Here is a 72,089-nt window from a genome sequence, read left to right on the forward strand (position 1 = left end):
GAGTATTTTTGGTCCAAATAAATATAAAGGTGATTTTTATGACTTGTTAGGGTCAAATTAGGTTAATTATGGTTCATAGTCATTAATTTATTTCATTCTAGGCCCAATATGGCCCAAAATGTTGAAATAATTTAGTGTGGGTCCAATTAGAGCCCAATTAGGGTTCTAAGCCCATGATAGTCTATTTGGAAGCTTATTGGCCCATTTGGATCCAATAAGGAAGTTCTAGTCCAAGGTGTACCTAAACAAGAACTTCTAGGGTTTCCAATTGTTTGATGACTATTTGTAGTACTTGTATGAAGTATTTACTTGAAGTTTTTGAAGTTATAATCATAGGTGTTACACATGTTCTTAAGCTTTTGATTCACATTAGCTTGAGTGTATAGATTACATGACACAAAATTTCCAGTTGTGACAATGCGTACTACACACATCACTAGTAAGTTACCATCGGGGTAACACATGATCATACTACTACAACTTCTAGATCAATGAGTCAGTTCATTCATGAGTCTATACATTACATTACTATGAGAACTTATACAACTATACTAGGAGGAGAACATATACAACTATACTAGAACAGTTCATTTCATTACATATACAAGAATACGTTAACAATTGTGATTCACTGTATGGGAGCATGCCTTAATTGTCATGACCCGAGTTGTAGCCAGAGTCTCTTGAAGGGAGAGCGTGAGTTTGCGTATAGATCTATATTGGATTGACTATCCTACACCTTGTTGCTAGCTACAGCAGGACCGACAGGTCTGCGGGTGCCAAACGTCATACCTTATTTTTCGACTATACGTTGTCGATGTTACCAGTCTATAGTATGGTGCAATTTATCACATAATACCTTAATATAAATCCGGTTTAAGGTAGTTAGTACAACAGTAGTTCCTATAATACCACACTATAGTACTACAATGAGTTACCCATTACATATTTTTAGTGATTATTTCACTTAAACATTAATGTACAAACTATATTTTGTTAAATGATAGTTACACTTGGGAAATTACACACTTTTACAACAAACGAGCATACAAACCAGTTAAGCCTTGGTAGAAGGCTACTTTAATAGAAAATATAGGTTTTTCTAAGAGATTCAAACTTTTATAAAGACTTACATACAATTTACAAGCTTACACTTGAGGCACGTTCAAACGTTTTGATAACAAACATCGACACTAAATTACTTATGAACTCACCAGCTTAATGCTGATAAACTCTTTCAAAGTAACTTGTATTCTCAGGTCATCAGTAGACAGGTACCAATGCCAGCTTTTGAGAAGATGGGGCACATTCAAGACTCATCATATTATTTTGATTTAAATTATATTTTAGGTGTATAAAACTGTACGGAACACGCTGGTATTAAAGTTATATATTTAGTGCAATGGATGATGTTGTTTGCTTATTTACATTTACTCTGTTGTGATACTTTGCATGATGTCCTCCGCCCCAGAACGTTTCCGCCGTTCTTGGTTTTGGGGTGTGACAGATTGGTATCAGAGCATGCCATAAAAGATATACTAAACTATAAACCCATTAGGGGTTAAAGCACTCTGACCCAGAGTCTATACTTTAAATATTAAAATATTTAATTAAGTATACTAGTCTGCATTCATACTAAAATCAGTGTCACAATGACAAGAACAAAAGTATTACGATTGTTAAATATCACAAGTGGGCTAGGGGATGTATGGTCAGTCCTGGGAATGACATAGCCTGATCAACTATGCTGGTCCTAGGAGTGATTAGCATATGCCTTAGAATGGTTGTGATGTGTTAACAAGTCTAACAACTTACCAACAATACCACAAGAAGATCAGTAGAACTTAAACTTAAAATACTATAGGTGTATTTTGTACTACTAGTTACATGTATACTATATTCTTATACCTCTCTTCTCGCGTAGATTTAAATGGCTGGATTCCATCACGGCGTCCTGTACTTTCCAAATGAAGGCAATGCCGGGTGGATCGAAGAAGAGCCCGAAGATGAGCATCCAATCCCTTTGGATGATCACCTCGCAGAAGGCTTTTCTGATGGATCTGACTCCGAGCCTGAAGTCAACAACCTACCGCTAGTAGGTCAAGCCCCGAACAACAACCCCCGACCAGCTTTTCCAGGTCCTACTCCCTTGTGGGCAACCAACTTGAATCGCTGGAGTGATGAACAGGGTCAACCCTTACCATACTTTGGGGACCGAAGCTTTTACAACGTCAGTGAAGGTGGTTCTGCTGACCGAGCTATGCCCGTCATTATCCGCAGAATAGCTCGTAATGTTGAGCAAGGTCGAGCAGCCATCGACCGGGTCATGGAGATTGATGCCAACTCTGGTGTCAACACAATCCGTTGAGGAAGACATGGAACGGACCCGGAGAACCAATGAAACCCTACAGCAACAGCTGGCTGCCTCCCGAGCTGAAGTCTTGGAACTTCGAGCCCGTCAGAGGGCTCAGGAACGACACCTTCAAGAGGTGTTTCGTCAAGTGTCCGACCTCAGGGCTCGCCCGGGGAATTCCCATTGCCGTTAGATGATGTCTAGTACATCTCTGTCTTTTGGTTAAGGAATAGCCTTTAACATCTGTCTTCTAAGTAGCACTTGTCTGTAAAATATTCCTAACTTTCAGTACTCTAATTAGGAATCTAAGAACTGTCAAACTTTTCTGTATGGTATGATGTAAGACCTACTGATAGGTCAATTTTCTCTGAACTTATTACATCAGTAATACCCGTATTATTGACATCTATCGAATCTGTGGGACAAATCTGTACATTTGTGTTTCCTACTAATATTCTTTGTTGTGTTCTCAAACACTCATTCAACTGTTGGGCTATGGTTAGTTAGTCCACGTGTCACTCTCACATTGCTTACAAATTGATTCTTACCATTGTTCTTATCTTGTAAACTTATAGCTGAAGGATGCCTCGTCACAAATCTCCTAGGAATAACCCTACACCTCCACCACCTCCTCCGCCTCCGGTCATCGATACTGCAGCCCTAAATGATGTCGTAGCTGCAGTAGTGGCAACTGCCATGGCTCGGTATCACTCATCTGATGCCAGCAGAGGTGGAACCCCTGTTGAATCAATTCCGGTTGAAACCCCTGTGCGCTCGAGAGAGTTCTCCTACAAGGATTTCACCAATTGCAAGTCGAAGCCTTTCCATGGCACCGGTGGAGTCATTGCTCTCTCGCAATGGTTCGAGAAGACTGAATCAGTCTTTGAAATCTGTTCATGCCCTGCTGTGAGCAAAGTCAAGTATGCCGCATGCACCTTTGAAGGAAAGGCCCTAACATGGTGGAACGGCCATGTTAAGGCACTAACCCTCATCATAGCCAACGACATGGGCTGGGAAACGATGAAAGACCTCATGATTGAGGAATACTGCCCGAGGGGCGAAATCTAGAAATTGGAGCAGGAACTTTGGAACCTGACTATGAAGGGCTCCGATGTAGTATCCTATACCGCCAGGTTCAGCGAACTAGTGGCCCTCTGCCCCCGTATGGTTCCCACTGAAGGGAAAAAGATCGAAAGGTACATATGGGGGCTAGTGTCTCCGTATCAAGGGAATGTTCTATCATCAAACCCTGCTACATTCGACAGTGCCAAATGATTGGCACAACGACTCATTGACCATGGAGTCAAAACTCTTGCAACCACAACAAACCTAGCCTTCTCCGAACCCTCCAAACCCGCTGACACAAAGCGGAAAACTCTGGGAGGATAAGAAGAAGACGAAACGGGCTGCCAAAAAGCAGCAAATTGCGGCAGTGCATGCCGCAATAACCCCTGCTGCTGCTACTACTGCTCCGGTGGGTCAGTATGCTGGAAGTTTGCCCAAGTGCAACATATGCAACTACCACCACAATGGCCCCTGCCATGAAATGTAGTGCTCTAACTTCCACAGGAAAGGACACACCGTCCGGTTCTGTAAGATCCCGACGAAACTAATCACCCAGGTCCCTAGCTCTGGCGCGAGCCCGACCTGCTATTGATGTGGCGAAGCAGGCCACTATAATAGGGACTGCCCCAAAGCAAAGAATGCTGGTGGAGCAGGGAGGGTACTGGCTATAGGCAACGGGGAAGCAGTTGCTAACCCGACAGTGGTGACTGGTACGTTCCTCCTCGATCAATCCTATGCATGCATTCTGTTCGATAGTGGAGCGGAGCGAAGCTTCGTAAACCATAAATTTGCTCGCATGCTTAAACAACAACCACACACACTCAAAGAACTATTCACAGTAGAAATGGCTAATGGAAAAACTGAAAGTACGAATAGCATATACTTAGGTTGTACCCTAACTCTAGATAACCATTCATTCCCAATCGACCTCATGCCGGTCTTAGTTAAAAGCTTCGACGTTATCATCGGCATGGATTGGTTAAGTGTCACACCCCCAAACTAGAATGGCGGAAACATTCGGGGGTGGATGACTTCACGTAGTATCACAACAATTGAATATTGTAAAGAAAGTAAAACAACCATCATATATATAATAAAAACGTATATTGTTGCGTTATACATATTTGCAAAAGAATATTACAATATGATGATATAAATGTTTAATGATAAACGTCTTTAGCGTTCTTTCTTCAAAAGCTGGTGGTTACCTGTATTACTGATTCCCTGAGAAATACAAGTGGTTTCGAAAAAAAGTGTCATCAATTAAGTTGGTGAGTTCATAAGTATTTTTCATTGAAAAGTATGTCCTTTTAGTAGTAAGTATTTTGCATTGAAAAGACTGCCTGTAACAACGTTCTTCAGGTGTTGTAGTGTTATGACATTTGTCACCCCAGACCTGCCGGTCTAACTATAGCTAATAGTTTAGGTGCGGGGTTGTCAATCCCGTATAGATCTATACACAAGTATCACGCTCTCCCTCCAAGAGATTATGGTATATAATACAGGACTTGAAATGCATACATACGAGTACGTTGAAGTTTGAATACCTCACATTACTTGGTATAAACAAATTTACGATAAGAAATACTTTACTTCATTTGAAAGTATTTCATTTGTCAAGATGTATATGTAAAATGTATGAATAAATTGTTAACTATACTCATTATATGTCACACCCCCGAACCAGACGACGGAAACGTCCGGGGGCTGTTGTGACTCAATTGAATACCATCACAATGAATATACATGAAACATAACATCATTCATCACCAACATTTTAATATTACAACTGATAGTGTTTACATTCATTACATTGTTTCAAAACATTACATTCTCAAAAGTAGATTGTTCAATACTAGTTAAACAAACAACAAGACATCACTAAGTACATTTTTCCCTTCGGTTTACCTGTTACCTGAGAATACAAGTATTTTGAAAAACGTCAACATATGAAATGTTGGTGAGTTCATAAGTAGTGTTTGAAATCCAATGTTTTGTATTGTTTGAAAACCACCAGAAAATCCGATATTTTCTGAAAACAGTATAGTCAAAAAGGTGTGTAGATCCATAAGTATGCTTGTTTGTTTCTATAAATGTAGGAATACGATTTGTAAGACTCGGTATGTAGTTCGAAGGTGTATTAATTGAAAACCCTAGGAAAACCCGACGTTTTCCTATAACTTTACTTTAATTAGTTTATTTGTTGTTATTTCGTTACGACAGGTGTATTCGTTGAGCTCCGAAGACGTTGGATTAACAGTGGGTTGTGAATTGTTGTAACGTACGTTAATGAAAACGACCAGTTGACAATCGTACAAACGATCCCTTAGGCGTCGCTCACACTTATTCACATAACACAACCCCCCGGACTCATGTAGCCCCACGACCGAGGGGAAAAGGAGGGTGCGAAACCCCGGTATTTCCCTACGTCGTTCAAGGCTATAGTGAATGCGAAGGGCCCTTAGCCCAACTCGCATTGGTGAATTCTCGACTTTGCTAGCAGTACCGAAGGACCCTTGGGGACCAGCAGCACGTTGCCATTGAAAGTCCTTTTACGTTGTGTTGGATCATGTAAGACCCAACAACTCGTAAGGTTGATGTCTTCGGGCCTAAAGATCAGGTCATTGGGCTAGCTAGGCCCAACAAACAAGATTTTACACTTTTGGGCCCAAAGATGGTGTATCGACGTCTGTGCACTCTCACGTGTGTATTGAATTCCCAAATTTTCCGTGTATGAATCGAGTTGTCGTTGTGTTAGTAGTTTCGGATTTGTTATTGATTCGAGACCGAATCAATTCGTTTGATAACGATTTTTGGTGTTGTTGTGTATTGTAATTCTTCGGTAGTCGCAGTGTCAATATTTGATCACAACGGATGTATTGAATTAACATTGAAATTTTTTTGTTTACAGCCCCTCTTTATTTTGTAAATTTACTCTTTCAACCCTTTGAATAAATTAATTTCCGGTTTAGTCCTTAAACCATTTTTCTTGGCATTCTAACACCAAAACTTATTGAAATTGATATTTTTCAGCACATTTTTAGTTGAAAACAGTTTTAGTCCCTCAAAATACAGTTTTCTCGGCTATAACCTCTCTTTTTCGAAATTTTTACACTTTTGGCCCAAATTGGAAAAATTTTGCAACTTTGGTCCTTTTTAATTATGAAAAGCATTTTTAACCTTTGAAAAGGACTTGGAACACTAGTAGTCCACTGTTTTATGGGATAACACAGTTTCAACCCCTCAAATTGGAAAATTGTGCATATTGGGCCCTATTGGGCCGAAAATGTCATTTTTTAGCCCATTAAGCTTGAAATTTATTTTTTTAATCCTCCAAAAGAGTATATTTCCAGAAAATACTTTATTGAAACTGTTTTGACTCATCTCACCCATCAGAATTCGTAATATGTCGTTTTGGGCCCTTTAACTTTATATTTTTAACATTTTGTGTCCAAAAATGAGTTTTTAGCCCAAAGAAGATGTTATTAAGCCACTTAGCTATTTTTCTTGGAATACTTTGTATGTAGAAATATAATTGATGCTAGTATCATTTAACATAAAGTATATCTCGATTTTTAGGGGCTTATGACTAGATCCAACATCATAATCACACAAAAACACACATATAAGCATAGAAATCATACAAGGCATACAAATACATATAGATCTACACTTTCACTTGTATTCCCCCCCCCCCCCCCACAAAAATTATAAAATAGAAAAATAGGGAGTATGAAGCTCACCTTGGGTGTGGTTTCGGTTTTGGAGAAAGATGGAAGAAAAATGAAGTGATTTTCGGCCCTAGCACCTTTCCTTGGAAGATCTGGAGTTTGGTGACTTCTAAGGTGCATGATCACAAGTTGGAATAGATTTAGAAGAGATTTTTGATGAAATGAAGTAGCTATATTATGGATTAGTCATCAACTTACCTTAGATGATGATTTTGTGGGAAAAGCCTCCTTGAGAAGCTCTTGATTCTCGAAATTTTTGAAGAAGGAGGGAGGAGATGTTCTTCAAGATTTAGAGAGAGTGGAATAGATTTTTGTGAGTGTGTGTGTGTGTTGTGTTTGGCCGAGAGCAAGAAGAAAGAGGAGAGAAAGGGTTGAGTTGACATTCCTTGATGCATGTTGGTCCATGCATGGAGATATGTGGGATATAAGTGAGGTGGCATGTATTAAGTCAACTCCTTTCTCATGGGCTTGCCTTGGGCCGAGATTTGGGAAGGAAGAAAAGGTTTTTGGGCTTTATTGCCCCTAAACGCATATAGGAGTTAAGTTAGATGATTTTTGGCCCCAAAAAAATATAATATGATTTTTTTTACACTTTATTGGGCTAGTTTAGGTTAATAATGGTTCATAATATTTAATTTATTTCATTCTAGGCCCAATATGGCCCAAAATGTTGAAATAAATGATTGTGGGTCCAATTAGAGCCCATTTAAAGGTTCTAATCCCATTACAGTCAAATTGGAGGCTTATTGGCCCAATGAGTCCAATAAGGAAGTTCTAGTCCAAAATGGACCTAGCAAGAACTTCTAGGGTTTCCAATTGCTTGTTGACTATTTGTAGTACTTGTATGGTGTATTTGTTTGAGAATTCGATGTCATAGAGTAAGCATCATTCATGCTCTTAAGTTTTTGATTCTACATTTTACTTGAGTGTAGAGATTACATGACACAAAATTTCTAGTTGTGACATCATCCCCCCGTTAGAGGGAATTTCGTCCTGAAATTCTGTTTGAAAGCTAGATTTGAGAATGCTAGAATAGGTGTGGGTACTTTTGCTTCATCTGGTCTTCGCGTTCCCATGTGAATTCTGGCCCACGCTTCGCGTTCCACCGTACTTTCACGATCGGGATGTGACTTTGCTTAGTACGCTTCACCTCCCTGTCCATGATTTCAACCGGTTCTTCAACGAGCAGGAGATTCTCGTTGATTTCAATTTCGTCAAGGGGAATGACGAATGTTTCATCCGATAGACCGTTCTTTAGATTAGAGACATGGAACACGGGGTGTACACTGTTTAGCTCTGCGGCAGTTGCAACCTATAAGTCTTCGGACCAACCCGAGCAAGAATCTCGAGCAGCCCGACGTATCGTGGGTTTGGTTTTCTCGTTTTCTAAGGAGAATTCATTCCTTTCCAAGGAGATTCCTTTAATAACATGCGATCCTCGACTTGACACCCTATTGGCTTATGCCGCTTGCCGGAATAGCTCTTCTGTCGGTCTCGCGATGCTTGAGGTCCAGCTTTGATTTGGATTATCTTCTCTATTGTTTCGTTAGTGGTTTCTGGTCTCATGAGAGTACCACCGAGTGATATGCATTTATGACTATAAAGAGTTTTCAAAAGGAGCATTCTTGATGCTCGTGCGATAGTTGTTATTGTATGAGAATTTAGTCAAGGGAAACCGGGTATCCCCTGACTTGTTGAACTCACACACCTAGACTTGTAGCATGAATTTGAGTGGTCGAATGGTTCTTTCACTTTGGCTATTGGTTTGAAGGTGGTAAGCAACGCTTATGTCTAGTTATGTTCCCATAGCCCTCTGAAGTGACTGCCATAGTCTTGAAGAAAATCTGTTATCTCGATCCGAGATAGTAGATAACGATATTTCATGGAGTCTCACGATCTCCTGGATATAGATCCAAGCTAATCCTTCCATCTTGTTTGATTTTTGTATTGGCAGGAAATGGGTAGATTGGGTTAACCTATCGACGATCACCCAGATAACGCCCAACTCAACTCTTATAATAATAAGCTTTGTCTTTTGACTTCGTGGGTTTTATCCATCCATGCAGTGCTTTCTTTGCGATATTCTCCGGCTTTGATGCTTTCAAGGCTGGTAGTAGGTGTTGACAGTGTTTTGTTCTTGCTTCGTGAGTAGATGAGTATGTTATTGATGGGAATAAGGAAAAGGCTGACTAGGAGTGGTTGAGAAAACTAGGTTTGTAGGGTCCATGAATAGTGTGGGAGCGTTCGTTAGACCGAAGGGTATCACAATGAATTTGAAATGGTCGTGACAAGTTCGGAAGGTAGTTTTTGAAATGTCGCCTTCTCAGACTTGAAGTTGATGATAACCGATTCTTAGATCTATTTTTAAGGACTAACGAGCTCCTTCGAGCTGGCCAAATAGATCGTCAGTCCGAGGAAGTGGGTATTGATTTTTGATAAAGAGTTTATTCAACTTCCTAGAATTGATGTACCTTCGGAAGGATTCGTCTTCTTGAAGAACAAGACCGGAGCTCTTCAGGAAAAGAAGTCTGGTCTGATGAATCCTTTGTGCAATAATTCTACTCAGTTGACCGGATAACTCGTGAATTTTCGGCGGGAGTCAATCTATAGGGTGAATTGGCAATTGATGTGGTTCCCGATATGAGCTTGATTCGAAATTCGACCTGTCTCTCTGGGATATTCCTGAAAGTTCTTTGGGGAACACATTTGGAAAAATCACATGTTACTGGAATACCTTGTATGCCTACCTCTTCTTTGGTCTTGTCCACAACATGAGTGAGGAAAACGTAGTTCTTCTGGTGTCGGCACTTCTGGGCCTTGATGCATGAGATAGGAAAAGGAATGGCGCCAGGTTTACCACCATGGATTATTAGAGTTTTCGTGATTAGGAAGGTGAAGGCAAACGGCCTTCTTGCGGCACATAGTATCAGCACGGTGGGGGCTTAACCCAACCATGGCGATTATCGCATTAAAACTCCTAATATTTACTGGCATGAAATCTATTTGTAATGAATGGTTGTTTAGTGTTAAGGTGTACTCCACATAAGTACCCTAGGTTAAATCAGTTTTCCCCATTGGGCATGTCTATTGAAAAGGCTTAGCTTAGCTTTGGGGATGTGGTTTTAGTAAGTGTTTGAATATGTTACTAATCGAAATTTCGCTCGGATTTACCATTGAATAAGAGGTAAGCGAAAGAGTTGTCAAGTGGGAACGTACCAGTAACAACCGTTGGGTCTTGGATTGATTCGAATTGACCCAAGGTCAGGACCATTTCTGATCCTTCTGCTCCTTGATTGTTATCCCTGGGGCAATTGCGCCTGATGTGACCAGTTCCTCCACACCTATAGCAGGTGTGACTGGTCTCATCATTGGTGTTGTTGTTAGGGTTGTTGCGATTGTTGTCGTTTTCATTTGGCTGGCGATTCTGGCATGGATAAGTTCTACAGAATTTGGCGATGTGATTCTTTCGGTTGCATTTGTTACAATGCATCTCCCTGCAGGCTCCATTATGATGGAATTTGCACTGGTTGCATTTTTGAAGGTTTCCAGCATATGGTCTCCTGGTTGCTGGTGTAATAGGGGTCATGGTCACATGAACAGCAACAACATGTTGCTCCCTTAAGAACCCTTGAGTGTGTCGCCCCTTTCTCTTACTTCCAGACCTCAGCTTCCTGCTCTTGAGCTTGGGGTTTGGAGTTCCTTGATAGGTTGTCACTTGATGGTTTCCATGTTCGTTCCTTTGGCTGGAGTTTTCAATGCTATTCCCGTCTCTAATGGGGTTGTTCGCATTGATTTGTGCCATAGCAGCGGTTACTACCGCCATTACAGCAGCTTGAGATGTAGCAGAGTCCATCTGCAGGAGCGGTGTCTCGCGGGTGCGCTTGTTATTCTTGCGGGATGGCATTTTCCTGATGCACGTTGATAATCCAGATCGTAAGTAATGATCGGCATTCCTGGTTGTACTCTATAAATTTTGCATCTTGTTGTATACTTCTTACTGCCTCCATCTACATCCCTATGATGTATTTGCGGTAGTAGGTACTCATAGATTTGGCACGATTGTTACGTCTATCCTTAGAATATATGGCTTGTTTTGGTTTCGAGATCCTTAAGTATCTAGTGGTCTCGAGGGTTCACTTGTGCATATAATTGAGTCTTTGTAGCAATATGAAATAAATATAACACATAATTGTTTCAGGGGTAAGTACCATCTTAGTACACGAAAGAGAGTCATGTCGAATAGTAGGGGGGGGGGGGAACTAGAAAAGGCTGATCCTAATTGTAGCGGGAAGTGTCTGGTGGCGATGCTGATGAAATGGGTGCACCTCGGAGACGAGCTGCTTGTTGCCCGATACCTCGTAGGTGTACTCCTTACACTAACTGTCTCACTCGGGAATCTCCGCTCACTTCCCATGTTTGCCTCTCATCTCTCAATAGCAAATCGCATTTGTTCCGTTCGATTTGGGGTGCCCTGAGCTTGGTTATCAATACCTCGGGTGCATCGGACCAAGACTGGGAGGGCCCGGTCGGCTGGTCCTCTATGACTAAAATTAAAGAGACCTCAGCTCTTACTGTAGTGTGGCCGTATTCCCTACTGGTGACTCTATCCCCAAATATCGGGTGCCCGAGGGGGCATGGGGTCACCGGGGCCCACACTATAATTCGGTGCCCTGGCTTTACATGGAGGATTGATGTCATTGGATTCTACATCCGTGTCGTCATCGTCGTTGCCCTCTGGCTCTTCCTCTTCGAGGTCCACTTACTGACTCGGCGGGTTCGCCTGCGAGTTCTAATTCGTGTTCCTCCTGGGGTTCTTCCTCTGGGTCGAGCCACCCGACTATTCCTTGACTAGGGAGGTAGGGTTTCCTGGCTAATGATACTCATTTGTAGCATATTGCACGAAGGGCTATGAATACTAGAAACAAATTGCATACCAATTACTCCTATAACTCTACGACTATTGCATAGATTCAGTTGAGGTTCCCTTCTTGGAGATTAAGGGGTATGATTTTAGGTTCCTAGCTATCACGATTTCTTCACGACATGTGATGGTTATACCTTGGAGGGAATGTAGTTGATCAAGCTACATCCACTCCTTGATACAACTAAGAACAGTCCTGGGTTAACCGAGATACTAGCATTATCTTGTTTGGTTAGGTGTTAGGTTCTCGTTCCTAATACAAGCAAGGGTGTTTTATTGTTATGTTTTACTTGTTTTGTTCAGAGTTGTGTTAGTCCCTCTTTTGGTTTATAGTTGCATATCAATGTATGGTTCGATATGCTAGTTCACTATAAACAATGCTCTGATAACAACCTGTCACACCCCCGAACCAGACGGCGGAAACGTCCGGGGGCTGTTGTGACTCAATTGAATACCATCACAATGAATATACGTGAAACATAACATCATTCATCACCAACATTTGAATATTACAACTGATAGTGTTTACATTCATTACATTGTTTCAAAACATTACATTCTCAAAAGTAGATTGTTCAATACTAGTTAAACAAACAACAAGACATCACTGAGTACATTTTTCCCTTCGGTTTACCTGTTACCTGAGAATACAAGTATTTTGAAAAACGTCAACATATGAAATGTTGGTGAGTTCATAATTAGTGTTTGAAATCCAATGTTTTGTATTGTTTGAAAACCACCAAAAAATCTGATATTTTCTGAAAACAGTATAGTCAAAAAGGTGTGAAGATCCATAAGTATGCTTGTTTGTTTCTATAAATGTAAGAATACGATTTGTAAGACTCGGTATGTAGTTCGAAGGTGTATTAATTGAAAACCCTAGGAAAACCCGACGTTTTCCTATCACTTTACTTTAATTAGTTTATGTGTTGTTATTTCGTTACGATAGGTGTATTCGTTGAGCTCCGGAGACGTTGGATTAATAGTGGGTTGTGAATTGTTGTAAAGTACGTTAATGAAAACGACCAATTGACAAACGTACAAACGATCCCTTAGGCATCGCTCGCACTTATTCACATAACCCAACCCCCCGGACTCATGTAGCCCCACGACCGAGGGGAAAAAGAGGGTGCGAAGCCCCGATATTTCCCTACGTCGTTGAAGGCTATAGTGAATGCAAAGGGCCCATAGCCCAACTCGCATTGGTGAATTCTCGACTTTACTAGCAGTACCGAAGGACCCTTGGGGACCAGCAGCACGTTGCCATTGAAAGTCCTTTTACGCTGTGTTGGATCATGTAAGACCCAACAACTCGTAAGGTTGATGTCTTCGGGCGTAAAGATCAGGTCATTGGGCTAGCTAGGCCCAACAAATAAGATTTTACACTTTTGGGCCCAAAGATGGTGTATCGATGTCTGTGCACTCTCACGTGTGTATTGAATTCCCAAATTTTCCGTGTATGAATCGAGTTGTCGTTGTGTTAGTAGTTTCGGATTTGTTATTGATTCGAGACCGAATCAATTCATTTGATAACGATTTTTGGTGTTGTTGTGTATTGTAATTCGTCGGTAGTCGTAGTGTCAATATTTGATCACAACGGATGTATTAAATTAACATTGAAATTTTTCTGTTTACAGCCCCTCTTTATTTTGTAAATTTACTTTTTCAACCCTTTGAATAAATTAATTTTCGGTTTAGTCCTTAAACCATTTTTCTTAGCATTCTAACACCAAAACTTATTGAAATTGATATTTTTTAGTACATTTTTAGTTGAAAATAGTTTTAGTCCCTCAAAATGCAGTTTTCTCAGCTGTAACCTCTCTTTTTCGAAATTTTCACACTTTTAGCCCAAATTGGAAATTTTTTGCAACTTTGGTCCTTTTTAATTATGAAAAGCATTTTTAACCTTTGAAAAGGACTTGGAACACTAGTAGTCCGCTGTTTTATGGAAAAACACAGTTTCAGCCCCTCAAATTGGAAAATTTAGCATATTGGGCCTTATTGGGCCGAAAATGTCATGTTTTAGCCTATTAAGCTTGAAATTTATATTTTTAATCCTCCAAAAGAGTATTTCCAGAAAATACTCTATTGAAACTGTTTTGACTCATCTCACCCATCAGAATTCGTAATATGTCATTTTGGGCCCTTTAACTTTATATTTTTAACATTTTGTGTCCAAAAATGAGTTTATAGCCCAAAGAAGATGTTATTAAGCCACTTAGCTACTTTTCTTCGAATACTTTGTATGTAGAAATGTAATTGATGCTAGTATCATTTAACATAAAGTATATCTCGATTTTTAGGGGCTTATGACTAGATCCAACATCATAATCACACAAAAACACACATATAAGCATAGAAATCATACAAGGCATACAAACACATATAGATCTACACTTTCACTTGTATTCCACCCCACAAAACTTATAAAACAGAAAAATAGGGAGTATGAAGCTCACCTAGGGTGTGGTTTCGGTTTTGGAGAAAGATGGAAGAAAAATGAAGTGATTTTCGGCCCTAGCACCTTTCCTTGGAAGATCTCGAGTTTGGTGACTTCTAAGGTGCATGATCACAAGTTGGAATAGATTTAGAAGAGATTTTTGATGAAATGAAGTAGCTAGATTATGGATTAGTCATCAACATACCTTAGATGATGATTTTGTGGGAAAAGCCTCCTTGAGAAGCTCTTGATTCTCAAAAATTTTGAAGAAGGAGGGAGGAGATGTTCTTCAAGATTTAGAGAGAGTGGAATAGATTTTTGTGAGTGTGTGTGTGTTTTGTTTGGCCGAGAGCAAGAAGAAAGAGGAGAGAAAGGGTTGAGTTGACATTCCTTGATGCATGTTGGTCCATGCATGGAGATATGTGGGATATAAGTGAGGTGGCATGTATTAAGTCAACTCCTTTCTCATGGGCTTGCCTTGGGCCGAGATTTGGGAAGGAAGAAAAGGTTTTTGGGCTTTATTGCCCCTAAACCCATATAGGAGTTAAGTTGGATGATTTTTGGCCCCAAAAAAATATAATATGATTTGTTTTACACTTTGTTGGACTAGTTTAGGTTAATAATGGTTCATAATATTTAATTTATTTCATTCTAGGCCCAATATGGCCCAAAAGGTTGAAATAAATGATTGTGGGTCCATTTAGAGCCCATTTAAAGGTTCTAATCCCATGATAGTCAAATTGGAGGCTTGTTGGCCTAATGAGTCCAATAAGGAAGTTCTAGTCCAAAATGGACCTAACAAGAACTTCTAGGGTTTCCAATTGCTTGTTGACTATTTGTAGTACTTGTATGGTGTATTTGTTTCAAAATTCGATGTCATAGAGTAAGCATCATTCATGCTCTTAAGTTTTTGATTCTACATTTTACTTGAGTGTAGAGATTACATGACACAAAATTTCTAGTTGTGACATTATAGTTTCTCAAAAAGTATGTTTCCATTTACTAAAAATAACTTGGTAATATAATAGCCCTTTAAACATAAAGATGTTTGTATCAATACCCTATAAGATAGATATTATAATTATGTTTATAAAACGATACTTTGACTTGTAATGTACTTGTATTTCCCCCCTAAAACATGAAAAGAATTGAAAAGTAGGGGTATGAACTCACTCGTTTGGTTTGAAGAGAGAGAGAGGCTAGAGTTGAGCAGAACTTCGACCGCAAAAAGTTGCGTCTTCGGGCTCTTCGGGGATCTCGGTAGCGTAGATCTTTCTTCGGGGGTTCGAGTGTGGAAACCGAGGGCGTCGGAATGATCTATGGAGCATAGAAGTATGGGAGAGTGACTGAGAGTTTGAGAAGGTGTGCAAAAACCCGAAGCTCAACCTCTCTATTTATATGCTGGAAACTCCTCGTACGCGGGGCGTACTACCGGAGTACGCTGGGCGTACTCGGTATGCGGCGCGTACTTCGGTTACGCGGGTCGTAACAATGCGTCACGGCTTACGACTCCGGTCTAGCTAGCGTAGAGCACTCGAGCCGATGGGACTTGACACTGGGCCTATTACGCGGGGCGTACTCTTGGATTACGCAGTGCGTAATCCAGTCTTCCATCTTCTAAATTCCATAACTTTCGCGTACGGGCTCCGTTTTTCGCGTTCTTTATATCCACGCATAGGTGAGATTATGCTCTACAACTTTCATTTAGACTCCGTCGGCTACTTTTGACTTTATTTTCAATGATATATTTTTAATAGGCCGGGACTCCAAAAGTCCGTTAAAAAATCGTAGTTTCTTTATTCGATGTCGGTTTTCGTTTGTCTTTTTATCAATTTGCTCCTATTGTGGAGATCTTCAACTCTCATTTAGGTTGCATTAGCTAATTAACACTCGATCTTTAATTCGAGTTTTTAGCCCTTTACTACTGTTACGAAACTTTGAAAATTCGTAACTTCTTCATATGAGGTCCAATTTGGGCGATCTTTTTATGTATGTTTACAGTTTAACGGACTCTACATCTTTTGTTTAGATACTTAAGGCTAAAATGCATTTTATTGAAATTTCACTTTTTACGTTAAATAGCGTTTTAACGGCGTGTCGTAAATATACGAGTGGTTATAATTTCTTCAATATAACCCGGTTTTGAACGTTCTTTATGTTTTTGGAAACCTTGGCACGTTATCTAATATTTGATGCATCCCATCTTAGATATCTAAACACTTTATTTTCGAGGTTAATTTAGTTGGTTCCAAATAGTTTTTGTTATATTTTACATTTGAGCGTTACACTGCTTTGGAAAAATATAGGGTTGTCACATTAAGACTTCATCGCCCCGACATCTTGTGCTACGAGAAAGCAGTCCATCTAAACCTTCCGTCTAACAAAACTCTTATAGTCTACGGCGACAAACCTGGTGCAAGTCTTCGTATTATATCAAGTATTCAAGCACAAAAGTATCTGCGTAAAGAATACCACGCATTTCTTGCTCACGTCGTCGACACGAGCCTCGAAACGAAAGAACTAAAGAACATTCCAGTAGTTAGCGACTTCCCCGACATTTTCCCAGAAGAGCTACCTGGATTACCTCTGCAACGACAGGTCGAGTTCAGAGTCGACTTAGTCCTAGGAGCTACCCCAGTAGCCAAGTCGCCCTACCGCTTAACACCAGCTGAGATGCAGGAACTCTCTGGTCAACTTAAGGAACTGCTCAGCAAGGGCTTTATAAGACCAAGTTTCTCACCTTGGGGAGCACCGTTCTTGTTCGTTAAGAAGAAGGACGGATCATTCCGTACGTGTATTGACTACAGAGAACTCAACAAACGGACGGTCAAGAATCGTTACCCTCTGCCTCGCATAGACGATCTATTTGACCAACTACAAGGGGCGAATTATTTTTCCAAAATTGATCTGAGATCCGGATATCACCAGTTACGAGTACTAGAAGAGGATGTGCCGAAGACAGCCTTCCGGACTCGTTATGGACATTACGAGTTCGTGGTGATGCCATTCGGATTGACCAATGCGCCCGCAGTCTTCATTGATCTGATGAATAGAGTATGCCGACCTTACTTAGATCAGTTTGTCATCGTTTTCATTGACGACATCCTGATCTACTCCCGAAGTAAGGAAGAGCATGGCGATCACCTGCGACAAGTCCTAGGGACATTACGAAAGGAGAATCTTTATGCGAAGTTCTCGAAATGTGAATTTTGGATCCGAAGAGTCGAATTCTTAGGAAACGTGGTAAGCGAAGAGGGAATCCACGTGGACCCATCCAAAATTAATGCCATTGAGAACTGGTCAGCACCGAAGACGCCTACTAAAATTCGTCAATTTCTAGGCCTCGCAGGCTACTACCGCAGATTCATTCAGAACTTCTCCCGAATAGCGAAACCCCTTACAACCTTGACCCAGAAAGGCGTGGCCTTTGACTGGGAAGAGAAACAAGAGAGAGCGTTTCAAACGCTCAAACGAGCCTTATGCACCGTGCCAATACTATCCCTCCCTGAAGGGATAGAAGACTTCGTAATCTATTGCGATGCATCAAGTCAAGGGCTCGGGTGTGTTCTGTTGCAGCGAGGTAAGGTCATCGCCTACACCTCGAGACAGTTGAAGACACACGAGGTTAACTACACGACACACGATCTTGAATTGGGAGCAATGGTGTTTGCTCTGAAGATCTGGAGACATTACTTGTACGGAATGAAGAGCACTATTTTTACCGACCACAAGAGTTTACAACACATTTTCGATCAGAAGGAGCTCAACATGAGACAACGACGGTGGGTCGAGCTACTCAGTGACTACGAATGCGATATTCGTTATCATTCGGGTAAAGCCAACGTAGTAGCAGACGCCCTAAGTCGAAAGGAATATTCTGGTCGCAAAGTCAAGTCATTGTCAATAACCATCCATTCACATTTGTCTAAGCAAATCCGGGCGGCCCAACTTGAAGCCATGAAACCTGAAAATGTGACAAGTGAATCCCTTAGAGGAATGGACAAGAATTTAGAAGCCAAGGGTGACAAAGCCTTATATTTCATGAACCGGATCTGGACACCGAAACACGGTGGTTTCCGAGACTTGGTCATGACCGAGGCGCACAACACTCGGTATTCCGTCCACCCAGGTTCAGATAAGATGTATCTGGATCTTAAAAAGCTATACTGGTGGCCTAATATGAAAGCAGAGATTGCTACCTTCGTAAGTAAATGCCTTACTTGCGCAAAGGTTAAGGTCGAGTACCAGAAGCCCTCTGGTTTATTGCAACAACTAGAGATTCCGGAATGGAAGTGGGAGCGGAGCACTATGGATATTATAACCAAGTTGCCCAAGACAACGGGTGGACATGATACCATATGGGTCATCGTCGATAGATTGACCTAGTCTGCACACTTCTTGCCTATCAAAGAAACTGACAAGATGGAGAAACTTACGAGAACATACATTAAGGAAATCGTACGGGTACATGGGGTACCTATGTCCATTATCTCCGATAGAGATAGTAGGTTCACCTCAAGATTCTAGCAATCACTACAACATTCCTTAGGAACAAGGCTGGACATGAGCACAGCCTACCATCCACAGACCGACGGACAGAGTGAGAGGACCATCCAAACACTGGAAGATATGTTGCGAGCCTGCGTGATTGACTATGGGAAGGCATGGGATACTTACTCACCCCTTGTCAAGTTTTCCTATAATAACAGTTATCACACGAGCATCAAGGCTGCTCCATTTGAAGCCCTCTACGGTCGAAAGTGCAGATCTCCTCTGTGCTGGGCTGAGGTGGGTGATACCCAATTAGCCAGGGGGCAAGCTTCCGACAATACTCTCACCGGTCTGGAGATCATTCGGGAAACGACAGAGAAAATCGTTCAGATCCGTGAACGATTAAAAGCCTCTAGAGACCGACAGAAGAGCTACGCTGATAAACGAAGAAAACCTTTGGAATTTCAGGTGGGAGACCGAGTGCTTCTCAAAGTCTCACCCTGGAAGGGCTTGATACGCTTCGGCAAGCTTGGGAAGCTTAATCTGAGGTACATAGGGCCTTTCGATATTCTTGCAAGAGTCGGCCCCGTAGCTTTCAAACTCGACCTACCCGACGCACTTCGTAACGTACATTCTACATTCCACGTATCTAACTTGAAAAAGTGTCTATCCGACGAGACTCCTGTAATCCCACTCGACGAGATCGAGATCAACGAGAGCCTCAACTTCGTGGAAGAACCAGTAGAGATCATGGACCGTAAGGTCAAGCAGATGAAGCAAAGTCGTGTCCCTATCGTGAAGGTTCGCTGGAACGCCAAGCGAGGACCGGAATTCACTTGGGAACGCGAGGATCAGATGAAACTGAAATACCCTCATCTTTTCTCTTAATTGTTTGTAACTTCTTGTTTTCTTAAATTCTAATTTTGAGACGAAATTCCTTCTAACGGGGGGATGATGTGACAAACCGAAATTTCCATTTTGTACGAACATTAACTATTTCATAGAAGCATTTTCCGAATAAGTTTGTGTACATTAGGGTTTACATTTAAGGAGATATCAGGAGAGTGGATGCTCATGGGTTTGTGAAACTGGAGCATTTCAACACTTCATAATGTTAAAGTCCAATTCCAGAATGAAGTATTTTCTACCAAAATATTTAAGGACTATAAATGGATTTCTGAACTAAATTCATTCATTATTCACATTTCCAACTAGAGAAAAGCCATATTCTCTCTCACGGATCTTCGGGTTTTCATCCCAAATCATGAGTACACTTCTCTAGTTGTGTTATAATGTTTGTTTTATGCTTATTAACATAGAATACATGTCTAATATATGAGATCCGAGAGTTTACCGCCCAAGAACGTTCTTGGGGAGTAAACTCCAAAATGGAGCTCTAACGCTATCTAGTCCCAATTCCTTGTTAGGCAACTAGTTTAGCATAATATGTAGGATCATTTGAGGCTAGAAAACAATCAAGATCACATAGTTTTGGGAGTTTATGGCCCAAGAGTTTCTTGGACCGTAAACTCCATTTTCAAGGGCTTAAGGTGCCCTAAACACCCCCTAAGGCTTTAGACATTTACCCTCAATTACTTGTAGCTAAAATGGGGACAACAACACATCAAAATCATCCCTAAAAGGGAGTTTAAGGCCAAGAAATGCTCTTGGGCCGTAAACTCCAAGTAAAGGCACCAAAGTGTGCCTAAAGTCCCCCTTAGCCTAAATCAAAAGCCTAGAATTTATCCTACTTGTGCAAGAGACTTAAAAGAATTAAAACATCCATCCCATGAGAGTTTACGGCCGTAAACTCTAAGGGATATGGTCTTTAGGCCGTAAACTCCTCAAAGGAGTATAATCTGTGCCCTAAACTACCCAAAGGATTAAACCACCAAGCTAGGCTTATTCTAGAATTCATTTAGCACCTTAAAACACCCAAAACCACCAAGGTTGGAGTTCACGGCTGTAAACTCAAGGGTTTACGACCTTAAACTCCTTGGGTGGGGTTTTTTGGGTAGTAAACTCATATTCAAGTTCCTTGGAAGCTTTAAACCCCTTTAGCTTGTCCCATAACAACTTAGATGCAACCAATAGGACGTATAACGCTTATACAAAGTGTTTACATGTTCCTAAGTGTCTCAACCTATTTCATTAAGTTATTATTTGGCTAATTAGTTATATATATGCTTATTATATGATAACTAGGCACGTGCGTGTGAACAAGTCTCCGTTTGCCATCTAGCACGGTATCCGACACTACAATCCAAATCACTCACCACAAGTGAGTTCATACCCCTTTAATTAACCTTTGAAATGTTTTTAAATGTTTTAAATACTTTATGGGGGGGGGGGGGGAATACAAGTTAAATGCTTATACTTATTGAAATCAATCACATGTGATTACATTAATCACATGTGATTAATAACTAGAAAATCAACAATTTTATCACTGTTCAAACTGTTTATCAAACTGCTTTACTTCGAAATGTTTTACAAACTCTTTTACTTATCAAATACTTTTATTTAAACTTTGTTATACTTCTTATAAATTGCATGCCCATATATGTATAGATATATAAGCAATGTTTAAAGGGCTTAGGCAGGCCATCCGCCCTATTTCCTTTTTCTCGATTTGGATGTTGTCTGGTGGGATTTCGGGTGACCGTCCGAAGGTTGTTTCAATATTAGTTATATATCAATTATACATATATAGACATAAAAGTACTTCCATATTCATGCGTACTATACACATCACTAGTAAGTTACCATCGGGGTAACACATGATCATACTACTACAACTTCTAGATCAATGAGTCAGTTCATTCATGAGTCTATACATTACATTACTATGAGAACTTATACAACTATACTAGGAGGAGAACATATACAACTATACTAGAACAGTTCATTTCATTACATATACAAGAGTACGTTAACAATTGTGATTCACTATATGGGAGCATGCCTTAATTGTCATGACCCGAGTTGTAGCCAGAGTCTCTTGAAGGGAGAGCGTGAGTTTGCGTATAGATCTATACTGGATTGACTATCCTACACCTTGCTGCTAGCTACAGCAGGACCGGCAGGTCTGCGGGTGCCAAACGTCATACCTTATTTTTCGACTATACGTTGTCGATGTTACCAGTCTATAGTATGGTGCAATTTATCACATAATACCTTAATATAAATCCGGTTTAAGGTAGTTAGTACAACAGTAGTTCCTATAATACCACACTACAGTACTACAATGAGTTACCCATTACATATTTTTAGTGATTATTTCACTTAAACATTAATGTACAAACTATATTTTGTTAAATGATAGTTACACTTGGGAAATTACACACTTTTACAACAAACGAGCATACAAACCAGTTAAGCCTTGGTAGAAGGCTACTATAATAGAAAATATAGGTTTTTCTAAGTGATTCAAACTGTTACAAACACTTACATACATTTTACAAGCTTACACTTGAGGGGCGTTCAAACCTTTTGATAACAAACATCGACACTAAATTACTTATGAACTCACCAGCTTAATGCTGATAAACTCTTTCAAAATAACTTGTATTCTCAGGTCATCAGTAGACAGGTACCGATGCCAGCTTTTGAGAAGATGGAGCGCATTCAAGACTCATCATATTATTTTGATTTACATTATATTTTTGGTGTCTAAAACTGTACGGAACACGCTTGTATTAAAATTATATATATAATGCAATGGATGATGTTGTTTGCTTATTTACATTTACTGTGTTGTGATACATTACATGACGTCCTCCGCCTCAGAACGTTTCCGCCGTTCTTGGTTTTTGGGTGTGACACGTTGGGATGTGGTCCGGTGAGGTACCGGGTATCCGTCCGAAAGTCGTTCAAATATTAGTTATGTATCATCCATACATATATAGTCATAAAGGTTCTTCCAGTCCATTCAGTACCCTTGGGTAGCAAGGGTATACTTCCATGTTCATACGTACCAGTTACTTCACTAGTAGGTTACCATAGGGGTAGCACAGGAGGATACTAATACTATTACTAGAACAATGAAACATACCACGAGTCAGTTCATTCATGATTCAGTTTGAGTACTACTCACAGTACATTACTATACATGCTAGATAGAGAGAGAACACACATTACAGCTAGTACACACAATACATGAGTATACATGCTAGATAGAGAGAAAACACACGTTACAGCTAGCACACGCAGAACATTACTATACTATTACATAGATATGTTTACATGATTACGGTTACATGAGTACGTTTACATAGATACGTTTACATGAGTGCGTTTACATATACGATAATAGGATAGACATCACTAGGTGCTATAGCATTGAACGATTTCAGGATCTAACTATACCAATGAATCACAACGCATTGTGATAGCTATATTGGGTATACATGATCATAGTAATGTGGATGTTCACGGCTTGCAAATATGCAGGGGTCATGTATGGGTCCCAAAATCCCTTTGACAGGGGAGCGTCTAGCCTGGGATCTAGCCATCACATTATGCCTTATCCCTCAAATAAGGCAATATTAGTACAGAAGTAGTCACTTATTACAAATACTACATTACTTACAAGATTACAATAGACTTAAGGTAGTTAGTACAGTTGTAGTTATTTGATACTACACCATGGTACTATTTTATTTCCCCATTACACTCACTTCGTTAACATTCACACGATGCACGATAATGTAGAAACTATATTTTTGGTTAATGATAGTCAGATTTGGGAAAATACACACTCTTACAAGACACACACACAGATACTAGATGCCTTGGTAGAAGGATACGTTTAGTAGGAAATATATGGTTTTCTAGGATGTTCAAAACATTTTCATACTTACGTTTCATATACATACAAATACTTACATTTCACATACATACAAATACTTACATACAAATTAAGACACTAAAATACTTATGATCTCACTAGCTTTAAACCTGGTACTCTCTTTCAAAATAACTTGTATCCTCAGGTTAAGAGTAGACAGGTACGGATGCAAGGTTTAGAGAAGATGGAGCTCGTTCAAGACTCATCTTTCATTTTATTTTATACTTTAGTGTCTATTATAATTTGACAGAACACACTTGTGTTAAAATTATATTATTAATGCAATGATGATTTTGTTGCTTGTTTACTACTTTTCGTTTTTGTGATGCTGTACATGATGTCCTCCGCCCCAGAACGTTTCCGCAGTTCATGGTTTTAGGGTGTGACAGATTGGTATTAGAGCATTATTTATAGTGAATTAAGTATATCAACCCATAAAAGATATACAGACTATAAATACAATGGGATTAAAAATACTCTGACCAAGAGTTTATACTTTAAATAAAAAAATATTAAATTAAGTATACATGCTTGCATTCATACTAAAATCAGTGTCACTAGGAAAGTACAAAAGAATTATGATTGTTAGGCAACACAGGTGGACTTAGAGAAATATAGTCAAAACTGGGAAGATATAGCCTGATCAACTATATTATCCGAGGGTTGACTAACATGTGCCTAAGTGTAGTTGTGTGGTTGCAACAAGTCTAAAATCTTACCACCAATACCTCATTGAGAACAGTAGAACATAATATTAAACTTAAAATACTATAAGGGTATTTGGTGTTACTATAAGTAATTTATACTTGAGAACTAAAACGGGATCTTCATTACTAAGTTGGTATTTGATAAGTGGATACACTAAAGTTATATGTAACTAGGATGTTATAGACTTAGAAACTGTGAAAATTTTGCTTTACCCATATTCTATGTGAATTTGGAGTTAAGGTCACTTATTCGAAGGCCTATCATGTTTCGATTACATATAATTGGTATGCACTTCACAAATAGTGATGTAACTAATGAAGATTTTCTAAATAATTATCTAGATTGTTCGTCTAATAATTATTTTCTTTGCCCAATTCTCGCGTAGATAACATCGCTGGACTCCATGCCCACGACAACCAGTACCTTCCGAAAGAGGTCATTGCTGGATGGTTTGAAGAAGAACCAGAGAATGATCATCCTATCCCTGTGAATGATCACCATGATGAACACCTTTCGGACAGTGCTAACTCTGAACCCGAGGTTGAGAACCTACCCCAGGAAGCTCTCTTTCCAATTCCTAACCCTCGTCCGGATTTTCATGGCCCGACGCCTGAGTGGGTGGAATGCTTGGAAACATGGAGCCAAGGACAAGATCAGCCCATGCCATTTAATGGTAACCGAAGCTTTTATTACCTGAACAATGGGGGCTCAATAGATAGAATCTTGCCAATCCTGGTCCGTAGAGTGGCCCGAAATGAGATTCAAGGCAGCAAAACCCTACATCAGATAACAGAAGTTGTCGCTGATGCGAGAATGCATACCCTCTGCAACATTCGTCTAGAAGATGCTCAGGAGAGATCTGAGAGAGACCATGAAACCCTGCTGCAAGCACCGGCTGAATCACGAGCCAAAATCATAGAACTCCGAGTACGCCAAAGGGTGTACGAAAGGCACCTACTTGATGTGGAACGCCAAGTAGCTGAACTAAGATTTCACCAGAGGGATGACCGTCACCAGTAGTAGATGCTTTACTTTATTTTCCTTGTTAAAAAGGAATCGTTTTCTATCTATCTCGATGTGGCATTTTCTATGAAACTATCTTGTACTGTAAGTACTTTAGTTTGGCCTTTATGCGGTCAAGAACTATCTTATCTGGATATGATATAAGACCTTTGTACAAGGTCATTTTCCCGGACTTGTACGTCATGAATATCAATGATATTGACAGTCGGCTAACTTTTATGTCATTTTCTTTATTCAAATACTCTCATCATACTTTCATTTGAGTATACCTCAAACATGCTTTAGTCAAGTCGTTGGACTATAGTAATTTAGTTCCGGAGACATTTCCAAATCTCTTTTAGTGGTTGGATCATGTTATTCACCAACCAACGATACCTCGGCTTGAACGACAAATGTCTTGAGACCATTCTACAAACTTACTTCCACTAAGTACTAGGACTGCATCACAGGGATGTAGGTCAACCCTTCGCGAACACACTTCCATTTCGTGCTAGGACTGCATCATAAGGATGTAGGTCAAACTTTCGAGAACATACTCTTACTCTTTATTTGAACAATCGAAGTACATCTAGGGTCAACCAGAATCGCTCACAAAATGCTTATCTTTCGTGTTAACAGAATCATGTCGTCATCAAGAAACAATCAGCCGAGCAACGACACCCCTATCCTCCATATCGACACTGCTAGATTGCAAGCGGCAGTAGCAGCTGCTGTGACGACTTTCCTTACACACATCAACTCAGGCAACACAAGCAAGACTGACAAAGCAGTCGAGAGTTCCGATGGTAGTACCAAACTGGGAAACCAAGAAATGGCAACAGTCATAGACTTGCGAAGCCGTAAGACCGAAAGGAAGAGACGATATCGTCAAGTCCAAAAGGAGCGCAAGAGATCCCAGAGACTTGCCGTGCCACAACAACAAGTGGCAACTCCTGCAGAATGCTTTAGGAAGCAATTTCAAAGTGGAGTAATGAGGAAGGCACTCGTGTCTGCATAACTCTGGCTAAACGCCTCACACGCACCACAAATGCTAGTGCTAGCCAGTCATGCAACCAATGCGGTGAGATGGGGCACTTCAAGAAGGATTGTCCTATAACAAGGAACTCCTGTGTAAACAGCAGAATTCTTAGGATCACAGCTGTAGGAGAACCTACTGCAAACCCACGTTAATGTAATTTAGGCGTTTTGTTGTAACAGACTTATAAACCATCCAAAACTAGTGCAACCAGAGTCTTACCTTTTGCGAGATCCTGTCGTTAGGGATGCTCGTGCTACGTATACTTGTCTTTTGTAGTATATTTTGTTCGCAGCAATAGTCTTGTAGTAAATCTAAAGTACTGTAACTCTGTTGATGGTTGCAGGGTTGTGTTTTGTCTCTAATGCCTTATGTTCAAATCTAATGTCTTTAATTTTCCTTATGATTCTGACATTATCATACAACTAGATTCAATTTGATCCACACAAAACCAGCTTCATACGTATATCTCTTTCTTCGAAATCTCCATCCAACGAAGCTGTCATATCAGAACACCGAAGTACCCATGCATGGAGTACCTCATAGTTCTTTTCCTTCTAAAGAAATCCCCGAAGTACCACTCGTATGGTACGTCGAGTTCAATCCAAAGATCCATACGGTTGATCTATCACTGAAGAATGTATACATATGGGTGATATACAATCAAGGTTCTACAGGTTTAGAATTGATGATTCCACTTTAACTTCTTCTTCCTCGATAGGATGTGAGCTTAAAGAAGAATCAGTTATTCGACTACATTTTCAATCTTAATTATATACGACTCGTATACACGAGATTGTGATTGTGAAACCATGTATGAATTCTAAATGTGAACCTCAGGATGGAGACTGCCCAAGACTACGAGTAATCGCATCGTCATCTGACCAAACTTTGAACCCAGTACGACTCCTGTAACCAGATCGCCCTACAGTCTAAACACCTGCGGAGATACAAGAACAGTCCTGACAACTTAGTGAACTACTCAACAAGAGAATTTGAAGACCAGGCTTCTCACCCTGGAGATCTCCGGTCTTATTCTTCCAGAAGTCGACGGATTGCATCATATGTACCTCAGCTATCGAGGACTCTGTGAAGATTTCCATTAGAAATCGTTGCCCCTACCTCGCATAGATGAATCGGTTGAGCAAACGCAACGAAAGAATTACTTTCAGAAATGGACTTGAGATCTGAATATCACCAGTTCGACTGTTAGGGAAGGATGTCCTGAAGACTACCCTCCGAACTCGATGCGCACACTTCGAGTCTGTAGTGATACCCCTCGGATAGGACCAATATGCCCATGATATGCATGAGCTTAATGAGTAGGTACGCCGTTCTTACATAGATCAGCTCGTCATTTTCCTTGTAATGACTTACTTATCTACCCTCATAGTAAGAAGGAACCCATGGAAACATTACCCTCAGAGAAACTTTCGCAAAGTTCTCTAAACACGAGTTTTGGAATTGAAGAGTAAGATTCCTAAGACACACTATTAGTGATGTGGGAATTATTGAGTACTCTTTCAATTTATCAAAACCCTTGAGTATTTTTCGACACCAGAGATGCCAACAGAAATTCGCCAAATTCTAGGTCTTACAGATCTACTATCGTAGTCCATTCATAACTCCTCGCAAATTACAGAAACCCTTACGACTTTGACCCAGCAGGGGGTGGCCCTTGACAGGGAAGTTAACCAAGAGAAAGAACCATTGGAATTCCAAGTGAGAGACCAAATTCTTTAGGAAGTCTCACTCTGGGAACGACTTAATACGCCTCGCAACACGTGGAAAGCTAAATCCAAGATAGTCAGGACCTCCGAGATTCTTACCAGAATCGGTCCTATATCTCACAAACTAGATCTACTCCGCGAACTCAGTAACGTACATTTTACCTTTCGCGTCTCGATCTTCAAACTGTACCTTTCCGTTAGAACTCTCGTAAGTCCACTCGACGAGATCGAAATTCACGAGATCCTCGCCTTCTTATAAGAATCGTACTGACCCTCGCCCGAGAGGTCAAGCGGACGAAGCAGCGCCGCCTCCCTTTAGTGAAGGTTCGTTGGGATACCAACCGAGGACCCGAATTCACTTATGAGCGCGAGAACCTATCGATTTGGAAGTTTTCCCACCTCATGACTCGATCAGTCATACCTACTTCCTTACCTAAATTCTAATTTCGCGAAGAAATTCCCTTTAACAGTGGGGATGATGTGACAACTCAAAATTTCCATTTTGTATAACATATCAAGTCAATAGAAGTTAGAACAGTTGCAGTAAATATTTAGACTTTTGGTATAAGCTTGAGTATTTCAAGATTTACACTGAAAGAGATATCAGGAGAGAGGATGCACTAGCGTTTTGTGCAACTTTGTTATTCCAAAGCTTCATGATATTAGAATTCAATTCCTGAATTAAAATATTTTCTGCCAAAAACCCTAGGGGTATATATATGGTTCTAAGCCATATTTATTCATTTGTTACATTTCCAACTAGAGAAAAGCCGAATTCTCTCTCAAGGCTCTTCGGACTTTCGTCCCAAAACGTGAGTACTTTTATCAAAGTGTGATATAAGGCTTGACATTTTTCTAATACACTAGAAATCATAGGAAACCATGAAGATTTAAGAGTTTACTGCCCAAGAACATCTTGGATCGTAAACCCTTCTTTAAGGGACAAATGATGCCATAGTCCCTTCCTCTTGCAATGAAACTAGCTTAGACTCCTATCCTAATGTATTTAGGACTAGAAAACACCCCTAGAACACCAAGACTATGGTGTTCACGGCCCAAGGAGTTCTTGGATTGTGAACTCCAAACAAAAGGGCCAAAGTTTGCTTTAACTCTCCTTGAGGCTTGGACACTAGCCTAGATTCATTCCTAGTTAAAGTAGGGCTGTGAACTCCTGAAAGGAGTTATATGTTGGATAAGGTGTCTAAGTCCATAACTTATTTGGTACATAATTGACCCGGCCCGGCATGGTCCATTTGGGTTGCACATCACCCAAACGATTTATGGATAATTTTATGAGAATTGTCTACTTATGATTTATTAATATATTATAAGTTATAATATATTAATATGTAGTCATGTTATTTAATTAGTTTTAGTCTTAAATTAATTATGAATTAATTTAGAGATTAAAAAGAAGACTGATTAAATTATGGGCTATTATATTTTATATAGTGTGGGCTAATACTCATTTGTTAATGGGCTAAGCTAATATGAAAGTCCATGGATGATCCATGGAGCTTTTAACCCATGGATCCTTGGAAAGGAAAAGACATGGGTTATTAGGGTTTCACCCTAACCATGCACACTATATAAAGAAGCATATGATGCAAGAAATGTGAGACTAGTTGTGTGAGACTTAGTGGTGGCCGATTCCACAAGAAAGTATACTACTCTCTCAAAGTTTTCCAAGTGTTTGTGGTGATTTGTTATTCCATTTGAGGCATTCACACTATTGGTGCTTGGCTCTCAAACTCCAAACAATCAACCATCATCAAAAGGTATGTATTTCTACTAGTACTTTTATGATTCATAATCCTTATGCTAGGCTAGTTAGGAAGAAACCTTGGAAGTTATTATTTGCATGTATTTTAGAAGAAAACATAGATCCAAGGTTTATTAGGGTTGCATGCACACTTAGGAAGTGTTAGATTGCTCAAAACCCAACAGTGGTATCAGAGCCTAGGCTTGTTTTCTTGAATACTTGATGCAGATTTTCGAGTTTTGGTGCTGGAATTGGTCTAGAATCATTACCTTAAAGTGTTTTGATCTTATAAAACCTGTTTTTGATGTGGTAATGATGATGGTGGACTAATTTCAAAGTTATAATCAAAATTTCAAGTTTATATGTGTTCATATGATTCTTGAAATTGTTGATGTGGATGTTCATGTTCATACGAGTTTTGTTAGATCATAGGAATTATTTGCAAATTGTTTGTTAGTTAATTCTTGATCTTAATGTGTTTTAATGGAATTAATAATCTGTCCTCAAGTTATGGAATTCCAAAAGTTTTTATTTAAATGTTTTTTTAAGAAGTCATAAGTTACACTTTAGAAGAGTTTTTCTAATAAATGCTTTTATGGACTTCATAACTTGTCCTCAAGTTATGGATTTCCAAGAGACTCTTCATTAAACGTATTAAACACTTAATTAAAACTCATTTGTTATGAATATCCAAAAGTTTATGAATTGTTCAAAACTTGCCCTCAAGTTTTGGAATTTGTAAAGTCTCACACAAAATTTAATTCCATACCCTAGATGTTTTAAAAAGTTAAAATTCTACCCTTATACTATTATAAGATTAATGGTTAATTATTATATATATGTATAAGAACAAATCGTTTTACCGTTAGTAGGCCTCATTCACGAAGCCGGTCTATAAGGTGGGTATAAGGTTGTTGCCTATAAAATGGCAACTTAATGGGTGTCCACTCTCACCCACCGCTTGCTTGATTGGTGGAGGGTCGTTAGCCGAACGGGTAGGACAATGACTTTAAATTCTCATTAAAAGTATAATGATTATTATAAAGTATATAAATGTTTTATTTAATTCCCAATCTTAGTTACTTTAGGAAAAATGTGAATTTGGTGCTAGCCCATGGAATTCACACTTTGTACCTTACCAAGTCGTTGGTGGAGCGTGTGTGGTTAACTGGCACACTAACTTGGACTAGTAAGGATCACGAAGGGTGACTTAATGTTTGTCATAGATCAATGGAGCGTGTGTGGTTAACCGGCACATTGATTGGGTGATAATATTAAGGGTACCAAGTGAATTGGTATGGTTATTCACACCTTGTTTTGTGATCCTCGGCATCCCAGTCACAAAATTTAAGAGGGCACACTTGAGATTGAAACATGCCATTGAAAAGTTCAATGAATCTCAAAAGATCTAGGAATTTCAAATCCAATTAAAACCTAATAAATTATTTCGTTTTTCATGGTGGAAATTGGTGAATCGTCATTCGCCTACCTTCAAATATTTTATAGCTTGGATTACGGCATCCCTCTTCCAAATTATAAAATATTGTGTTGGGTCCTAGCCTTAATATTTCATATTGGGTGTTATATTAAGGACTTTGAATCAACTAACTTGATTTTCTCCCATTATAGATGTCTGGTTCAGGCAACTATGATCTTCCCAAATCTCTTGAAGATGGTGTCCCTCAACATCATGCTTCACTTCCTCCACCTCCTCCAATTATTCTCCCTTACCCACAAGTTCTAGAAAAGTTTAAAGTCACTCAATCCCTATTGGCAAGCATAGTCTATGTGTGCTCACATCTTGGAGATAAAGTCACATACTGACAAGCCGGGAGAGTTGGGTGTCAAAGTCCCATGAAAGTTAGGTGTTCAATCACTTTCTTAGTAACATAGTGAGTCTCTTTGGGACTACTATGAGACGAACTATGACATTACCCTTAATGATGTTATCTATTTGCTTGGTGTTGTGGAATCAGCAATGATTTGGAACACCAGTAAAGCAAATTTGATTAAAAGAACAACTTCCCAAGTCTACATGGACATTGACAATGGTAGCATTGAATATCTTGGAAAAGAAAATCTCTTCCCAATGGAAAGGGATCAGCTATAGTCAACTCGGTTGAACAAATGGTAAAGAGAAAGGCTAAGTCTGAGATAGTCTCATGTGCCATTACCAAAGGGTCCATGTGTTTTGTTGCCAAAGGAAGGGGCATTGGTTGCGAAGCTGTCCTATTCACCTGAAAGGTCATAAGATTGATCAAGTCAAGAGGTTTGACTCTACTTCGGGTAAAGTCCACTGTCCAACTCTATTAATTTCCTATTTGGAGATTCTTATTACATAATGTGAATGGGTCACGTGCTGATGTTTTTAAGAATCAAAGAAAAGATAGGAAGCTTAAAGTAAGTATATGTTGATTCTGATTGCAAAGGTGGGTTTTCGATCGCATGGTTCGGCAATCAGAATTTTGAGCTGTTGCTTAAGAGTTATAATATATTGCTTATGAATAGATAACAACAAGGTTTTCATGTGGATTATAAGGATAAGTTTTTCCGCAAAGTTTTAAAAAGAAAGAAAAAAAAAAGGGGTTTTAATTTTATTTATTTTAAAAATATCCTTACAATGGCATCTGTGGAAAATTATTGCTTATATGTTTCCAATAATAGCAATATTGGAAAGTGGATTTGATTCTTTTATTTGTGGTAGTGTCTGAATTTACCAAATGAAGAAAGTTTTTCATCACCCAAGTTTCAATTGGACAGAAACTTGGAATCATACAAGTTGTATTGTATGATGAATGAGAATTTTCATATTTGAAAATTAAGACTAATTCTTTGATCACATGTATATGTGAGTCAATTGAAGGACTAAGGAATTAGGTACACTGGGTGTGCGCTGGTCAAGGTCCACCACAAAGATTGATTTGTCATGATTTACTAAAGATTAGTAAATATGATTATACTTATAAGGTTAAGTATAGTTCTGTAACATTGGAAAGGTTACAATGTATGACAAAACAAATGAGAAGAATCAAATTAGGAAGAAAGATAAAAGTTTCTCAAATCTGAAAGGATGGGAGAGTACTTTAGTATCGTATTTCATGATCATCTTAATGATTATGAAACCATATCACAAATTCATACTCTAAGGACGTCTTAGTGCATTGTTATGGCTAAGAAGAGAGGTCATGAATTGTTGGATTGGTTAAGATCGAGAAAATGAGTCATACTTCGTTCCAAAACAATTCTTAGAGTCATACTCCAAGATTGTAACATTGAGTGACATAAAGTAAGGTTTAAAACACTTATCAAATGTAGTGTAGAATGTTTCTACCCTTGTACATTTGAGATTGGTAAGTTGTGATGTCTTGGATGAGACAAAGACCAACTAAGACCAATTGTGTGAAGTGTTAGTCTTGATAAGAATCCGCACTATCCCTTGAATATTTGTTTTGTCAAGGAATGGTTCTTGACTGGGGAAACCTCTATGTCAAGGGGACAGTGGGAGCCTTAAAGATCCCGAAAGAGTTTCAAGATTTAATCAAGAGTAAAACCTGTAATTTATCACTAGCACACGACTTAAGGTTTACAACCTATCGTGTTGACATAATTCTTATTTCTGTACCTACTTCAAATAAGTTGAATTTGCATGTGAGTTATCAGAGTTCAACTTGGAAGCATTGGTGGGCCTTGTGCTACCAAGGTGACAAGAAACTAAGATTGAACAAGTTTGATCCATGTAAGGCTGAATTTGTCACTAACCTTATCTTGTGATTATGGTTTTGACAAATTCACATGGATAGGAACTCATACACTATAAAATCTAAGTGTCATAAGGTTTCTCTCCGGTTCATGAAAGTGATGGTGAGGAAACGCTTTCACTAAGTAGATTTTACGTAGATATCAATTGTGTTATTTGCATTTTCAAAAGTCGTTAGTGGAGCGTGTGTGGTTAACCGGCACACTAACATGGACTTGTGAGAAATGGAAAAGGTCTAAGAAATTGAGACTATGATTACGGCATCCCTTTCATAGTTCTTGAAATTGCTTAGACACATATGTGAGCTATCTAATAAAGGGTGTATGAATCTAAATTTCAGAAGTCCAGCAGATTTCTGGAAATCTGTCAGAGCTAGTGGGAGCATAAGTGTTTTGCTGATAATCATCATGTTAGTGGGAGCATCATTATTACGTTTAGTGTTGCAAGTTAGCAATGTTAATTATAGAAAACAAAGTTTCAATTCGTGAAGTTGCAGGGGTTGAAAAGTTGTTTTGCTATAATTAAGGGAGAGGAAATTATCCTTCGTTTCAATTCTAAAGCTTAGATTGAGATTTTAATCATCTTTAGTCAAGGACATATATATGAATTTTATGTCTGAATGGTTCGACTTAAGGAAATTCTATATGTATTGCCTTCTCAAAATTCAATTATGACTATGGCATCCCTCTTCATAGTTAAATTTTGAAAACATGGCAAATAAAAAAAATATTATAGCAAAAGACTGGTCTAGTATCATGTCTTTATGTCAAACATCATGAATCGTGTCCCATATGCTTCAGATATAGGATCGATTGCATGTGCTATAATATTCATATTTTCTAAATTTTCCAAATGCTTAAGGCATTGAGAAGGGAAAAGTCTAGAACTGGATATGACTAAAGTGATTAAGCAATTGTCGAGGACAATCTGAGGTTCGCCAAAGATTGGTTGCTCAGGGAAAGTTGGAAGCATGATGTAAGTCGTCGGAAAGGACCATATTGACATATTCTCAAAAAAGAAGTTACTCTTGTTCGGAAGTGATAGTCAAAATGGGACTATGGAAATGTCTCCATGGGTGGAAGTTATTCAATCTATGTAAGATTAGAAAACCTTAATGCAAGAAGGATGTTCAAAGCAATGTACTTTGAATATGAGACTTCCGTTCCATAGAGGTTGACCTTCTTTGGAATACTCTGTAATGACTGGTGACAAGGTTTTGGTGACTTTGCGCATAATCATTACAAGAGGAACATTGCATAAAAGTTTAAAATCTAACAGACTTTTTGGTAAATGATAGGAATTGGGGATTCTCACATTTACAATAAGGATTTGGGATTGTGAAATGAGTATCAATGGAATCATGTTCAATTGATCTACATCACAAAGTAAGGATCATAGACAAACATAGTGTGCATACTTGGAATATGGCATAACTATTGTTTAGAAAAACAAAGTGTACATGCTAGGAGCATGGGACGACTGTTGTTTTTATTCAAGTCTTAAGTTGATTGTTTGAAACATTATACAATGAATAATGTGTAATCAATATGGTGATAAATAAAAGGTGGTTCTATTTATATTCAAAAGGGTTCTGAGACCATATTGGATTCGATTATTATTGTGTTTCACTTTGCATGTTTTGACTTCCAAAATAGCTAGGTTATTCTTTCCGAATGACTAAGTTATTTAAACACTCCACAGTCGTTCGTATGTTGGAAGTAGGTATGAACAAGACTGTCATGAATCGAGTTTGTAGATGGCTAAATGGGTTTAGTCATAGCAATGGTTGCTACAACATTCATGAGTGCTCATAAGTTATGAGTATTGGAATAAACCCACGCTCACTTGTATCACTTCATGGAATTTATCTCGAGTGATCGTGAGACGGTAATGTCATATAAATCTTCAAACCTAGAGATATGAGTTGTTACCTATGAGTTGGTTTTGCATTAATTGCACGAAAACGCATCAGTAACTTGATGTTATAAAACATGCCTTTGTGTACAATTCAACAAGTAGTAGAACAAGCATATGAGTCGAAGTTTATCTGTTCCTTCTAGAAATAGAAGCGATATCTGGGCCCCTCGATGATTTTGTTGTGACCTATGTACTGGCCGGTCAGAACTAAATTGATGTGTTCGATTAGGTTCTTTGTCAAACAAATCGAAAATCGGGAAACAAACTGCTGGACAATAAGTACGACGTTGTTCCATGTATTTGTCCGACTGATATCATGAGAACAGAGGATTATATGATCACTTATCTAAAATGGCGCTTCATAGTTCAACAGAGTTTTCGAGAGCTACGATTGTTGTTTGGTTCCTGAAGTAACATACGCAAATATAGTTATTAGACTTATCCAAGTTGGAGTCTGTTTGATAAGGTGTCTAAGTGCATAACTTATTTGGTACATACTTGACCCGGCCCGGCATGGTCCATTTGGGTTGCACTTCACCCAAACGATTTATGGATAATTTTATGAGAATTGTATACTTATGATTTATTAATATATTATAAGTTATAATATATTAATATGTAGTCATGTTATTTAATTAGTTTTAGTCATAAATTAATTATGAATTAATTTAGAGATTAAAAAGAAGACTGATTAAATTATGGGCTATTATATTTTATATATTGTGGGCTAATACTCATTTGTTAATGGGCTAAGCTAATATGAAAGTCCATGGATGATCCGTGGAGCTTTTAACCCATGGATCCTTGGAAAGGAAAAGACATGGGTTATTAGGGTTTCACCCTAACCATCCACACTATATAAAGAATCATATGATGCAAGAAATTTGAGACTAGTTGTGTGAGACTTAGTGGTGGCCGATTCCACAAGAAAGTATACTACTCTCTCAAAGTTTTCCAAGTGTTTGTGCTGATTTGTGATTCCATTTGAGGCATTCACACTATTGGTGCTTGGCTCTCAAACTCCAAACAATCAACCATCATCAAAAGGTATGTATTTCTACTAGTAATTTTATGATTCATAATCCTTATGCTAGGCTAGTTAGGAAGAAACCTTGGAAGTTATTATTTGCATGTATTTTAGAAGAAAACATAGATCCAAGGTTTATTAGGGTTGCATGCACACTTAGGAAGTGTTAGATTGCTCAAAACCCAACATTATAGGATGCCCTAAACTCTTCCAAAGACAACGCCATTAAGTAGAAATGATTCTTAGGGTCTTAAAAAGCCTCAAAACATCAAGTGGTCAAGTAAGTAGGAGTTTACCGCCGTAAACCCATGAGTTACGACCGTAAACTCCTTGTTGATGACCATAGGGCTGTGAACTCCATTAAGGAGTTTTCCTTGAACCCTACACCCACTAGCCTTTCCCTACAACACTTAGATGCAATCCTCGAGGCTTAAAACACTTATTAAAGGTGTTTAACATGTCCTAAGGTGTCTTGAATTTTTTTATTAGTTGCTTAAAGACTAATTTTATACATATATGTGATATTGTATGTTAACTAGTATCATAGAGTGTGTTCAAGACTTTAATTGACACCTAGCAATCCTACATCTTTAGTTCCTCCGTACCATTCACAACAGGTGAGTTCATACCCCTTAATCGATGTTTTAAATGCTTTTAAATGTTTTATGGGGGGATACAAGTAGAATCATGCTAGTTATTATATCAATCACATCTGTTTAATAAGCAGCATTCAAATGATTTACTACTCATTAGCTGTTTTACTAAACAGTTTTCTTCACATGATTTTCATAAACGTTTTATATGTTTAAAACTACTTATTAAACTATTCATTTTACATTATATGTTTCATTTCAAACTCATTTACAATTGTGTTTCAAACAAATGTTTCTTTATAATTAAAACTGTTTTATCAAACAAATATATACTTTCGACCCGTTTTATAGGCTGACATCAAGTCGACCTTTTCTTAGATAATAATCATGTTCAAAGGTTTTACAAAACTTATTTTATGCTTTTATATTGTCAATTGCATACCTATATATGTATAGTTATATAAGAAATGTATAAAAGACTTAGGAAGGTTATCCACTCTATTTCCTTTTAACCGTTGGGATGTGGTCTTGTGAGGTACCGGCTATCTGTCCGAAAGTCGTTTAAATATTAGTTATGTATCATGCGTACATATATAGTCATAAAGGTTCTTCCAGTCCATTCAATACCCTTGGGTAGCAAGGGTATACTTCCATGTTCATACATACCAGTTACTTCACTAGTAGTTTACCATAGGGATAGCACAGGAGGATACTAATACTATTACTAGAACAATGAAACATACCATGAGTCAGTTCATTCATGAGTCAATTCGAGTAGTACTCACAGTACATTACTATACATGCTAGATAGAGAGAGAACACACATTACAGCTAGTACACACAATACATTAGTATACATGCTAGATAGAGAGAGAACACACGTTATAGCTAGCACACGCAGAACATTACTATACTATTACATAGATATGTTTACATGATTACGGTTACATGAGTACGTTTACATAGATACGTTTACATGAGTGCGTTTACGTATACGATAATAGGATAGACATCACTAGGTGCTATAGCATAGAATGATTTCAGGATCTAACTATACCAATGAATCACAATGCATTGTGATAGTTATTATTGGGTATACATGATCATAGTAATGTGGATGTTCATGGCTTGCAAATATGCAGGGGTCATGTATGGGTCCCAAAATCCCTTTGACAGGGAAGCGTCTAGCCTGGGATCTAGCCATCACATTATGCCTTATCCCTCAAATAAGGCAATATTAGTACAGAAGTAGTCACTTATTACAAATACTACATTACTTACAATATTACAATAGACTTAAGGTAGTTAGTACGGTTGTAGTTATTTGATACTACACCATGGTACTATTTCATTTCCCCATTACACTCACTTTGTGAACATTCACACGATGCACGGTAATGTAGAAACTTTATTTTTGGTTAATGATAGTCAGATTTGGGAAAATACACACTCTTACAAGAGACACACACACACACACAGATACTAGATGCCTTGGTAGAAGGATACATTTAGTAGGAAACATACGGTTTTCTAGGATGTTCAAAACATTTTCATACTTGCATTTCATATACATACAAATACTTACATTTCACATACATACAAATACTTACATACAAATTAAGACACTAAAATACTTATGATCTCACTAGCTTTAAAGTTGATACTCTCTTTCGAAATAACTTGTATCCTCAGGTCAACAGTAGACAGGTACATATGCAAGGTTTATAGAAGATGGAGCTCGTTCAAGACTCATCTTTCATTTTGTTTTATACTTTAGTGTCTATTATAATTTGACAGAACACACTTGTATTAAAATTATATTATTAATGCAATGGATGATGTTGTTGCTTGTTTACTACTTTTCATGTTGTGATACTGTACATGACGTCCTCCGCCCCAGAACGTTTCCACCGTTCATGGTTTTAGGGTGTGATATAACCCCTTTCAGGGTCAACTATGGTCAATGTCACACCCCAAAACCGAAACGGCGGAAACATCCGTGGTTGGAGGACGTCATATGTAGCATGACAACAATTGAATAATAGTAATAAAAGCAACAACATTATTTAATATATATGTAAAAGTGTTTACATTGAGTTCAAAACATTACATGTTGTTATAGTATAATAGTATCAAAAGATAAGATGCGGAACTACTGCTCTGTATTCATGAACTCCGGTTGGATACCTGTCTTAATATGTTGCTGAGAATACACGTATTTTGAAAGCGAGTATCAGCTATAATGCTGGTGAGTACATAAGATTTAGTTTAAAGTAAGAAACTTCATTGGCAATTGAATAAGTTTGAAAGAATGACAAGAAAACCCTATGTTTCCTTAAAAGTAAAGTAATATTGAAACAATTTCTTCTATAGTCATTTAGTTTATACTAATTGCATATAATCAATACGAGAAGGATAGTCAGTTGTGTGATTCGGTTGTACCCCCACATCCAAATAAGGAAAAAGGAAGGTAAAACTAGGTTCACATAATCTCCAATCTATCTAGTCTTCATTATATATAATCTTTCGTATAAACTGAAGGATTATAGTTATAATTAAAGGTAATCTATGTTATACTGATTCTGACTAAGAGATGAGTTAATATCCATGAAAACTTAACTTATAAACGTTATGATATAATCAAGATTGGGCAGATAATAAAATATGTGGTTCTACCCTATTTTCACATCCAAACAAGGAAAAGAAGCTAAGTTAGAAATCTCACATTCTATTGTCTACAAGATCTTCGTTACATATAACTCGGGAATGTATAAGCGAGGAAATCCTAGTAATATCCTTCTTACGAATCCTTGTTAATGAACTAGAATTCCTAGTAAATGTTACTAGAATACCAAGAAAATATTACCATTGAACCTAGGAAAATCCATATTCCCTAACTGATATTGAACTGTGGTTTTATACCCTACAACCGTTATACTGAAGGTTAGCGTACTGTGTTATGGAATAGTTAGCTTGTAACTTCCCAAAAGTACGACTTAACGAATGTATAAGTATACTATGGAATAATATACTTAGTTTTATATCTAATAAAGCCATTCTTATGTTGGATATTATGTGATTAAAATAGCAAGTAGAGTCTCAGTTCATATATAAAAAATGTACTATGAAAAGACTATAGCACGATCGTTATATTCCTTTGAATAGTACTTTGTATACACTTTGAAAAGACTGTCTCGTGATTCACATAGTACATACTTATTATACATAATCAGAAACAGATGGACAATTGACGGTGCGATCCTGTTGGACCCCCACATCCAAACAACGAAAAGGAAAGCAAAAACAGAGCTCACATATCCAACCATCTATCAGTTTCTCATTGTACATAACTTTTGGGTATATACTAGGCAATCACAAAACTACTACCTACGTTCATTTTATGTTTGGGTGTTGGTATTATGCATGCATACTGCGATAACCCAAAATTTCTATTATGTACAACCCTTCAATTCAATAGAAGTCAGAAAAGTTGCTGCTAAGTTTCAAACTTTTTGGAAGAAGTTTGAGTGTTTTAGGATTTATACTTCGGGTGATATCAGGAGAGAGGATGCCCTAGGGTTTATTGTGCAACACTGTTATTCCAAAACTCCAAGAAATTAGAGTTTACTGCCTGAATAAAATATTGATAGCCAAAAACCCTAAATCTAGGAGTATATATATGACAATTAGTCATTATTTACACTTTTTCCAAATCTCAAGATGCAAATCCAATTTCTCTCTCAAGTATCATCCAAACGTTTTTTAGGATCTTCAATCTAGTAAGTGTTGCTAGCCTTCTTAAGTTGTTATATGTCTTAATCTAGTGTTTTAACACACTTCTAACCGTGAAATCATTCCAAAAGGTTGATTCTTCAATTTACACCAAGAACATACACTAGTGTTCTTGGACTTTTAGCTCATTCAAAGCTTCAATATAGTAAGTACTTCTATCCTAGAGTCTTATAAATCTTGTTACATTCCCTTACATCAAGAAATCGTCCCAAGAATACCAAGATCAAGGTGTTTATGGTCCAAGAATTTTCTTGGACCGTAAACCCCAAATAAATGTGCCAAAGTGTGCTCTAGTCCTTCACAAGCCTTAGAAAAATGTCTAAATCCTTTCCTTGTTGAGTAAAGTACTTGAAAATGTCAAAATACCATAAATCATATGTGTTTACGGCCGTAAACACATGGAATGGTGGTCCATGGGCTGTAACTACATATATGAGTGTTTTGATGCGACAAACACTTCCATAGGCTTATACTTCAATATAGAAATGCTTCTAAGGCTTCAAAACTCAAAGTGGTCATAGAAGTGTTAGTTTATGGCCGTAAACTCATGAGTTTAGACCGTAAACTCAATGGGTTATGGTCTTTAGGGAGTAAACTCATATTAGGGGTTCCCTTGAACCCTAAGCTCAATAGCTTTGTCCTACAATTCTTAGATAAAATCCTTAGCACTTATAACAGTTCTATAAAGTGTTTATCATGTCTTAGGATGTATTAGATTTGTTATTTAATTGTTTAAAGCCTAATTGGTTACATATATGTTATATTATATATTAACTAGGATCATAGAGTGTGTACAAGTCTTCACTTGACTCCTAGCCTCCTACACAGTCCATTGAATCCCAACCACTTTCTACAGGTGAGTTCATACCCCTTAATCAATGGTTTAAATGTTTTTAAATGCTTTTATGGGGGGATACAAGTTGAATCATGCTAGTTATTATTTCAATCACATGTGATTAATAAGTAGCTTACAAAAGGATTTACTACTCTTTTAGCTGTTTTACTAGACAGAGTACTTCAGATGTGTCACACCCCAAAACCATGAATGGCAGAAACATTCTGGGGAAAAGGATGTCATGTACAGTATCACAACAATGAATAGTAGTAAACAAGTAACAACATCATCCATTACATTAATAATATAATTTCATACATGTGTGTTCTGTCAAAGTGTCACACCCCCAAACCTGAACGGCGGAAACGTTCGGGGGCGGATGACTTCATGTGGTAACGTAACAAATGAATACATAGTAAAGAAAGCAATACAACCATCATATATATAATTTAAAGTTTACATTTGTCAAAAGTTACATGTTCAAAACCAATTAAAATATGATGTCAAAATACGAGATTAAACTGGCGCCGCAACATCCCTTCATCAAAAGCAAAATGAATACCTGAAATTTACTGATTCCCTGGGACATACAAGTAAATTTTGAAAGAGTAGATCAGCATTTAAGCTGGTGAGTTTCATAAGTATTTAAATGACAATGTTTGAATGAAATGAAATGTTTTGTCTTTGTTTGTTTGTGTTTAGAAAATCCTATATTTTCTACTAGAATAATAGTAGCCTTCACTCAAGACCAATGTTGGTTTCTAAAATGTATGTAGGTGTAAAATAACCAATGAGTTTGAAAACCTTGTAAATCAATGCATTTTTAATACCCCTTGTGAGTTTTATAACCATACTATTGACTCGGAATGCCTATACACAACGTTCTTCAGGCGTTGGAATGTTATGACGTTTGTCACCCCAAACGGTGGACTGTAGCTAACAGTCAGGGCGCGGGTTGTCAAGCCCGTATAGATCTATATACAAACACCACGCTCCCCCTCCAAGGGATTCTGGTATATAATACAGGACTTGAAATGTGTACTCGAACGTACATGAAGTTAGTGTCTCACAAAACCGTGGTATAAAAACAAATCTACTTGTTAAAATGTTACGTTTGTTCTTGTATACGAAAGTAAACTTCTTGAAATTCATGTTTCTAGTACATAAGAGTTAGAAATTTGTTCGTAAAACTAAACCTATTATAGTTTTCTAAAAGTGTGTCTTGTTTGTTTAGAAATACCTAGAAAAGAAATCACTTGTTTATGAAAGCATAGATTTTTGGTGTAGAGTCCAAGATAGACATGAATAATCTAAGAAAAGTTTAGTTTATACATGCATTACAACAATGTATATTTCAAAAGATAGAATGCTCTTTTTAACATATTTTATATATATGAAAGTTCCTTATAAAGTTTGTAAATCGCATGTGATTTGGATATATAAAAGCATATAAAAGAGTTTCTTTATGTAACACACGATAATACTCGTGTGTTTTACTTGTAATCCCCCTCCCCCCTTGAAAGCATACAAAAGAATTTAAAGAATATTTAAAAGGTAGATTAAGGGGTATGAACTCACTTGAAAGTTTGAAGATAGCGAGATGGAAAACCGGGCAGAGTTTCGTCTCGGGAAATGGATTTCCCTCGGGATTCTCTGGAATCTCGGGAGTAAAATCGACCCTCGGGACTTTAGCAGAAAGACCAGAGCTTCGGGTTTGAACGGGCACGGAAAACGAGGCAAGGTTGTGAGAGAGAGGAGAGAAATGAGCCCTTTTCTCGGAAGCCCTCGCATCCTATTTATAGGAAGGCTGAACCGCCTCGGTACGCGGGGCGTACGCTCGTACGCAGCGTGTACGCGTACGTCATGCATGACCGAAGCCTCGGCTGCCTCGGCTTCGGATGGGACGGGTTGCTGGGTACGCGGGTCGGATGGGACGGGTTGCTGGGGAGACGGGTCGGATGGGACGGCGGGTCGGATGGGACGGCGGGTCGAACGGGTCGGATACTTCGGACGGGTCGGATGCCTCGGATAAGGCGACGTGGACGATCAGAGGCCAAGTCTCTCGGGTACGCAGGGGGTACACGGGTACGCAGCGCGTACACGGATGAGGACGCTGACTCCTCTTCGGATAAGGTCCGAAATTTTGAATTAAATAAATATATAATTTACTTAATAAACTTCAAAAATTCATATCTTCTTCATACGAACTCCGTTTTCGATGGTCTTTATATCCACGCGTAGGTGAGACTACGCTCTACAACTTTCGTTTAGACTCCGACGGCAAATTCCGAAATTATTTTTTTATTATTTATTTTAAACTCATCGTGTTTAAGGAATTTCTTTGAAAAATCATAACTTCTTTATCTGATGTTGGTTTTTGCCAGACTTTTTACCGCTGGAATACCATTGTCGAGACCTTCGATTCTCGTTTAGGTCATTCCGGCCAAAAGTCGCTCGATCTCCGATTCGAGTTTTTAGCTGTCTGTTGCTAAGCCGAACTTGGAAAAATCATAACTTCGCTATATGAAGTAAGATTTGGGCGCTCTTTTCACGTACGATCATGGTTTAAAGAGATTTAAACATAGAAGGAAATTAAATAGAACTATTTGTACATTTTATTATGAAAGTAAATTTTTATTACTCAAAAGTGGTTACACTACTTGACCCTTTTGGTCATTACAAAGAGTTGAAATATCGGGTTGTCACACAAAGTTATAGACACCAAAAATATACATAAAAAATAAATGATGAGTCTTGAACGAACTCCATCTTCTCAAAAGCCTGGCACCTGTACCTATCTAGTGGTGACCTGAGAATACAAGTTATTTGAAAGCGAGTATCAGCTTAATGCTGGTGAGATCATAAGTATATTAATGTCTGTGTTTGTATGAAAACATTTGTAAGATGTTTTGTACAGTGTTTTGTATAATGTTTGAAATCTCTTAGAAAACCCTATGTTTCCTACTAACTGTAGCCTTCTACCAAGGCATCTAGTTTCTGTGTGTATGTCTCTTGTTAGAGTGTGTGTTTTCCCAATTCTGACTATCATTAACCAAAAATATGGTTTCTACATTACCATGCATCGTGTGAATATTCACGAAGTGAATGTAATGGGAAAATATTATCATACCATAGTATTTGTAATAAGTGACTAACATGGTACTAACTACCTTATAACAAAAGGTGTTCAAAGTAACATGTGATCGACCTGTATCCTGCTGCCGACTCTAGTAAAACGACGATGTAAGACGCCATAATAAATGACATTTGGCACCCGTAGACTTGCAAGTCCCACTGTAGCGAGCAACAAAGTGTAGGATAGTCAATCCTGTATAGATATATACGCAAACTCATACGCTTCAAAATTAAGGAGTCTCAAGATACAAAAGCAGTCAGGGCAGGAAGTGCCATGACCCGCTCAATGGTTCACATAACTGCATAAATGTATATGTAATGAATGTGCTAACTGAAATTGTACTCTTTCTCTGTCTAGCGTATATTTACTGTAATGTTCTGCATGTACTAGCTGTAATGTATGTTCCCTCTCTATCTAGCATGTATGGTAATTTACTGACTCATGAATGAACTGACTCATTGTATGGTTCGTTGTTCTAGTAATAGTATTTGTATTCTCCTGTGCTACCCTATGGTAACTTACTAGTGATGTAACTTGTACGTATGAACATGGAAGTATGCCCTTGCTACCCAAGGGTATTGAATGGACTGGAAGAACCTTTATGACTATATATGTACACATGATATATAACTAATATTTAAACGACCTTCGTACGAACACCCGATACCTCACCAGACCACATCTCAACGGAGAAAAGGAAATAGAGTGAGCTGGCCTTCCTAAGCCTTTTAAACATTGCTTATATAACTATACATACATAGGCATGCATTTGGTAATAAGTGTCACATATATATGTAACCAATTAGTCTTAAACTACTAATTGATTGTTAGGTGTAGGATTGCTAGGTGTCAAGTGAAGTCCTAAACACACTCTATGTGACACTCTATGATCCTAGTTAACATATAATCACATATATATGTAACCAATTAGTCTTAAACTACTAATTGATAATGTTAAGACCTCCTAGAACATGCTAAACACCTTATATATGTGTTATTAGCCCTAAGGATGGCATGTAAGTTGCTGTAGGTCAACGCTAGTGGGTTTAGGGTTTCAAAGGACCCCATTCTTGAGTTTACTCTCCAAACACCAACACACAAGGAGTTTACGGTCGTAAACTCTTGAGTTTACGGCCATAAGCTCCTAATCCCTATTTTATTTGGTGCTTTGAAGCTTTACATGTTCCCTAGAAGAATTTCCACTTGATGGTTTAGTCCTTGGAAGGGTTTTGGGCATCAATACACTCCTTTGAGGAGTTTACGGCCCCAAGGCCATTTCCTTTTGGGTTTACTGTCGTAAACCCATATGGAAAGTGGTATTTTTATATTTTTCAAGTCCCATGCTCATCTAGGATAGCGTTTAGACATTTATCTAAGGCTAATGAAGGCCTTAGGGACACTTTGGTACCCTTATTTGATGTTTACGGCACAAGAACCAAAACCCTTGGAGATTACGGTCATAATCTCTCATGGGTATGGTGTTTATGGTGTTTTCAAGTTCTAAACATATTAGGTTACGAGTCTAGCATAGTTTCATTGCAAAAGGAAGGACCTAGGCACTCATTTGGCCCTTAAAGAAGGGTTTACGGTCCAAGATGTTCTTGGGCCGTAAACTCTTTAATCTTGTTGTTTTGTTATCATTCCTAGGTTATTAGCAACATATTAAGCTCTATAATACAACTAGATATAAGTACTCATGTTTTGGGACTAAAGTCCGAAGATTCATGAGAGAGAAATTGGCTTTTCTCTAGTTGGAAATGGAACAAATGAATATATATGGCTCAGAATCATATATATACTCCTGGGGTTTTTGGCAGAAAACATTTTATTCAGGCATTAAACTCTAATATCATGAAGCTTTGGAAAAATAGCGTCGCACAAAACCCTAGTGCATCCTCTCTCCTGATATATCTCTAAGTGTAAATCCTGAAATACTCAAAGTTATACCAAAAGTCTGAAAATTTACTACAACTGTTCTAACTTCTATTGACTTGATATTGTTTGTACATAATAGAAATTTCGGGTTGTCACATCATCCCCTCCTTAGAAGGAATTTCGTCCCGAATTTAGAATTTAAGCAAATAAGTAGTTACAAATAACTAAGTAAAAAGTCGAGGATATTTCAGTTTCATCTGATCCTCACGCTCCCAAGTGAATTCCAGTCCTTTCTTGGCGTTCCAGCAAACCTTCACTATCGGGATACGGCTTTGTTTCGTTTGCTTGACCTCTCGGTCCATGATCTCTACCGGTTCCTCCATGAAGTTGAGGCTCTCGTTGTGTCAAACACCCAAAACCAAGAATGGCGGAAACGTTCTGGGGCGGAGGACGTCATGTACTGTATCACAACAATGAAAAGTAGTAAACAAGCAACAACATCGTCCATTGCATTAATATAATAATTTTAATACAAGTGTTCTGTCAAATTATAATTGACACTAAAGTATAAACAAAATGAAAGATGAATCTTGAACGAGCTCCATCTTCTCTAAACCTTGCATCGATACCTGTCTCCTGTTGACCTGAGGATACAAGTTATTTTGAAAGCGAGTATCAGCTGAAAAGCTGGTGAGATCATCAGTATTAATGTGTCTTGATTTGTATGTAGGTATTTGTTTGACATGTAATGAAAGACTTCAAAATGTTTTGAAAGAAAGTTCATGTAAGTATGAAAATGTTTGTAAAACAACTGTAAACGTTTGAAAAACCCTAGAGAATCCATGTGATTCCTACTATTATAAAAGGGAGTCTTCAAACAAGACCTAACTGTTCTAAATGTAGTATTCTACCAAGACTTAACTATTCTAAATGTAGTCATCTACCAAGACTTAACTATGCTACTATTATTATTATTATAAGACATTGTATCCTTTGGTACTAGGATACTCAAATATAATTCACCTTATCTATTATGTGAATGGGTCACAAGATAAAGGTAATAATATAAATAACCTAAGTATTACCCTTTGATACTAGGGTAGCTAACAGTGTTAACTGGAGACATCCGTAGATGTACATTCACCTCTGTCGCTAACAGTTGGGTATAGGAGTAGTTAGTCCTTTAAAGTATACCTGTAATGGTATCAACCGTTGACATCTGTGGATGTGCTTTTACCTCTGTAGCTAACAGAGATTCTAGCAATGGTTAATCCTGCAAGGTATCCTTTGGTACTAGGATATTAAATCCAATCTATCTCGCTGATTATATGATTGTATCACAAAGTGAAGATAAGAATGAGGATTATATAACATAATCTATACATATAAAATGTACTATTAATTCATCATATGTTATATATGTAAGCGTACTCATGTAAGTGTACTCATGCAAATGTACTCATGTAGATGTATCTATGTAAATGTACTCATGTAAATGTAATCATGTAAAGGTACTCATGTAGATGTATCTATGTAAATGTACTCATGTAAATGTACTCATGTAGATGTATCTATGTTAATGTACTCATGTAAATGTAATCATGTAGATGTATCTATGTAAATGTACTCATGTAAATGTAATCATGTAAACATATCTATGTAATAGTATAGTAATGTACTGTGTGTACTAGCTGTGACGTGTGTTCTCTCTCTATCTAGCAAGTATTGACTCATGAATGAACTGACTCATTGTATGATATCGTGTTCTAGTAATAATTCTATTATCTTCCTAAACTACCCATCCGGTAGCTTACTAGTAATGTAACGGGCACGTATGAACATGGAAGTATACCCTTGCTACCCAAGGGTATTGAATGAACTGGGAAACGTTTATGACTATATATGTACACATGATATATAACTAATATTTAAACAACCTTCGGACGGATACCCGATGTCCCACCAGACCACATCTCAAGCGCGAAAAGGAAATAGCGTGGATAGCCTTCCTAAGTCTTTTAAACATTTCTTATATAACTATACATATATAGGCATGCAATTGATAATACAAAAGCATAAAATAAGTTTTATTATCTAAGAAAAGATCATTTTGATGTCAATCTATAAAATGGTTTGAAAGCATGGGTTTGATAAAACAGTTTAAGTATAAAGAAACATTTGTTTGAAACATAATTATAAATGAGTTTGAAATGAAACATACAGAGTAAAATGTACAGTTTAATAAGGAGTTTTAAACATATAAAGTGTTTATGAAAAACATTTGAAGGAAACTGTTTGGTAAAACGGCTAATGAGTAGTAAATCATTTGAATGTTGCTTATTAATCATATGTGATTGATATAATAAGTAGCATGATTCTACTTGTATCCCCCCATAAAGCATTTAAAAACATTTAAAACATTGATTAAGGGGTTTGAACTCACCTGTTGCGAGTGGATCGGAAGGAAGTGTCGGATAAGTGCTTGGTGTCAAGTGAAGACTTAGACACGCACAAAGATCCTAATTATATATGAGGACATATGTAAATAAACAATTAGTCTTTAATGTCACACCCCAAAACCACGAACGGCGGAAACGTTCAGGGGTGGAGGACGTCATGTACAGTATGACAACAGTGCAATATAATAAACAAGCAACAACATCATCCATTGCATTATCAGTAGAGTTTTAATACATATGTGTTATTTCATAATGTACAACAATAATATGAATAATCAAAATAAGGCGAGTCTTGTCTGTGCTCCATCTTCTCAAAAACCTGCCCATCGCACCTATCTAACTGGTGACCTGAGAATACAAGTTATTTTGAAAGCGAGTATCAGCTTTAAAGCTGGTGAATTCATAAGTATTTATGTGATATTGTCCTGTTTTGGAATGTTATCAAGAATGTCGTATGAATCCTCAAATAGAACAGTTGATATAACTATGAAATGTGATCTTCTACCAAGACCCGATATTTTGTTATGACCAAGTAAAATGATAGGTTTTCCCTTCTATTGACTAGTACTAAGAGTATTTAGTCTAACTCATCGTTTATGTGAATATATCACAAAATAAAGTAAAATAGGAGAATGATATGATAGTCTTCTACCAAGACCCTAATGTTCTGTAAGTAAAATGATAGTTTTCCTTTCTATCGACTAGTACTAAGAATACTTAGTCTAACTCATCGTTTATGTGAATGTATCACCAAATAAAGTAAAATAGGAAGATGATATGATAGTCTTCTACCAATACCCGAATGTTCTGTTTTGGCTAAGTAATCTTCTACCAAGACTCGAATGTTCTGTTATGGCTAAGTAGTCTTCTACCAAGACTCGAATGTTCTGTTATGGCTAAGTAGTCTTCTACCAAGACTCGAATGTTCTGTTATGGCTAAGTAGTCTTCTACCAAGACTCGAATGTTCTGTTATGGCTAAGTAGTCTTCTACTAAGACTCGAATGTTCTGTTATGGCTAAGTAGTCTTCTACCAAGACTCGAATGTTCTGTTATGGCTAAGTAGTCTTCTACCAAGACTCGAATGTTCTGTTATGGCTAAGTAGTCTTCTACCAAGACTTGAATGTTCTGTAAGTAATATGATAACTTTTCCTTTCTATTGACTAGTACTAGAATACTTAGTCTAACTCATCGTTTATGTGAAAGTATCACAAAATAAAGTAAACAGGAAAATATAATCATGTAAGTGTTATTGTCTTGGGTTACCAGGACAAACATGACATCGCTGAAGCGAAAAATAGACCCTATGGAACATCCAAAGAGTGTCCCCTCATCCTCTGTAGCGGCAACAGGGTGGAGGGAGGGTTAGTCCCCGTATCGATCTCTTAATACAGATCGTCAACCTAATGATCCTCCGAAGATTCACATCTCATCCACTGTTGCAACAGTGGACAGTGGGATGGTTAATCCCGTCACTGACTACTTAGTAAGTGACAACCTTAAACATCCGTAGATATTCATCGACCACTCATGGTAAGTCCCGCTGGGTCATCCCATTGAACTGGGACAGGAGAGATAATTTACACAGTAAATACCAATAAATCATCCTCGTAATTCTAAGTACAAGTATCCAGGTAAGTAAATACAGGATAATGCACCTAAGTAACAGTCTTCCTGTATGGTATTCATGTAATGTGTTCATGTAAGCGTGGTCATGCATCATGTAAGTATATATAAAGATATTCATGTATCATGTAATCCTAAGTACGTGTACTCATGTATCATGTAAGGTATTAGTATAGACTCATGAATGAACTCACTCTCGTGTGATTCCTTGTATTAGTAATAATGTTTGATATCTTCTAACTATCCCTATGATAATTAACTGGAAAGTAAGTGGTTGTTCAAGTAGATTTATACACTCTCGATACACCAGGGTGTGGGAAACTGAGCGAAGGATGAAAACTATAATCTCTTAACATAAATATGAACATATGCGCATAAGTATAGTTTGATTCAAGAAGGTAAAATAATGGTTTTGCAAGATATCTAGGATTTTTGAACAATAATTAAGAGTGACTTGATGTCATTAAACATTTCAAAACTAATACTTTTGTTATCAAAGTATTTTAAGATAGAAAACCATTTCATGTGACACCTTTTGAAATATGTGAAATCTACCGAGTGAAAACACAGTTATAAAATACATAAGATTGATTTAATAACATATTGTTTTCTACTTGTATTCCCCCCCCCCCTCATTAAAGCATTTAAAATCATTTAAAAAATTGATTAAGGGGTATGATCTCACCTGCAGTAAGCGACTAGAATTGAACGGACTGTTATCGTACGGAAGGATCGGACAAGTGCTTGGTGTCAAGTGAAGACTTAGACACACACAATGATCCTAATTACATATGAAGACATATGTATATAAATAATTAGAGATTTAATCACTAATTATACAAGTATAAACATTTAAACGCGAGGACAACACTTTTGGTCAAGTGCTAGGAGGCTAATGGGTTGCAACAAAGGAGTGCAATGCACGTAATGGAAGTTTAAGGTCAAAAGACCATATTCATTGGAGTTTACGGCCCAGGGGAGTAAGCTCCTGGCCGTAAACTCTCAACCAAGTCTTGAAATGGTGCTTAGAATTTCTACAACTCTAGTGGGGAATTGTTTCTAGGCTTAACAAGTGTTTAAGGTACCATATTGACTCCTATGGGGAGTTTACGGCCCATAGACCATATTCCCTTGGAGTTTACGGCCGTAAACTCCCTTAGGAGGGTTATTATGGTGTTTTCAAGTCTCTAAAATAACTAGGAACAATTCTAGGCTTTAGTACTTGGCTTTAGGAGGGTTTATGGCACATTTGGCACCAATTTATGGATTTTACGGCCTTGGAACCTTTTGGGCCGTAAACTCCCTCACTCATGGGGTTCTAAATGTTTTAGCTAGTCCATAACACATTTAGGTACATGCCCAAATTGTCTCTTGGCTTAAGGAAGGGTTTATGGTGTCTTTTGACCCCTTTATGGGAGTTTACGGCCCAAGAACCACTCTTGGCCGTAAACTCTTCAATACTTGTGCTTTTCTTATGTTTCCTAGGTCCTAAACACATTAAGGTATTTGCCTAAAATAGAGTCCAAGCCTTAGGAAGTGCTTGAAAGGATTTTGGCACTTAAACTTGGAGTTTACGGCCTAAGGAGCTTCTTGGTCGTAAACTCCCTTCTAGAAATGATTTCTAATAGTTTTGTTGGTAATAAGCATGAGTTTAAGGCTTCTAGGTTTTTGTTTTAAGGCTAAGGGAACATTAGGCACTCATTTGTGCCTTCACTTGGAGTTTACAGCCCAAGAGATGTTCCTTGGCCGTAAACTCCTAAAACTAAATGATTTTGATTGATTTCTAGCCTCTAATGTTCATACATAAAGTCCTTAACTAGTTGCCTAACACGGAAATGGGACAAGATAGCTTTTAGGCCTTGTTTTGGAGTTTACACCCCAAGAACGTTCTTGGGCCGTAAGCTCCCGGATCTTGTGTTTTGGACCTGTAAATAATGTTATTAAGCATATAACAAGTATTAAAACACATCTAGGAAAGTAGACTCACAATCTGGGATGAAAACCCGAAGATCCGTGAAAGAGAAATTGGCTTTTCTCTAATTGGAATTCAACTAATGAACCAATTTGGTTCAGAATTCTATTTATAATCCTGAGATTTTTGGCAGAAAATATTTCTATTCTCGGAATGGATTCTAATGACCTAAAGTAATGGAATTACAGTGTTTCACAAAATCCTAGTGCATCCACTCTCCTAATATCTCCTTAGGTGTAAAACCCTGAAAAACTACCAAACTTATACCATAAGTCTGAATTTTCACTATAACTGCTTCTACATCTATTGGATTGAAATGGTTTGATTAGAATGGAAATTTCAGGCTGTCACATCATCCCCCTGTTCCCTGGCCGTAAACTCTCAATGGTTACGGTCATTAGACCTTAAACTTCCATTAGGGGCATTGCACTCCTTTGTTGCAACCCATTAGCCTCCTAGCACTTGACCAAAAGTGTTTTCCTCGCGCTTAAATGTTATTACTTGTATAATTAGTGTTTTAATCACTAATTATTTATATACATATGTTTTCATATGTAATTAGGATCATTGTGTGTGTCTAAGTCTTCACTTGACACCAAGCACTTGTCCGATCCTTCCGTACGATAACAGTCCGTTCAATTCCAGTCACTTACTGCAGGTGAGTTCATACCCCTTAATCAATGTTTTAAAGGATTTTAAATGCATTAATGGGGGGGGGGGAATACAAGTAGAAAACAATATGTTATTAAATCAATCTTATGTATTTTATAACTGTTTTTCACTCAGTAGATTTCAAATATTTCAAAAGGTGTCACATGAAATGGTTTTCTATCTTAAAATACTTGGATAAAAGAAGTATTAGTTTTGAAATGTTTAATGACTTCAAATCACTCTTAATTATTGTTCAAAACTCCTAGATATGTTGCAAAAACCATTATTTTACCTTCTTGAATCAAACTATACTTATGCGCATATGTTCATATATATACTAGAGATTATAGTTTTCACCCTTCATTTAGTTTCCAATACTCTTGGGTAGCAAGAGTGCCTAAACCTACATAAACATCCAATTACCTTCCTGTTAGCTATCATAGGGATAGTCAGAAGATATCAAACATTAGTACTATTACAAGGAATCACACAAGAGTCAGTTCATTCATGAGTCTATACCAATACCTTACATGATACATGAGTACATTTACTTAGGATTACCTGATACATGAATATGTTTACATATACTTACCTGTTACATGAACACACTTACATGAATACCATACGGGAAGACTGTTACTTACGTGCATTATCCTGTATTTACTTACCTAGATAATTGTACTTAGAATTACGAGGATGATTTATTAGTATTTACTGTGTAAATTATCTTCCCTGTCCCAGTTCAATGGGATGACTTGGCGGGACTTACCATTCCGAATCCCTCTGATTAGCACCAGTGGTCGATGAATATCTACGAATGTTTAAGGTTGTCACTTACTTAGTAGTCAGTGACGGGACTAACCATCCCGCTGTGCACTGTTGCAACAGTCGATGAGATGTGAATCTTCGGAGGATCATTAGGTTGATGATCTGTATTAAGAGATCGATACGAGGACTAACCCTCCCTCCACCCTGCTGCCGCTACAGAGGATGAGGGGACACTCTTCGGATGTTCCATAGGGTCTATCTTTCGCTTCAGCGATGTCGTGTTTGTCCTGGTAACCCAAGACAATAACACTTACATGATTATATTTTCCCTGTTTACTTTATTTTGTGATACTTCCACATAAACGATGAGTTAGACTAAGTACTCTAGTACTAGTCAATAGAATGGAAAAGCTATCATATTACTTACAGAACATTCGAGTCTTGGTAGAAGACTACTTAGCCATAACAGAACATTCTAGTCTTGGTAGAAGACTACTTAGCCATAACAGAACATTCGAGTCTTGGTAGAAGACTACTTAGCCATAACAGAACATTCAAGTCTTGGTAGAAGACTATTTAGCCATAACAGAACATTCGAGTCTTGGTAGAAGACTACTTAGCCATAACAGAACATTAGGGTCTTGGTAGAAGACTATCATATCATTCTCCTATTTTACTTAATTTTGTGATATATTCACATAAACGATGAGTTAGACTAAGTACTCTTAGTACTAGTCAATAGAAGGGAAAACCTATCATTTTACTTGGTCATAACAAAATATCGGGTCTTGGTAGAAGATCACATTTCATACTTATATTAACTGTTCTATTTGAGGATTTACACGACATTCTTGACAACATTCCAAAACAGGACAATATCACATAAATACTTATGAATTCACCAGCTTTAAAGCTGATACTCGCTTTCAAAATAACTTGTATTCTCAGGTCATCAGTTAGACAGGTGCGGTGGTCAGGTTTTTGAGAAGATGGAGCACAAACAAGACTCGCCTTATTTTGATTATTCATATTATTGTTGTACACTATGAAATAACACAAATGTATTAAAACTCTACTGATAATGCAATGGATGATGTTGTTGCATGTTTATTATATTGCACTGTTGTGATACTGGACATGACGTCCTCCACCCCTGAACGTTTCCGCCGTTCGTGGTTTTGGGGTGTGACAGACCCAGCAAGGGATGGCCCTTGATTGGGAAGTAAGCGAGAGGAAGAACATTTGGAATTCCAAGTGAGAGACCAAATTCTTTAGGAAACCTCACTCTGGGAACGGCTTAATACGCTTCGTAAAGCGTGGAAAGCTAAAATCCAATATAGTTAGGACCTCCAAGATTCTTACTAGAATCGGTCCTGCGTTTCAGAAACTAGACCTACTCCGCGAACTCAGTAACGTACATTTTCCCCTTCGCGTCTCAAACTTGAAACAGTATCCTTCCATTAGGACTTTCGTAATCCCTCTCGACGAGATCGAGATTTACGAGATCCTTGCCTTCGTATTAGAACCGTAGTGACCCTCGACCGAGTGGCCAAGCGGACGAAGCAACGTCGTCGCCCGTTAGTGAAGGTTCGTTGGAATACTAACTGAGAGCCCGATTTCACTTAAGTGCGCTAGAATCACTTGATTAGGAAGTTTCCTCCTCACGTTTCGATCATTCGTGCATACTTCCTTGCCTAAACTCTTTCGGGACGAAATTCCCTTCAACAGGGGGATGATGTGACAACCCGAAATTTCCATTCTAATCAAACCATTTCAATCCAATAGAAGTAGAAGCAGTTACAGTGAAAATTTAGACTTATGGTATAAGTTTGGCAGTTTTTCTGGGTTTTACACCTAAGGAGATATTAGGAGAGTGGATGCACTAGGATTTTGTGAAACACTGTAATTCCATTACTCTAGGTCATTAGAATCCATTCCGAGAATAGAAATATTTTCTGCCAAAAATCTCAGGACTATAAATAGAATTCTGAACCAAATTGGTTCATTAGTTGAATTCCAATTAGAGAAAAGACAATTTCTCTCTCACCGATCTTCGGGTTTTCATCCCAGATTGTGAGTCTACTTTCCTAGATGTGTTTTAATACTTGTTATATGCTTAATAACATTATTTACATGTCCAAAACACAAGATCCAGGAGCTTACGGCACAAGAACGTTCTTGGGGTGTAAACTCCAAAACAAGGCCTAAAAGCTATCTAGTCCCATTTCAGTGTTAGGCAACTACTTAAGGACTTTATGTATGAACATTAGAGGCTAGAAATCAATCAAAACCATTTAGTTTTAGGAGTTTACGGCCAAGGAACATCTCTTGGGCTGTAAACTCCAAGTGAAGGCACAAATGAGTGCCTAATGTTCCCTTAGCCTTAAAACAAAAACCTAGAAGCCTTAAACTCATGCTTATTACCAACAAAACTATTAGAAATCATTTCTAGAAGGGAGTTTACGGCCAAGAAGCTCCTTAGGCTTTAAACTCCAAGTTTAAGTGCCAAAATCCTTTCAAACACTTCCTAAGCCTTGGACTCTATTTTAGGCAAATACCTTAATGTGTTTATGACCTAGGAAACATCAGAAAAGCACAAGTATTGAAGAGTTTACGGCCAAGAGTGGTTCTTGGGCCATAAACTCCCATAAAAGGGTCAAAAGACACCATAAACCCTTCCTTAAGCCAAGAGACAATTTGGGCATGTACCTAAATGTGTTATGGACTAGCTAAAACATTTAGAACCCCATGAGTGAGGGAGTTTACAGCCCAAAAGGTTCCAAGGCCGTAAACTCCATAAAATGGTGCCAAATGTGCCATAAACCCTCTTAAAGCCAAGTACTAAAGCCTAGAATTATTCCTAGTTATTTTAGAGACTTGAAAGCACCATAATAACCCTCCCAAGGGAGTTTACGGCCGTAAACTCCAAGGGAATATGGTCTATGGGCCGTAAACTCCCCATAGGAGTCAATATGGTACCTTAAACACTTGTTAAGCCTAGAAACAATTCCCCACTAGAGTTGTAGAAATTCTAAGCACCATTTCAAGACTTGGTTGAGAGTTTACGGCCAGGAGCTTACTCCCCTGGGCCGTAAACTCCAATGATTATGGCCATTAGACCTCAAACTCACATTAGGGGCATTGCACTCCTTTGTCGGAACCCATTAGCCCCTTAGTACTTGACCAAAAGTGTTTTCCTCGCGTTTAAATGTTTATACTTGTATAATTAGTGATTAAATCTCTAATTATTTATATACATATGTCTTCATATGTAATTAGGATCATTGTGTGTGTCTAAGTCTTCACTTGACACCAAGCACTTGTCCGATCCTTCCATACGATAACAGTCCGTTCAATCCCAGTCACTTACTGCAGGTGAGTTCATAGCCCTTAATCAATGTTTTAAATGATTTTAAATGCTTTAATGGGGGGGGGGGGGGAATACAAGTAGAAAACAGTATGTTATTAAATCAATCTTATGTATTTTATAACTGTGTTTTCACTCGTTAGATTTCACATATTTCAAAAGGTGTCACATGAAATGGTTTTCTATCTTAAAATACTTTGATAACAAAAGTATTAGTTTTGAAATGTTTAATGACATCAAGTCACTGTTAATTATTGTTCAAAACTCCTAGATAACTTGCAAAATCATTATTTTACCTTCTTGAATCAAACTATACTTATGCGCATATGTTCATATTTATGTTAAGAGATTATAGTTTTCATCCTTCGTTCAGTTTCCCACACCCTGGTGTATCGAGAGTGTATAAATCTACTTGAACAACCACTTACTTTCCAGTTAATTATCATAGGGATAGTTAGAAGATATCAAACATTATTACAAATACAAGGAATCACACGAGAGTCAGTTCATTCATGAGTCTATACTAATACCTTACATGATACATGAGTACACGTACTTAGGATTACATGATACATGAATATGTTTATATATACTTACATGATGCATAACCACGCTTACATGAACACATTACATGAATACCATACCGGAAGACTGTTACTTAGGTGCATTATCCTGTATTTACTTACCTGGATACTTGTACTTAGAATTACGAGGATGATTTATTAGTATTTACTGTGTAAATTATCTTTCCTGACCCAATTCAATGGGATGACTCGGCGGGACATACCATTCCGAATCCCACTGATTAGCACCAGTGGTCGATGAATATATACGGATGTTTAAGGTTGTCACTTACTTAGTAGTCAGTGACGGGACTAACCATCCCACTGTCCACTGTTGCAACAGTGGATGAGATGTGAATCTTCGGAGGATCATTAGGTTGACGATCTGTATTAAGAGATCGATACGGGGACTAACCCTCCCTCCACCCTGCTGCCGCTACAGAGGATGCGGGGACACTCTTCGGATGTTCCATAGGGTCTATCTTTTGTTTCGGCGATGTCGTGTTTGTCCTGGTAACCCAAGACAATAACACTTACCTGATTATATTTTTCCTGTTTACTTTAATTTTTGATACTTTCACATCAACGATGAGTTAGACTAAGTACTCTAGTACTAGTCAATAGAAAGGAAAAGTTATCATATTACTTACAGAACATTCGGGTCTTGGTAGAAGACTACTTAGCCATAACAGAACATTCGAGTCTTGGTAGAAGACAACTTAGCCATAACAGAATATTCGAGTCTTGTTAGAAGACTACTTAGCCATAACAGAACACTCGAGTCTTGGTAGAAGACTACTTAGCCATAACAGAACATTGGAGTCTTGGTAGAAGACTACCTAGCCATAACAGAACATTCGAGTCTTGGTAGAAGACTACTTAGCCATATCAGAACATTCGAGTCTTGGTAGAAGACTACTTAGCCATAACAGAACATTCGGGTTTTGGTAGAAGACTATCATATCATCTTCCTATTTTACTTTATTTGGTGATACATTCACATAAATGATGAGTTAGACTAAGTATTCTTAGTACTAGTCGATAGAAAGGAAAACTATCATTTTACTTACAAAACATTAGGGTCTTGGTAGAAGACTATCATATCATTCTGCTATTTTACTTTATTTTGTGATATATTCACATAAACGATGAGTTAGACTAAGTACTCTTAGTACTAGTCAATAGAAGGGAAACCTATCATTTTACTTGGTCATAACAAAATATCGGGTCTTGTTAGAAGATCGCATTTCATACTTATATCAATTGTTCTATTTGAGGATTTATATGACATTCTTGATAACATTCCAAAACAGGACAATATCACATAAATACTTATGAATTCACCAGCTTTAAAGCTGATACTCGCTTTCAAAATAACTTGTATTCTCAGGTCACCAGTTAGACAGGTGCGGTGGGCAGGTTTTTGAGAAGATGGAGCACATACAAGACTCGCCTTATTTTGATTATTCATATTATTGTTGTACATTATGAAATAACACACATGTATTAAAACTCTACTGATAATGCAATGGATGATGTTGTTGCTTGTTTATTATATTGCACTGTTGTGATACTGTACATGACGTCCTCCACCCCTGAACGTTTCCGCCGTTCGTGGTTTTGGGGTGTGACCCAATCTGTAGAACATTGGTTATATATCACTCTCATGTATACATTCTTTAGTGATAGATCACCCGTATGAATCCTGGAATTGAATTTGACATACTGCATGAGCAATAATGTGGGGATTCCTTCGGAAAGGAAAAGAACTATAAGGTACTCCTTGTATGAGTACTTCGGTGTTCTGATATAACGGCTTTGCTAAATGACATTTGCTGAGAAAGAGATGTACTTATGAAGCTGGTATTTCGAAGATTAATTTACTCGAGTCGTATGATAATGTCGGAATCATACAGAAACTTAAAGACATTAGATTTGGACATAAGGCGTTACAGACAAAACACAACAGTGCAACCATTAACAGAGTTAATGTACTTAGGATTTATTACAAGACTATTGCTGCTAAACAAGGTATACTACAAAAGACAAGTATACGCAGCACGAGAGTCCCTTAACGGACAGAATCTCGCAAAAGATTAGACTCTGGTTGCACTAGTTTTAAACATGTTTTTGTACATACAAAATACTGACGATTTGGATGGAACCTATACTATATTAGGTTCCTTAACTGCCTTTTCGCATTCTGAGGTCAAACTCATCCGGATTTGCCGTTGTCCTTCTCCGATGGGCAGTTCCTCTTGAAGTGTCCCATGACGCCACATAGATGGCATATCTGAGAGGTTTGGACATTGGTGGTTGAAGAAATGTGTTGGATCTGGATTCTGTAGTGAGTAGCAGTATGTCCGTTCCTGTTGCAGTGTGAGCACTGCATCTCCCTACAAGGTCCGTGGTGGTGATAATTGCATTTGATGCATTTTGGGAGTTTTCCAGCATAAAGTTTGGCTGGTTTGGGGACCATTGGGATGCCCGAAGGGATGGTAGTTGGAGGTACTGATGTCGTAGCTGTGAAGGTTGTTACTGGTGGTTGTTTCTTGTTCGCCTTTCGAAGCGACTTGTCCTTAGAGTTAGTCCAAGACTTTCGCTTGGTACTTGGATTGGAATGATTGTTAACAATCCCGCTAACACCTGCGTTGTTAGCGTTTAGGTGGGTCAGAATAGCTGACACGGCAGCCGAGACTGTAGCTTGAAAGGTAGCTGCATCAATCTGAAGAGTTGGTATTTGGTTGATGGGCTGATCGTTTTTCTTGGGATTCATGATTATGTTACACCAAAAGAAAAATGAATTTGTGAGCGAAAATGGTTTAATCCAAACGTAGTCCGATTGCTCATGTAAAGAATAGAAGTATGTTCTCTAAGGTTCGACCTACATCCCTATGATGCAGTCCAAGTACGGAATGGAAGTATGTTCATGAAGGTTTGACCTACATCCCTATGATGCAGTCTTAGCAAAGATCGGAAGTAAGTTCATGCAATGGTCTCAAGATGTTTGTCGTTCTTGCTAAGGTATCAGTGGTTGGTGAATAACGTGATCCAACCATTGAAAGAGACTTGGAGATGTCTCCAGAGTTAAATTGCTATAGTCCAATGACTTTGACTAGGGTGTGTTTCAAATAGACTCTAATGAAAGTACGATAAGAGTATTCGAATAGCGAACGACACAGAAGTTAGCCGACTGTCAAAACCCTTGATATTCATGACGTACAAGTTTAGGAAAATGACCTTATAAAAAGGTCTTTCTTCATAACTAGAGAAGATAGTTCCTGGCAGTAAAAAGACCTACCTAAAGTACTTAAAGTACAAGATAGTTTCATAGAAAATGCCACATCGGGCATAGACAGGAACACGATTCCTTTCTAACAAAGAATATAACGTAGCACGTCAACTACTGGCGACGGTCGTCCCTCTAGTGAACTCTCAGTTCAGCCAGTTGGCGTTCCACCTCAAGTAGGTGTCTTTCGTACACTCTCTGGCGTACCCGAAGCTCCATGACTTCGGCTCGTGATTCAGCCAGTGCTTGCAGCAGGGTTTCATGGTCTCTCTCCGACCTCTCACGAGCATGTTCGAGGCGACTGGTGTGAAGCATATGCATTCCCCCATTTGTATCAGCTTCTGCGATACGTTGTAGAGCTGTCCTGCCCTGAATTTCGTTTCGGGCAACTCTTTGGATCAGAATTGTCATGATCCTGTCTGCTGAGCCCCCATTGCTCAGGTCATAGAAGCTTCGGTCACCATTAAATGGCATGGGCTGATCTTGTCCTTGGCTCCAAGTTTCCAAGCATTCCACCCACTCAGGCGTCGGGCCTTGAAAAACCGGACGAGGGTTAGGAATCGGGAAGGGAGCTGCCTGGGGTAGGTTCTCAACCTCGGGTTCGGAGATGGCATCGTCTGCAAGGTCGTCAGCATGATGATCATTCAGAAGGATTGGTGATCATCATCTGGTTCTTCTCTAAACCATCCAGCAATTACTTTGCTCGGATGGAACATGTTGTGGTGGGGATGGAATCCAACCATGTTATCTACACGAGAAAAGGGGTGTAAGAAATAGCTAAAATAGACGAACTAACTAAGATAATCGCAGTATGACCAAATACCCCTATGGTATTTCTTTATGGTTATGTTGGTAAGTTTTTAGACTTGTTGTCATATCACAACCATTCTTGGGCATATTCTAATCACTCCTCGGACCAGCATAGTTGATCAGGCTATGCCATTCCCAAGACTGACTATATATCCCCAGGCTTACTTGTGATATTCAACAATCGTAATACTTTTGTTCTTGTTGTTGTGACACTGATTTTAGTATGAATGCAGGCACCTATACTTTGTTAAATATTTTATTATTTAAAAGTATAAACTCTTAGACAGATTGGTATCAGAGCATTGTTTATAGTGAATTAAGTATATCAACCCATAAAAGATATACTAACGATAAATACATGGGATTAAAACACTATGAATAATCAAAATAAGGCGAGTCTTGTCTGTGCTCCATCTTCTCAAAAACCTGCCCACCGCACCTGTCTAACTAGTGACATGAGAATACAAGTTATTTTGAAAGCGAGTATCAGCTTTAAAGCTGGTGAATTCATAAGTATTTATGTGATATTGTCCTGTTTTGGAATGTTATCAAGAATGTCGTATAAATCCTCAAATAGAACAGTTGATATAAGTATGAAATGCGATCTTCTACCAAGACCCAATATTTTGTTATGACCAAGTAAAATGATAGGTTTTCCCTTCTATTGACTAGTACTAAGAGTACTTAGTCTAACTCATCGTTTATGTGAATATATCACAAAATAAAGTAAAATAGAAGAATGATATGATAGTCTTCTACCAACACCCTAATGTTCTGTAAGTAAAATCATAGTTTTCCTTTCTATCGACTAGTACTAAGAATACTTAGTCTAACTCTTCGTTTATGTGAATGTATCACCAAATAAAGTAAAATAGGAAGATGATATGATAGTCTTCTACCAATACCCGAATGTTCTGTTATGGCTAAGTAATCTTCTACCAAGACTCGAATGTTCTGTTATGGCTAAGTAGTCTTCTACCAAGACTCGAATGTTCTGTTATGGCTAAGTAGTCTTCTACCAAGACTCGAATGTTCTGTTATGGCTAAGTATTCTTCTACCAAGACTCGAATGTCTTGTTATGGCTAAGTAGTCTTCTACCAAGACTCGAATGTTCTGTTATGGCTAAGTAGTCTTCTACCAAGACTCAAATGTTCTGTAAGTAATATGATACCTTTTCCTTTCTATTGACTAGTACTAGAATACTTAGTCTAACTCATCGTTTATGTGAAAGTATCACAAAATAAAGTAAACAGAAAAATATAATCATGTAAGTGTTATTTTCTTGGGTTACCAGGACAAACACGACATCACTGAAGCGAAAGATAGACCCTATGGAACATCCGAAGAGTGTCCCCTCATCCTCCGTAGCGGCAGCAGGGTGGAGGGAGGGTTAGTCCCCGTACCGATCTCTTAATACAAATCGTCAACCTAATGATCCTCCGAAGATTCACATCTCATCCACTGTTGCAACAGTGGACAATGGGATGGTTAGTCCCATCACTGACTACTAAGTAAGTGACAACCTTAAACATCCGTAGATATTCATCGACCACTGGTGCTAATCAGTGGGATTCGGAATGGTAAGTCCCGCCGAGTCATCCCATTGAACTGGGACAGGAAAGATAATTTACACAGTAAATACTAATAAATCATCCTCGTAATTCTAAGTACAAGTATCCAGGTAAGTAAATACAGGATAATGCACCTAAGTAACAGTCTTCCTGTATGATATTCATGTAATGTGTTCATGTAAGCGTGGTCATGCATCATGTAAGTATATATAAACGTATTCATGTATCATGTAATCCTAAGTATGTGTACTCATGTATGATGTAAGGTATTAGTATAGACTCATGAATGAACTGACTCTCGTGTGATTCCTTGTATTAGTAATAATGTTTGATATCTTCTAACTATCCCTATGATAATTAACTGGAAAGTAAGTGGTTGTTCAAATAGATTTATACACTCTCGATACACCAGGGTGTGGGAAACTGAACGAAGGATGAAAACTATAATCTCTTAACATAAATATGAACATATGCGCATAAGTATAGTTTGATTCAAGAAGGTAAAATAATGGTTTTGCAAGATATCTAGGAGTTTTGAACAATAATTAAGAGTGACTTGATGTCATTAAACATTTCAAAACTAATACTTTTGTTATCAAAGTATTTTAAGATAGAAAACCATTTCATGTGACACCTTTTGAAATATGTGAAATCTACCGAGTGAAAACACAGTTATAAAATACATAAGATTGATTTAATAACATACTGTTTTCTACTTGTATCCCCCCCCATTAAAGCATTTAAAATCATTTAAAACATTGATTAAGGGGTATGAACTCACCTGCAGTAAGCGACTGGAATTGAACGGACTGTTATCGTACGGAAGGATCAGACAAGTGCTTGGTGTCAAGTGAAGACTTAGACACACACAATGATCCTAATTACATATGAAGACATATGTATATAAATAATTAGAGACTTAATCACTAATTATACAAGTATAAACATTTAAACGCGAGGACAACACGTTTGTTCAAGTGCTAGGAGGCTAATGGGTTGCAACAAAGAAGTGCAATGCCCCTAATGGAAGTTTAAGGTCAAAAGACCATATTTATTGGAGTTTACGGCCCAGGGGAGTAAGCTCCTGGCTGTAAACTCTCAACCAAGTCATGAAATGGTGCTTAGAATTTCTACAACTCTAGTGGGGAATTGTTTCTAGGCTTAACAAGTGATTAAGGTACCATATTGACTCCTATGGGGAGTTTACGGCCCATAGACCATATTCCCTTGGAGTTTACGGCCGTAAACTCCCTTGGGAGGGTTATTATGGTGCTTTCAAGTCTCTAAAATAACTAGGAACAATTCTACGCCTTAGTACTTGGCTTTAGGAGCGTTTATGGCACATTTGGCACCATTTTATGGAGTTTACGGCCTTGGAACCTTTTGGGCCGTAATCTCCCTCACTCATGGGGGTTCTAAATGTTTTAGCTAGTCCATAACACATTTAGGTACATTCCCAAATTGTCTCTTGGCTTAAGGAAGGGTTTATGGTGTCTTTTGACCCCTTCATCGGAGTTTACGGCCCAAGAACCACTCTTGGCCATAAACTCTTCAATACTTGTGCTTTTCTGATGTTTCCTAGGTCCTAAACACATTAAGGTATTTGCCTAAAATAGAGTCCAAGCCTTAGGAAGTGTTTGAAAGGATTTTGGCACTTAAACTTGGAGTTTACGGCCTAAGGAGCTTCTTGGCTGTAAACTCCCTTCTAGAAATGATTTCTAATGGTTTTGTTGGTAATAAGCATGAGTTTAAGGCTTCTAGGTTTTTGTTTTAAGGCTAAGGGAACATTAGCCACTCATTTGTGTCTTCACTTGGAGTTTACGGACCAAGAGATGTTCCTTGGCCGTAAACTCCTAAAACTAAATGGTTTTGATTGATTTCTAGCCTCTAATGTTCATACATAAAGTCCTTAACTAGTTGCCTAACACGGAAATGGGACTAGATAGCTTTTAGGCCTTGTTTTGGAGTTTACACCCCAAGAACGTTCTTGGGCCGTAAGCTCCCGGATCTTGTGTTTTGGACATGTAAATAATGTTATTAAGCATATAACAAGTATTAAAACACATCTAGGAAAGTAGACTCACAATCTGGGATGAAAACCCGAAGATCCGTGAGAGAGAAATTGGCTTTTCTCTAACTGGAATTCAACTAATGAACCAATTTGGTTCAGAATTCTATTTATAGTCCTGAGATTTTTGGCAGAAAATATTTCTATTCTCGGAATGGATTCTAGTGACCTAGAGTAATGGAATTACAGTGTTTCACAAAATTCTAGTGCATCCACTCTCCTAATATCTCCTTAGGTGTAAAACCCTGAAAAACTGCCAAACTTATACCATAAGTCTGAATTTTCACTGTAACTGCTTCTACTTCTATTGGATTGAAATGGTTTGATTAGAATGGAAATTTCGGGTTGTCACATCATCCCCCTGTTGAAGGGAATTTCGTCCCAAAATTAGTGTTTAGGCAAGGAAGTATGCACGAATGATCGAGACGTGAGGAGGAAACTTCCTAATCAAGTGGTTCTAGCGCACTTAAGTGAAATCGGGCTCTCGGTTGGTATTCCAACGAACCTTCACTAACGGGCGACGGCGTTGCTTCGTCCGCTTGGCCACTCGGTCGAGGGTCACTACGGTTCTAATACGAAGGCAAGGATGTCGTAAATCTCGATCTCGTCGAGAGGGATTACGAAAGTCCTAATGGAAGGATACTGTTTCAAGATCGAGACGCGAAGGGGAAAATGTACGTTACTGAGTTCACAGAGTAGGTCTAGTTTGTGAAATGCAGGACCGATTCTGGTAAGAATCTCGGAGGTCCTAACTATATTGGATTTTAGCTTTCCACGCTTTACAAAGCGTATTAAGCCGTTCCCAGAGTGAGGTTTCCTAAAGAATTTGGTCTCTCACTTGGAATTCCAAATGTTCTTCCTCTCGCTTACTTCCCAGTCAAGGGCCATCCCTTGTTGGGTCAAAGTCGAAAGGGATCTTGAAGTTTACGGGGAGTTCCGAATGGACTATGATAGTAGGTCTATAAGACCTAGAATTTGGCGAATTTTCCGTCGGTGACTATGGTGCTGACAAATTCCCAATGGTTTTGGATAATTTGACAAATTACTCAAGAATTCCCACAACACTAAAAGCGTGTCTCAGGAAATTTTGACTCTAAATTCCAAAACTCTTGTTCAGAGAACTTTGCGGAAAGTATCTCCGAGGGTAATGTTTCAATGGGTTCTTTCTTACTACGAGGGTGGATAAATAGTCATTATATGGAGAAATAACGAACTGATCCTAGTAAGAAAGGCGTACTCTACTTATTCAGCTCATGAATACTATAAGCGTATTGGTCCTATCCGAGGGGTATCACTACAGACTCGAAGTGTCCGCATCGAGTTTGGAGGGTAGTCTTTAGGACATCCTTCCCTAATACTCGAACTGGTGATATTCGGATCTCAGGTCCATTTCTGAAGTAATTCTTTCCCTGTGGTTGCTCAATCGGTTCTTCTAAGCGAGGCAGAGATAACGATTTCTAAAGGAAATCTGAACGAAGTCTCTGGTCGTCGAGGTACATATGACGCACTCCGTCGACTTGTGGTAAGGATAAGACCGGAGCTCTCAAGGGTGAGAAGCCTGGTCTTCTAATTCTATGATTGAGTAGCTCGTTGTGTTGTCCAGGTTGTTCTTGTATCTTCCGTAGGTGTTTAGACTGAAGGCGGTCTGGTTCTAAGAGTCATATAGATTCTAAGTTTGTTCCTATGCCAATGCAATTACTCGTACTCCAGGACAGTCTCTGTCCTGAAGTTCATATTAGAATTCATGCGTGATTCAATGATCACAAGTTCGTGTATACGAGTCGTATATAATTAAGACTGACAAGATAGTCGAATAACTGATTCTTCCTTATTCTCACATCCTATCGAGGGAAAAGAAGTTAAAGTGGAATCATCAATTCTAAACCTGTAGAACATTGATTATATATCACTCTCATGTATACATTCTTCAGTGATAGATCACCCGTATGAATCCTGGAATTGAACTTGACGTACTGCATGAGCAATAATGTGGGGATTCCTTCGGAAAGGAAAAGAACTATAAGGTACTCCTTGTATGAGTACTTCGGTGTTCTGATATAACAGCTTTGCTAAAAGACATTTGCTGAGAAAGAGATGTACTTATGAAGCTGGTATTTCGAAGATTAATTTACTTGAGTCGTATGATAATGTCGGAATCATACAGAAACTTAAAGACATTAGATTTGGACATAAGGCGTTACAGACAAAACACAACAGTGCAATCATTAACAAAGTTAATGTACTTAGGATTTATTACAAGACTATTGCTGCTAAACAAGGTATACTACAAAAGACAAGTATACGCAGCACGAAAGTCCCTTAACGGACGGAATCTCGCAAAAGATTAGACTCTGGTTGCACTAGTTTTAAACATGTTTTTGTACATACAAAATACTGACGATTTGGAGGGAACCTATACTATATTAGGTTCCTTAACTGCCTTTTCGCATTCTGAGGTCAAACTCATCCGGATTTGCCGTTGTCCTTCTCCGATGGGTAGTTCCTCTTGAAGTGTCCCATGACGCCACATAGATGGCATATCTGAGAGGTTTGGACATTGGTGGTTGAAGAAATGTGTTGGATCTGGATTCTGCAGTGACTAGCAGTATGTCCGTTCCTGTTGCAGTGTGAGCACTGCATCTCCCTACAAGGTCCGTGGTGGTGATAATTGCATTTGATGCATTTTGGGAGTTTTCCAGCATAAAGTTTGGCTGGTTTGGGGACCATTGGGATGCCCGAAGGGATGGTAGTTGGCGGTACTGATGTCGTAGCTGTGAAGGTTGTTACTGGTGGTTGTTTTTTCTTCGCCTTTCGAAGCGACTTGTCCTTAGAGTTAGTCCAAGACTTTCGGTTGGTACTTGGATTGGAATGATTGTTAACAATCCCGCTAACACCTGCGTCGTTAGCGTTTAGGTGGGTCAGAATAGCTGACACGACAACCGAGACTGCAGCTTGAAAGGTAGCTGCATCAATCTGAAGAGTTGGTGTTTGGTTGATGGGCTTATCGTTTTTCTTGGGATTCATGTTTCTGTTACACCAAAAGAAAAATGAATTTGTGAGCGAAAATGGTTGAATCCAAACGTAGTCCGATTGCTCATGTAAAGAATAGAAGTATGTTCTCTAAGGTTCGACCTACATCCCTATGATGCAGTCCTAGTACGGAATGGAAGTATGTTCATCAAGGTTTGACCTACATCCCTATGATGCAGTCTTAGCAAAGATCAGAAGTAAGTTCATGCAATGGTCTCAAGATGTTTGTCGTTCTTGCTGAGGTATCGGTGGTTGGTGAATAACGTGATCCAACCATTGAAAGAGACTTGGAGATGTCTCCGGAGTTAAATTGCTATAGTCCAATGACTTTGACTAGGGTGTGTTTCAAATAGACTCTAATGAAAGTACGATAAGAGTATTCGAATAGCGAACGACACAGAAGTTAGCCGACTGTCAAAACCCTTGATATTCATGACGTACAAGTTTGGGAAAATGACCTTATAAAAAGGTCTTTCTTCATAACTAGAGAAGATAGTTCCTGGCAGTAAAAAGACCTACCTAAAGTACTTAAAGTACAAGATAGTTTCATAGAAAATGCCACACCGGGCATAGACAGGAACACGATTCCTTTCTAACAAAGAATATAACGTAGCACGTCCACTACTGGCGACGGTCGTCCCTCTGGTGAACTCTCAGTTCAGGCAGTTGGCGTTCCACCTCAAGTAGGTGTCTTTCATACACTCTCTAGCGTACCCGAAGCTCCATGACTTTGGCTCGTGATTCAGCCAGTGCTTGCAGCAGGGTTTCATGGTCTCTCTCCGACCTCTCACGAGCATGTTCGAGGCGACTGGTGCGAAGCATATGCATTCCCTCATTTGTATCAGCTTCTGCGATACGTTATAGAGCTGTCCTGCCCTATATATAGTGAGGCTATTAGGTTTATCTAACAAGGAAACCCTAATTTGGTTGCTTAAGCCCTAAGCAACCCATGGAGCCCTTTTCTTAAAGCCTTGGACGACTTCATATGGGCTTTCCCCATAGAATTCATCCACCTTATAATAAAAGGCAATCCATGGCCCTAATTGCAATTATCTTATAATTACAATTCCAGTCCCTTAAGTTTAATTAATCTCTTTTAGTCACAAAACTAATTACCAATTAATTATTGACTAATATTAATTAAACAATATGATTTCTCCTTTAATATATTATTCTCATAATATATTAATAAATCATATTTAATCCTTTCTCTCCATAATTCATCCTATCAAGTTGCTTTGGTGAAGGCAACCCAAAAGGACCATGCACCATCGGGTCAAGTACATACCAAAATAGTTATGGACTTAGACACTAATCCAACAGTCTCCCACTTGGATAAGTCTAACAACTATTTTGCGTATGACTTCGGATCCCGATCTGCAATCGTAGCTTTCCAAAGCCGCTGTCAACTCTGATCATATCAGATACGCGTGTCCTTAGATAAGGGATCATATATTCCTCCATTCTAGATATCATATGAGATATGATTTCAAATCATTCTCTTTGTACTATATCTTGATTTCCGATTTATGACGACAGACTAATTGAACAAATCAAATTAGCCCTAGCCCGGCCGAGCATTTACGTTTGTCATCACTAAACCATCGAGGGGCCCAAAGATATCGCTTTTATCCTACTTTGGATAAAAGGAACGGATAAACTTTGATACAATGATCGCTTGCACTCACGCACCGAATCACACACAACAATATGTTTTATAACACCAAGTTACTAGTGCGTTTACATATTATCAATGTGCAACCGATTCGCAAGATACAACTCACACATCTCGGTTTCAAGAATATAAGATGTTATCGTCTCACCAATCACTCGTGATACAATTCATGGAGTGATCCAAGTGAGCGTGGGTTTAATCCAATGCTCAAATCATATTCATAAGCACTCATGAACGTTGCAGCAAACATTTGCTTATGTCTAATACTCTTTTAGACAATCCACACACCAATTCACGACAGTCTTCATTCATATCTACTTCCAACATATGAATGACTGTGGCCCGTTCGAATAATTCGATTATTCTTAATAAACTCAATTATTCTGGAAGTGAAAACATGCAAAGTGAAACACAAGAATAATACTAATCCCATATGGCCTCAAACCTTTGAGTATAAATAAAACACCTTTTATTTATCACCATATTGATTACTCATTACTTGTCGTTTCGGTTAATCAACTTCTTACTTGAATTACAACACTTGTCCCATGCTCCTAGCATGCACACAATGTTTACTTATGGTTCTTACTTTATGAAATAGATCAAATTGAGCATATTCCCAATCATTCTCATTTCACAACTCCAAATCCTTTTTCCATAAGTTTAAGAATATCAAATTCTTGCCACTTATAGAATATGCTAGATTCTAACATTTTATGCAACTTTCCCTTTCGTAATGCCAATGCACCAAAGTCACAAAGACTATTGCCAATGATATTACAAAGTCTTCTATCGGAGATTGTTACAAGAAAATTCCATAGATGTGATGTCTTCTCACTCAAAGTACTTTCTTTGAACATCCTTTTGCATAGAAGTTTCTAATTTACTCATAGATTTCTCAATATTCAATTCCCAATATGGACACACTTCCATATGTTCCATATGACAACTCATTCTTAATAGAATCTTATCTATTCATAATGATGTCGATGCGGTCCATCCAATATGGAAACATTTCCATATTTTCCAATACTATACTTCCAACTACTCACAAGCGACCAATCCTCGTCGAACTTTGGGTTGTCCTTTGATAGTTGTTTAATTGTTTTAGTCAAAACCAATTCTAGTCCCTTTTCCCTCTAAATGTGCTCGACATTTGGAAAATTTTAGAATGGTCAAACATTAAAGCATTTGCAATCGATCCTATACCCGAAGAGTAT

This window comes from Lactuca serriola, chromosome 5 (assembly GCF_051521515.1).
Source record: "Lactuca serriola cultivar US96UC23 chromosome 5, Lser_US96UC23_V15, whole genome shotgun sequence".
Taxonomy (NCBI): Eukaryota; Viridiplantae; Streptophyta; class Magnoliopsida; order Asterales; family Asteraceae; genus Lactuca; species Lactuca serriola.